Below are 69,265 nucleotides of genomic sequence, written 5' to 3'. Positions count from 1 at the left end.
ACTACAACTCTATACCACTCTATTTAATACTTTAATTCTATTTAATACTTTAATTCTATTTCATACTTTAATTCTATTTAATACTTTAATTCTATTTCATACTTTAATTCTATTTAATACTTTAATTCTATTACTAATTACCATAAAGAGGAACAAAATAAACCAATTTTACCAAAAGTATAATATGACTTAGACTTACAAACACTACACTTGAAAGATGGTGCCTTTAAATGAAAAAGTCAGTCTTCATTGCACGACTATGTGCAACAGGGACAGTTTTTTGGTTTACAAAGTCAACCAATAACACTTCGACCCTGTCTGTCTTTAACATACTTGATGGGATCTCAATGACGAATTGTCTGTACCATGTTTGGAGGAGGTATTGTGGCCCCGGTATCAAATTGGGTACCGGGGCCACCCCACTACGCAGTCCAGATACTTGTTTGGTGGAATTCTGACATGTGGAGGGTGTATTTATTTTATTGTGGCCCCGGTACCAAATTGTGTACCGGGGCCACCACACTACGCAGTCAAGATAGATAGATGCGTATCATAGATAAAGTACATTCAGTGGTGTGGGGCAAATTGAAAAATATTCAAAATGCACTGACATTATCAAAAACAAGAGGTTGTCACACGCTAAAACTCCAACATGTATATGATGGAGAGGATGGCGGAGCAGCCGTATGTGTAGTGTAATGCAGACCTGTTGAAGGTTTTTTATATATTTTATTGTGGTGCCCAGTGCCCACTCCTCTAGGCAGTCCAGGTACATTTATTGGTGCGATTTCATAAAAGTTCAGGGTTTTTAATATATTGTGGTGACCCACTCCTCTACGCAGTCCAGGTACATTTATTGGTGCGATTCATAAAAGTTCAGGGTTTTTAATATATTGTGGTGACCCACTCCTCTACGCAGTCCAGGTACATTTATTGGTGCGATTCATAAAAGTTCAGGGTTTTTAATATATTGTGGTGACCCACTCCTCTACGCAGTCCAGGTACATTTATTGGTGCGATTCATAAAAGTTCAGGGTTTTTAATATATTGTGGTGACCCACTCCTCTACGCAGTCCAGGTACATTTATTGGTGCGAATCAAACAAGTTGATGGTTTTCTTATTATATATATTGTGGTGACCCACTCCTCGAGGCAGTCCAGGTACATTTATTGGTGCGATTCATAAAAGTTCAGGGTTTTTAATATATTGTGGTGACCCACTCCTCTACGCAGGCCAGGTACATTTATTGGTGCGAATCAAACAAGTTGATGGTTTTCTTATTATATATATTGTGGTGACCCACTCCTCTACGCAGTCCAGGTACATTTATTGGTGCGAATCAAACAAGTTGATGGTTTTCTTATTATATATATTGTGGTGACCCACTCCTCTACGCAGTCCAGGTACATTTATTGGTGCGATTCATAAAAGTTCAGGGTTTTTAATATATTGTGGTGACCCACTCTTCTACGCAGTCCAGGTACATTTATTGGTGCGATTCATAAAAGTTCAGGGTTTTTAATATATTGTGGTGACCCACTCCTCTACGCAGGCCAGGTACATTTATTGGTGCGATTCATAAAAGTTCAGGGTTTTTAATATATTGTGGTGACCCACTCCTCTACGCAGTCCAGGTACATTTATTGGTGCGATTCATAAAAGTTCAGGGTTTTTAATATATTGTGGTGACCCACTCCTCTACGCAGTCCAGGTACATTTATTGGTGCGAATCAAACAAGTTGATGGTTTTCTTATTATATATATTGTGGTGACCCACTCCTCTACGCAGTCCAGGTACATTTATTGGTGCGATTCATAAAAGTTCAGGGTTTTTAATATATATTGTGGTGACCCACTCCTCTAGGCAGTCCAGGTACATTTATTGGTGCGAATCATAAAAGTTCAGGGTTTTTAATATATATTGTGGTGACCCACTCCTCTACGCAGTCCAGGTACATTTATTGGTGCGATTCATAAAAGTTCAGGGTTTTTAATATATATTGTGGTGACCCACTCCTCTACGCAGTCCAGAAAGATACCTTGTTGCAACGTTTTGGACTAATAACTATATTGTGAGGTGTTCAGAATACACTGTAAATTAGTGGAAATGCTTGTTATTGAATGTTATTGAGGTTAATAATAGCCTAGGAGTGAAAATAAGCCCAAAAACTTGATTTTTAAACTTTTTATGTTTTTTTCAAAAAAAATCCGAATCCAAAACCTTAAATCCGAACCGAGACCTTTCGTCAAGTGTTTTGCGAGACAAATCCGAACCCCAAAAATAACGAAAATCCGGATCCAAAACACAAAACACGAGACCTCAAAAGTCGCCGGTGCACATCCCTATTTTTAACTAATGACACAGATAAACCAGAGAAAATAATTGATGAACACTTACAAAAAAATAAGACATGAAATATAAATTTTTAAAGGAGCACACTGGAGATGCTTATCTAGAAGGATAGTACCTGGCCGATTGGTCAAGGGTATAGGAGGATGGGTATCAGGTTTTATACATGTTGTACTTCAAGGACTGTTACTAATGCTTATTATTATTAATATATATATATATATATATATATATATATATACTAATAAAATTGAAGATGTGGCTTATTAACAAGTATATTAAAGCTAAGAGTCTCTCTTCCAGAAAAATTTAAGTTACCACATCTTAACCGCTGTACTGTACACCCCATCTAATGAGTGTGAACTTTGTGGAACTCTCAGTACTACTGCCAGTTGTGATCAGTGCAGAAACCAAGAACTTTTTCTGTGGAATCCACATGCTTGTTACTGAAGCCTATCCTTATGAAGATATACAGCACAATGGACAATCCCTTTTATTGTGTAATAAGTGACATATACCACTTGCCGAGTGCACTGTGTATTTTTTCGGTCCCTTTCCTTTTTTCCTTTCCTATGAAATCCATAGTTAGAAGACAAAAAGGAAGCACAAGAGGCCCCAGAGCCTCTCATGTTCACTGTTATATGTGAAGATCTGACATCAGGACATGCAGCGGGGGTGCAAGACGGTTGTCGACTCATTGACCATCTATTAATATCAGCTAGAAGAGGGATCATGGACTTGCTATTGGTGGGAGATAGGTTGTTCTATGTATCGTTTTTGTTTTTTTTTAACTGAAGTAAAGTTTATTGAAGATAATTGCAAAGGATACAAAAAAAAAGAAACAGGGAAAGGGGTACATAGTGGGGACGAAACACAACAATATGTCATAAAACACCAGCAATCTAGACTTTTATCACTTTGTAGTATTTAAATATCATTATAGCCAGTTGACTAGTAAAACTAAAGATTGGCACTCTAAACATAAGTCACTTTAACTTTACAATACGGAGACTAGTCCATTCCATCCTTGTACCTAGGCCCAAAAATAAATATTTCTTAGATCAAGGCACGAGACACTGAGTCGGAGATATCCAGCCTATGGGGGGACTGGGATGGGGCCCCACCTCCGTCTGGGACATAATTATGCCAGCTACGCCATTTCACCAATGGGGAAGAAGCTGCTGTGGAATACTGAACTCCTAGGGTCTCCATCTCAAAGCTGAAGTTCCCCTTAGATATCACCTTAGCCAAAGACGGTGGAGACGGTTCTATGTATCTAGTTTTAAGCATCCCTATGCATATGTTTTGTTAGAAGGGTTAAAACCCATTAAAAGTGACAGCAAGAATGTAATCTCTGATAGGTAGTGTTAGAGCAAATAATGAATAAAAAGATGGGAAATGAGAAATGTGATTTTGCTAAGCTGACGCCATCTTGTTGCCTTATAACCATTTTATTCTCTTATAGCTTAAAGACAGATTAGATACTGCTAGTTTGTAGGAGTTATTCATTGTTTGCAAGAAACTATGCCCATGACCTTGGATATAGCAGACAGGAGATAAAGTAACTCCCCTTGGGGAGATTTCCCATGTGAGAATGTAGCAAGATCTGTGTAAAGGAAGCACGAGTGGGGCGTAGTTTTCTGTAATATGTGATTTTGTACTAAATAGATATGGACTTGTAAGTAATAAATCAGAGCTAATTGTACACACAGAAGAGAGAGAGAGAGAGAGAAAAAATAAAATAAAAATAATAATTAATAAATATGAATTCCCGGGTCCAAGGTGCAGTATGAATGGTGTTTCTGAGCTGGGACGCTCCAAGCCCCTGCAAAAACCTGGGATATTGCAGGGGCGGCAGTATGAAAGTGGTATTAGTCACCAAACCCCCACCATACAGTGCTACAAACCACTGCAGTTCGTGGGGTACTCATCCGCGCCAGCACTTCACCTTGTTTACTTTCCACATTGATCATACAGATTTAAAATCCAAACAGTGCTACGTTAGTTGTAAAGCAAGCACTAACTGGGCAGAACGCCAGTTCTGTACAATTAGCATATTTGTTAGAAACTATCCCAGTGCTGTTTGCACCTGCTTTTCCGTTGCTATTGACACAAAGAGAAGACCCAGTGTAGGGGGGGGGGGTTGGTTTGATTATATTGGACGGCTTCCTGGGATGGGGCCCCATAGTTCTGTTATTTGGGGGAGAGGAGTTGCTAACTAAAACATGACCTGGTGATTATAAATATTCTTTGAAATCATAGTAAGTGAATACTTATAATAATAATTCCCACCTAAAAAAGGGCTGTAGCTTATTGAAAGTTGGGTGTGACTTGTGCATGTGTAGGTGTGGCTGAGCAGGATGTGGTTGGAAGGGCTTGACCTGATTTTACTGTTTTACATTTTGGGAAGTATTTGAATCCAAGATCAGGCTGGAGGTCAGAGTAGGTGGAATAGTAGCAAATACTCATTACAAATAGTGCAACTAAAGCTGCTGGTGGCAAAGTGAATATTCACTACAACGTATAAAAAAAAGAATCCTTCACTGGAAACTTTTTGTTCAAATAGAATGTATAGAACATATAGGGTCTGATATTGAGTTGGATGCATTTTGCATAAAATGCTGATCTGCATGTATCGTAAAATATACACTATATGTAAAAAAATATGACATTGTATTCAAATACATATACTTTAATATGGAGTTGGTCCCCCTTTTGCAGTGATAACAGCTTCCACTCTTCTTGGAAGGCTTTCCACAAGATGTTGGAGTGTTTCTGTGGGAATTTGTGCCCTTTAATTCTGTAGAGGCACTGATGTAGGACAAGTGGGCTGGGCTTGCAGTCTCCATTCCAGTTCATCCCAAAGGTGTTCGAAGGGGTTGAGGTCAGGGCTCTGTGCGCCCATGTCAAGTTCTTCCACATCGAGCTCGTCAAACCATGTCTTTTTTAGTCCTTGCTTTGTGCACTGGGGCACAGTCATGTTGGAATAACAAAGGGTCTTCCCAAAACTGTTGCCACAAAGTTGGAAGCATAGTATTGTGCAAAATGACTTGGTATGATGAAGCATTAAGATTGCCCTTCACCTGAGATAAGGGACCTAGCCCAAACCATAAAAAACAGCCCCATACCATTATCCCTCCTCCACACTTTTTAGTTGGCATAATGAAGTCAGGCAGGTAACGTCCCCTGGCATCCGCCAAACCCACTCGCCCATCTGACTGCCAGAGAAGTGTGATTCATCACTCCACAGAACACGTTTCCACTGCTCCACAGTCAAGTGTATGCGTGCTTTACATCACTCCATCCGTAGCTTGGCATTGGTGCTGGTGATACGAGGCTTGCATGCAGCTGCTCGGCCATGGAAACCCATTCCATTGTTCAGCACGGTGGCTTAGTGGTTAGCACCTCTGCCTCTCAGCACTGGGGTTCAATTCCGGACCATGGCCTTACCTGTGTGGAGTTTGTATGTTCACCTACATACTGGTAGGTTAATTGGCTGTTATCAAAATTGACCCTAGTCTCACTGTCTGTGTATGTTAGGGAATTTAGACTATAAGCTCCATTTGGGGAAGGAACTGATGTGAGTTCTCTGTACAGTGCTGCAGAATTAGTGGTACTATATAAATAGCTGCTGTTGATGATAATGATGAAGCTCCCGCCACACAGTTTTTGTGCTTACATTAATGCCAGTGGAAGTTCGTAACTCTTCAGTTATGGAATCAGCGGCGCCTGGCGACTTTTACTCACCTTGTTGACCCCGCTCTGTGATTTTACGTGGTCTTCTGCTTCGTGGCTGAGTTGCTGTTGTTCCTAAACGCTTCCACTCTCTAATAATATCACTTACAGTTGACTGTGGAATATCCAGCAGGGATGAAGTTTCACAAACCGTCTTCTTGGTAGCATTCTATCACAGTACCACGCTTGAAGTCACTGAGCTCTTCAGAACAACCCATTTTCTATCACAAATGTTTGCAAATGGAGACAGCATGGCTAGGTGCTTGCTTTTATACACTTCTTTCAATGGGTCTAATTGGAACACCTAAAATTCAATTATTAACAGGTGTAGACAAATACTTTTGTCCATATAATGTATATGTTGGATAAAGATAAGTTTATAGCAGACCTGGTCAACCTGTGGCTCTCCAGGTGTTGTGAAACTACAAGTCCCAGCATAGTTTACCAGCAATTGACTGGCTATCTACTGGCAAATCATGCTGGAACTTGCAGTTTCTCAACACCTGGAGAGCCACAGGTTGGCCAGGCCTGGTTTATAGCGTATTATGTTGTAGAGATTGCGTTCCTTATCAAATTGATGATGATGACTGATGTGTTTTTTTAAATAAGCAATATTAAATTTATATAGTTTTTTAGAAAAAGCATGCCCCGTCTCCCAAAAGTGTTTCCAGTGCTTATAGCCTAGACCAGTGGTTCCCAAACTGTGCGCCTAGGCTCCCTGGGGTGCCTCGGCGATCTCACAGTGGTGCCTCGGCCAGGGCCAGTGGTAAGCAAGGTGGGGGACTACTTGGTAATTATTTTGGCTTAGGGGTGCCTTGAAAAATTTTTGGAGACCCTAAGGGTGCTTTGAACTGAAAAAGTTTGGAATCCATTGGCCTAGACTATTAGCAATTTTGGGGGGATAAATAGTGCGGGGTCACCCCAAAAAGCTGCTACCAGCAGTAGGCTATGTAGGCTCGTCAGATGACACTATCACAAGGAAAGCCGCATTGTTCCCCTGTCAAGTCAACAAGCTGTTCAGCACAGGGCTGAATTCCCTAGGGGATTTGGACCCCCTAGGGAAAACATAGCCCTGCCCAGTGCTGAAAGCAGTAGGACTCTTCCCACACCCCTGGAGTGGTGGGTGGTGTTTAATAAAGTGTCAACAGGAAATTTTTGTTGAAATTGCAGCAGTTTAGCCCTTACAATTTCTGTAGATAGCTTAGTATCATTAGACTCTAAAGCTACCACCAGGAAATCGAATTCTGGCATTAAATTCTGCAGCATTGATAATGCAACATCCTCATCATCCACCTGTGCTCCCACAGATGCTAATTGCAGAGCTAATGACAACATTTTGTTTATATATTTGTTCATATTCACACAGGCACTTAATTTTGTCCCATACAATGTACGTCTCAAGTTAATTCTTCTCATCAGATATTTATCTTTGTATACTACCTGCAGGGTGGTCCACGTGTCTTGTGCTGACACTTCTCTGTTGAGGATAGAATACACATGCTGCTTTACAGCTAAACCTACGGTGCCCATGACTCTATCTACCTCATCAGTGGTTGTACTTTTACTCCTGGATCTATTGTAACCTTCCACAACTTTCTATGTTGCATAATTTTCTGAGCCTGTCAGTTTTGCAAAACTCATACTAGCTCCTGTGCTATGTATTTTTTACTGTGTACCAAAATAAAGGACTTTTTTTTTTTTCCCCCGAGAAACAACTTCGTTTTATTTTTTGCTTATTTCTGTTATCTTTCTTTTGGGCATATTCAATTCTCAGCGGTTTCCGCAGCGGAAAAACTATTACGGGTATTATGGTAATAGTAAGCCGGATTGCAGCTCCCTGAGCCGCGAGCTGAAATCCAGCGAGAAAAGTACCATAATACCGATATTTACGCGCAATATTACCGCAACAACGGTAATAGTGCGCACAGCGCGTTAATTTTGGCTATAACGACAACAATTAAATATGTCCCTTTATGTTTAAGTATTTTCTCCAATGCACGATAACCTATTGTGAGAGTTACCTTACCTACAAACAGTGCACTTTGTTATCACAGAGGCTGCCCCACTTACTGTCCTCACTAGACCAGCGGGGACAACACCATCAAGATGGGAGATCAGTTTAGCTTGTGCATGTGCTGCGAATAATGCTGGCTGATGGACTTTCTTTTAATGAATGATAAGTGTTTTATACTACCCAAATTACTGCTACTTCCAGCATTACTAGAAAATTCCTGATAAGGGCTATTTTATCCAGAAACCTAGAACAATACTGCTGTGTTATGAAATGCAGGCAATGAAACCTCTGACACATCTTCTGGTGCCCTCACCTCGTCTTGTTCCTTTCGGCTGTACAATAGGTGGCGCTGTTGTGCGTCAGTAGTGAAAAGTGACAGTCTAGCCTAGTACAATGTTTTATGGTGACTGCAGGACGGCCGGAAGTACGTCACAGTGTCTCTGCCGATGCCCCGGTTCCGGTCCTGAGTCACGGTGAGGAAGAGAATGGCTCCGCCGGGAGAGTGCAAGATGTCCGGGGATGGGGCCGAACAGGTATTGGCTTGGCGGAAATATTCTGTCGCCCGCACGGACTAAATGTTCTGTATCTGTAATAGCCTCTACCAGCTTCGTTGTATGCATTTTACTTTTATAAGTGGTTATGGTAGAGACCTGCTACACACCACTCCATTTTATGGCTGCATCTAGGATCATAGAGCGCTGTATTAGTGATTTACTTATCTACTCCCATTTTATTTGTCCTTGTAAGGTTTACTTATATCAGAGACCAGTGTTTTGGCCCATCGAGTCCATGCAGACTTGCTGTGTCTTGTAGTGCCACAGGCGATCTACCTATTGTTTTCACAGTGGTTCTGAACCTTTTCTGTTAAACACAATCTGAATTCCTTACAGTAATTTGTTTAGGGTATAGCATATGTAGATTTAAAACTGACTAGGGAATACATAATGGATACCTAGTGTCTGTTAAAAACCAATAATCTGGGAAAATACATCACCCCGACCCCAACAGCTAACTTTTTTGTAGCCCTTACATTTCCATGGGGTTTTTAGTAATGTGTACTAGTACAACATTGCTGATGTACATGGTTTTATATTTCAATAAAACTTAACTCATATGTACACTTTAATCATCATCAACATTTATTTATTTAGCACCAACAAATACCGTAGCGCCTTAAAATTGGGGACAAACACAGTAATAAACAATACTGGGTAAATACATACAGGCGGAAAGGTATGCTGGCCCTGCACTCAAGCTTACAATCTATAGGTTAATAGCAAATGTCAGTACTAAAAGGCCTGAAAAGTTTTGATTCATGTCCTACCACCCTCACACTGGGTATTAGTATGGCCCAGTTAGTTTTCGCAATCATCCTAACCCACATTTAATCCTCATTAACCTGTGTGTAATTTGTTTGCCCATGCACTGATTGTATCCCTGGCCTGTTGTACTCTTATATAACGGGCTCCTTGTTTGTTTTTAAATAGATGGATATGGACGAATCTCGTGGCGGCAGCGGCCTGAGACAGTATTATTTGTCAAAAATCGAAGATTTGCAGGCAAGATTCTTTGTTTAATTTCCATGAAATGCTTCAAATAGAAATAAAAAATGGTGCAGTAATGGAAGGAATTATTCCATATGATTTTTTATTTCTTATTTTGCCAAATAATGTATCCTCAACCGGATAATGATTTGTATGTTGATATCACAAATCAGCTTTTAACAGTTGAAATGACTGTTTAACTTTTCTGACTATAGAGGACTAACTGCATTTTTATTCTACTTATTGCTAAGGAAATTACTTTGAACCCAAGTTGGTTAATTACTGAAGATACATCTCTTAAAAGGGGTCTATGCATCAAGCATATTTGACACCTAAAAGATGCTGTAATGGCTGTTTCCGCATATTTTAAGTATGGTTGCTACGTATTACATGCCTCACAGAGGAGATTTCACAGAATACCGTGCAGCATCGGAGTCCTCACAGATTATTATGGGGACTGCAATGTTTAGCAATGTATGAAGCTTTGTACTGCGCAGACAGCGATATCTCAGGATGGCTTTACCTGTCTTCCTAGGGGATTTCGCAGAATCCTGTACAGTGGAAGGAACTCAGCACTTCCTCCTTTCACTGGTAGCGCTAAGTGACTAGTTGCCTCACAGCACTGGGGCCTTGAGTTCTATTTTGACCAGGGCAACCTATGTGGATTTTGTATGTACTATTTATGCCATCGTCTGTTTCTTTGCACTGTCTAAAAAACCATAGTGACAGGTTAATTGGCTTCTGGACCCTTGTCTCTCTAGAATGTAAGCTCCAGCTTGGCAGGAACTGATGTGAATGAATTAATATTGTCCGAAAAGTGCTGTGTAATATTGTGGAGTTATACAAATAACCAATAATAGGAATATAGATGTAAATATTTCTAAACTGACAGAATTTAAGATATTCAATATTTGCATTTATTATGTTGTGAAGTACAAGCTATTCTGTTGTAGATGATTGCAGTGTTCTTCATTCAGTTCAGACAGGAAACTTCCACCTGCCCTCGCAGACTTAGAATTTTCAGTAGATAATGGAAACTATATTTTTGATGATGCCTAGTGCTTCTGTTATAAAAGGCATCTTGTTTCACAGTTGTGGACTTGTGGAATTATATTTTTAATATCCTAACAGTTGTGAACAAGGAAGATAAAGTAGCCATTAAATAAATTCTGTGACTTTACCACTGACAAGGTTGATTATGGAGTTTTTATTTTTCATTATTGTTCTGTGTATTTTATTCAGTGGGTTTTTGTAACATTTTTTTTTCTCTTCCCTGCCATTGTGGGACACTGCGAGACATTGGGGTATAGTAGTGGGCTCAGGAGTTCTTGTCACTTTAACTGTTAAATCTTTGGACTCCTCCCCTGCTATGCCCCTCCTCTCCAGAGAGATCCTCAGTTTTTGTAACATTTTTTTTTTTCTCTCTTCAGTTGGTCGTCAATGATAAAAGCCAGAATTTGAGACGTCTTCAAGCTCAGAGAAATGAGTTAAATGCTAAAGGTAGACTTAACTGTATGAGCTGTTTAACCATCAAGACAAATTATAATATTGGGAAGTGTGCATTCATCTACCCCAAGCACTGTGGGTCTTTGTGTTTTAATGCATGGTGGACAGAGGGTTTAGTAAGGATCATGGGTGCTTGTAGAAAGATTCACTATATACATGGACTTTTTTAAAGCAATGGTCCAGGGAAAGGAGAAAGAAGTACTTCTCCTCTTCTCTTGGCCATAGGTCATTGTTAAACATTCAGTGTGCATGCGCAGACTCACATTTTTACTGTATAGCAGTATGATTGCATCTCTTGATTGATTCCTCAAAACAATTGTCAAGCTGAGTTCTAGATTTGGAGCTGTCTTATGTGGTCTTTTAATGCATAGCTCCTGTGCTTTATTCCTGAAAACTGGATGAATCTGTGAGTGCATGGCAGCTTCCATGAACACAAACATCTTTTATAGGTCATTGCAGTCTAATAATACTGTGCGCACACAGCTGTGATTTGCTTATTCCTACATATTGTTGATAAACTGTACGTGAGGTGTATGATACAAAAGAAGTTTGTGCTTTGTTTAGTGCGTCTTCTGCGTGAGGAGTTGCAGTTACTCCAGGAACAGGGGTCCTATGTTGGAGAGGTAGTGAGAGCCATGGATAAGAAAAAGGTGTTGGTCAAGGTGAGTGCCCTAAAGCTCACAGCGTAATTATAGGATGAGACTATATGGATCTCCGTGTAACCACCTTACCTGTTTTCTTCTAGGTCCATCCTGAGGGAAAGTTTGTTGTGGATATTGATAAGAATATAGATATAAATGATGTGAGTATTCTGTGGGAATCACACGTTTGGTTCTAGTATATAACTTGCTGTGTAATACTCATGGTAATTGAAATGCATCCTTCTGACTCCAAACTCTTTAGGTGACTCCAAATTGCAGAGTTGCACTGAGGAATGACAGTTACACCCTGCATAAAATCCTGCCCAACAAGGTGGATCCACTGGTATCGCTGATGATGGTGGAGAAGGTCCCAGACTCCACATATGAGATGATTGGTGGTTTGGACAAGCAGATTAAAGAGATAAAGGAAGTCATTGAGCTACCAGTCAAACATCCTGAGCTTTTTGAGGCATTGGGAATTGCACAGCCCAAGGTTAGATTTAGTTGTTAAAATATTCTATTATTCGTTGTTTTGTGTTGGGCTACTTGAAAAAGGGAAGACTGAGACTGCTCTTAATATGAGCTCGTTCCGTACCGAGTAGGGGCTAAATTAATATTTAGTCCCGTCAATCCACATCTTGTCTATGTGATGTATTTAACTATATCCTTGTGAGCTAGTAGGCTGAATATTGGTTCAACCTACTCTAGGCTGTAGGTTAACACAAGTAAAGGACTCCTAAGTTGTGGGGTAATTTTGTATGAAACTTTCAGGAGTATAATTTCTAGAATCATTGTGTATGTGGTTCTTTCTATGACTAAATACCCTCAAAGTGCCATATTTTTGTTTTTTAGATTTCTTAAATAAACTGTCAGTTTTGGATATAATATCCGTGTTAAAACGCAATCCCAGACAATCGGTTTCCTTGGGGCTGGCAGGCTTGCATTTTGCGGGCACCCCGACACACATTTAATAGCAGCCAGTTAACCTACTAGTATGTTTTTGTAGTGTGGGAGGAAACTCACTAAGAATACTGGGTGACTATGAGCAGACAAGTGAATAGACAATGGGGGACAAGATAATCTGTGGGCATCAGATTTACTGTAGGATATTCCACCCAAAATGTCATTTTCAGCCTTGGGTGAAATAGAATTCAACAGCATAGATGTTGCCACTACACTAGTGGTATACTTTGAAATATGATTTATGGTGAATTGATATGTTTGAGTATATGTGTATTTTATATTTCCAGATGTTTGTTGAATTACCCCAGTTCACAGCGTCTTGCAGAGGGTCATGGAAGTTTAACAGCAATTACAGACTCTACAATTTAGTCCTTTTAGCGTTAATTTTTTTTTGGTGGGTGGGGGCTGGGGTAATTTGCTACATATCATTTTAGGTTTATATTATGGGATTTACAGATCTAAATGAATTATTAAAAAATCTCTTTCCTATAGGGCGTGTTACTTTATGGACCCCCAGGTACCGGGAAGACACTACTGGCTCGTGCTGTGGCACATCACACAGACTGCACGTTCATCCGTGTATCCGGATCTGAACTTGTGCAAAAGTTCATCGGGGAAGGTAGGTGACGAACATTTATTGTGTCCCGAACCACATACATTTTCCTGTTTTTTGGCTGTGTAGTAACCTTTGACCTTAATTTATAAGGCACTTTTATTGTACATTGTATGTGTTAATCACTGGTCTACAGTAAGAAATTATTAAAAATACCTTGCACTACTCAAAAGCACTACACCCAGTAATTTTAAATAAAAAATATATTTTAGTAACTCAGACCAGTGGGATCTGTGTAAACTAAAAAATGTTACACATTTTTAGGTGCCCGTATGGTGCGTGAACTGTTCGTCATGGCTCGTGAACATGCACCTTCCATTATCTTCATGGATGAAATTGATTCTATTGGATCCTCGCGGTTGGAAGGAGGTTCTGGTGGAGATAGTGAGGTCCAGCGTACAATGCTTGAGTTGCTGAACCAACTGGATGGCTTTGAGGCTACAAAAAACATTAAGGTGGGATTAGGACTTAAATTAGGCCACATACTGGAAAATTATTAAAGGGCAAGTAAACCAAAACTACAATAATTAAAATGCATTGTTCAGTCTTACCAATTTCCTGTAGTGGAATGGGGTATTTCCTTCACACCCCTTGCAACCTGCTAAAGCCACATCTCGTCTCTAAAACAATGACTAGAAGAGTGATGTTGCAGACAGGTAGAAAGGCCGTGTAGTTAAATCATTATCTAGATTTAAAACAAATGACGTCTCCTTTTAGCTTAACCCATCAGCCTAATTATCCCTAGTTATATGATCCAAAGGATGACAAGAATAAAGCCAAAAAGCGTAGTCTAGTTTTTTCATTTTTCTTCTATTTGATCATGTAGTGCCAACATATTCTGCAGCATTGTACAGTGGACAGACCATGATAAAGTAATGCTAGAACCTATTTAAAACATTAAGTGAAAATGCCACATTCACTATAGCTGACGGACATTAAATTGCTCCTTCCTAATACCATACTGCCAGACTGACTACGATCTAAATCATTAATCTGTTCAGCATATTCTGTATTATTAGGAGGCTGTGTAATCGTGTCTTTCATTCCTCTTTGAATCTGAACGATGTGGATCTGATTTTGTTAAGTGCAAATTTTGCCAGGCTGTATAATCTGCTGCTGAGGAAACCATGTAACACTGCAATGGGTGCAAATTCAAATATGTATTTGTGTGCAGGACTAATGCTGTGCACACCTATTGACCAGCTCTATTATTGGGATTATGCAAGGCTACACCCCCACCCATTCAAGATTCTAAAGGAGGTTGTGCATTTTACATAATGCCTTTCCCATTGCCCCCAAACAACACAATATGGTATTTCCAGTAGCGGGATTTGCTCCTCACAATGTCTATCCCCTGTGTGTGAATCCTTTAATCTATACAGAGGATATTTATTACCTGGGAACTGTAAGTCTGTTACTCTGGCTTATGAACTTCCCCACAATAGATAATTACAGAGAAGTTTTTGCAGTCCACAGATTTTCAAATGTTGATTAATAGGTTTATTTGCTCTTTAATTAGTGGACGTGCATGTGGTATTGTGTGTTTTACCGGACTAACGGATCTTTACACACGCAGGTCATCATGGCAACCAATAGAATTGATATATTGGATTCTGCCTTACTGCGGCCTGGCCGCATTGACAGGAAGATCGAGTTCCCTCCTCCTAATGAAGAGGTAATATTTCCACATAGCATCTATTAAGAGTCTATTAAGTTTTGTAATGTTTCCCTGTTTGGTCTTCTATACTAAAGTACACTTATTGCCTACACAGAGGTGGCATTTGTTTGTGTGCTGAGCCAAAAGTAAGCCTCTCAATTTACTAGAATTTTGCCTCAGTGATGTCATTAGTTCATAGTGAAATGATAAGCTATATCTTGGTGCAGCTCACAGCAAAGGATGTCTCCACTGTTGCTTAGGCACCAGATACACTTTACTGATGTGTCCTTCATTTATCCAGGCACGTTTGGACATCCTAAAAATCCATTCCCGAAAAATGAATCTGACTCGAGGGATAAACCTGCGCAAAATTGCTGAGCTGATGCCTGGGGCTTCAGGAGCAGAGGTGAAGGTAAGAGTCCTGTGATGCAGAGCGCCTATTACAGCCTGGCAGCTGAGGCTGCTGTTGGTGACGTGTCTGTGTTTGGACCAGCACCCAGATCCTTGCAGATGACAGACTAATGGGGAGCAGATGCATGTTTGGAACTCTGCTTTTCCCCGCCCATAGTCCAAAGACACAGTTTGATCTCTGGGAACCAGATGTGGAAATTATTGCAAAATCCCCCGTGGTCATCTCTGCATTTAACACCAGTTTCCAAAATCTTACACCAAGACCACATTTGAGAATTCCTGCAATTCATCTTTGTAGTTGGGAGTGTATGCCAGTAATCCTCAGAGCCCTGTCTCCCTGCCTTTAATTTGTCTCCAAGCATTTGTACTGCAGGGAGTTCTGCAAAATTCAAGTGACCTCCTGTAATTAATGACAGACCAAATTCTCAGTGATTGAATAGCTTCTTTCCTAGGAAGATGTCCATGTTAATCAGTACAGTATTTGTAGATGTTTGTCTGCGGTTTCATCACCTGATTAACTGCTATCTTCATCTAATAATAAAATATATATATTTGTTTATGTTGTGTATATCCACAGCATTTAGTTAGGTAAATCCGAAAAAAACATTGTTGATTTAGTTACTTTTGTTTTCAGATCAGAAAAAAACTGTGTTAGACATAATATTGGAATCATCTGTGTCTATAATCCAGTTAATTTTGCTGTTTACCTTGTTGAACAGTTACCTTCCTGGACCAGATTCATTGTTTCTTTATTACATAAACCCTTGTTGGTGTGTGGTAGTAACTGCAAGGCTGATGTACACTATATTAACAGCGGATACAATTCTAATGTGATTACAGGGTGTGTGTACAGAGGCCGGGATGTACGCTTTGCGTGAGAGGAGGGTACATGTTACTCAGGAAGATTTTGAAATGGCTGTTGCAAAGGTAAGATTATTACTCCTGCTGTGACATCTGGGTACTTTGGCAGGAAAGGGTACATACATTTAGCAGGTTCCAGTTAACACCTAAAAGAGGATTTCTTGATCTAGAGTTATATCCTGGGATGGAGTTTGTTTGGGCTATGTAAGTTCAGCATTGAAATGACTACAGAGAGGGTTCAGTCAATGCTTTCTATTGTGATGGACGGAGTCAAATACTGAAGGAAATGTGCATGTGTGGTTTGGAGACTGGGGGATACACGATTTTCTTAATCTAGTCGTCTTTGTAAAATCCATTTTATGTATAAACTGACAAAACATTAGTTCTTAGTGGGAGACTTGGGTGTATTTTTTTATTAAACTGCAGGTTTTAAAAAGTGGAGATGTTGCTTATGATACCCAATCAGATTCTAGCTGTCATTTATTTAGTGCATTCTACAAAATGACAGAATCTGGTTGCTGTAGGCACTTTTTCAAACCTACAGTTTAGTAAATACAGCTAATATTCAGAGGAATAAGATCAAACACTGTGCGCCCCCCTTCACGATCACACTGTGCGCCCCCCTTCACGATCACACTGTGCGCCCCCCCTTCACGATCACACTGTGCGCCCCCCCTTCACGATCACACTGTGCGCCCCCCCTTCACGATCACACTGTGCGCCCCCCCTTCACGATCACACTGTGCGCCCCCCCTTCACGATCACACTGTGCGCCCCCCTTCACGATCACACTGTGCGCCCCCCCCCCCTTCACGATCACACTGTGCGCCCCCCCCCCTTCACGATCACACTGTGCGCCCCCCCTTCACAATCACACTGTGCGCCCCCCCCTTCACGATCACACTGTGCGTCCCCCCCTTCACGATCACACTGTGCGTCCCCCCCTTCACGATCACACTGTGCGTCCCCCCTTCACGATCACACTGTGCGCCCCTCCCCTTCACGATCACACTGTGCGCCCCCCCTTCACGATCACACTGTGCGCCCCCCCCTTCACGATCACACTGTGTGCCCCCCCTTCACGATCACACTGTGCGCGCCCCCCCCTTCACGATCACACTGTGCGCGCCCCCCCCCCTTCACGATCACACTGTGCGCCCCCCCCTTCACGATCACACTGTGCGCCCCCCCCTTCACGATCACACTGTGCGCGCCCCCCCCCCTTCACGATCACACTGTGCGCCCCCCTTTCACAGTCATTGCTGTTTCCTATCACTATTTCCCTTCCATTTCTTTACTTGCCATACTTGTCCTTCTTTCTTCTATTACTTCGGTCTTCTTACCAATCCTGCGGTGTCCGGGACCCAGCATCCTCCTCTCTCCTGCTGCTTCTCACATTCAGTGAAAAGCGACGAGGTAGGAGGATGCTGGGTCCCGGGCGCTGCCAGATCGGTAAGCTTTTATTTTGTTATTGAACTGCTTATCATTGTAGTGTACAGAGTTTGTTCAATGCAGATATCAGCTGCTATAGGATGAGGCTTTGTGACATATCTGCTGAATCTATTTGAAAATTGTGTACTTTTGCTATGGTGTAATCTTCAGATGTTATCTGAATGTATCTGACCTGAATTACTGCATCTCTAAGAACGCGTGCAGGGGTTTACTTTTGAAATAGTCAGCCCCGGGGAATCTAGATAGGTAATCCTGTGGTTCTCCAGATGTTGTGATAGTGTAGGTTGTGTCACACAGGAGATAAAGAGCCACAGGTTGCATAAGCCTGGCTTAGAATGTCATCAAGTTTTGATTTAAAAATATCTATTTGGTACACTCAGTATCTGTGTAGATAATTCGAACCAATTTCTCCAATCTGCCATTTTCCAGGTGATGCAGAAAGACAGTGAGAAGAACATGTCTATCAAAAAATTATGGAAGTGAACATACAGAGAAATCCTCCTACAAGCTGTCTGCAGTGCTGTTATGTGTACAGCAGCTGCCGGTGTCTACCATCTCTCAGCCACCCCTGTGTTCTTTATAGCACCTCAGGACACGCCATGCTAATCGGGGAACTGAACGGTCATTGCCAACACCATATTGTAAATTTCAAGCAAATTGGGGGTAGCTGTTTGCACACTGGAAGATTCTTGCCAATGTCAAGTTTAATTATTAACACATGATAATTGATTGTTTAATTCCCCTTTGCATGCGTGTTCAAGCCCTCATTCAATATTCTTGGTGCATGAATGAGCACTGGGGTATGGCTGGAACAGCAAGTGAGTGAGCTGTGGGATATCTTTTCAGTTACTAGCAAACTAGAACCATATTTGTTTTTGTATTATTATTGAACTTGAATCTCTATGATCTGTTTTTAATAAAGAACAGAACAAGTGGGAAAAAAAGCGTTTATTTATTTAACCATATAACAATTTTGCAAACAACAAGGAAATATTCACCACTAAAACATATGCAGATCCTGCTTCCACAGTTCTGTACCTGTAAACTGCACATCGCTACATAAAACTGTATTGAAGCCATTTTAATGTGTGCTCCTCACATACAATGTATGCAGCCATTTTGTCATGTATGAGAATACAATCTTATCACTTCACTGGATGGGGACATGCTGCAGTCATCTGTGATGTCACTACTTTTGCAATGGGGGATAAGCTGCAGTCCCATGGACGTTGGCTCATCCAACAAAATGGCTGCATGCTCGGTGTTAGAAATTGGCGTACATTAAGTAACTAGCCCTTAATAACAGGCCACAAGCAGTCTTTGATATGGCACACAGGGTGAAATTAAAATTCTGTCATCCAGAATTATTCCCACCGAACCATATCTTTTAATCAACTTTTGAACAAAAGAACATTCTTGGTCATAGTGGTATTACAGGAAGATATAAGACCTCTAGCTTACAGGGAAATAAAATATAGAACTACAATTTTTCAGCAAAAACACATTTTTAAACTGGTTCACATAAAGTAGATGGCACTTTTTGCCTCTTGAGTCGTATTTACTCACCACATCTAGAAGAAAAACTGTATGCTAACATCACTTATTAGTCTATTGGTATGGACCAGTACACACCTGTCTCGTGTTTTTTTTCTTCTTCAGGAGCCCCCTGTCTTATTTTCTGTTATTGCCCCCATTAGGTTCAAATAAAAATAGCAAGAAGAAAAGCTAAAATAAAACCCTGCTTCAAGCCATTATTGTTTTCTCTCCAGACTATATATGACATTTTAAAGAGATCATTTTTTTATTTTTTTTTTGCTGACCTTTTGGCTGTGGTGTGCTATTAACCCTTCTACAAGGCACTCAACCTGTTAAATGTTACTCTTCCCTTCTTGCATAAAGTAGGGAACGCTGAGAACAGGGATCGTCCAGTGAGCTCTCTGTGCAGGTAGTCGGTTCATGCTTCTCCCACTGAACGCAACGCACTCCCTCTCCGTGTACCGACAGCTCAAAGAAATTAGATCTCTGTGACTTAATGGGGGATGAGGGCTTAAAACTTTTAAAACTAAGCTGAAGCAGGGCACACTGCTATTGCTGGCATGTGTGACCTTGAAATAAGTGTGATAACGAATATCAATCAGATCACTATCAGTATGTTGGAAAATGTGGTTCAATAACTATCAGGCTGAGTGCAGCCATCTTTCAAATGCACTAAGCGGTTCCAGCATAAGCCAACAGTGACCTGTCTGAATCTTTCTTGGTTGTTGTCACTGCTTTGTGATCTCTCTTAAAATACATTCAAGCAGTTACACACAACTGTCTCCTATATCAGAACTTTATATCTATATATTAAAAAAGCAAACAAAAAAAACCCCACTACCTACAGAAACATTTGCAAGCCCTTGGGGTTCATATTTGGTCCAAATGAATGGATTTGCTCCTGCACATAATCACCCTGAGAAACTAACACTATGGCTCCAAACTGCCACGTTCTATTGCATATTGCGATGTACATTCACAGCACCCCTCCCCCATACATCTTCCTTGTGCTATATGGGGGTGAAGTTTGTATACTTTGGAAAAGTTTACATGATGCACCAGCAGAGGGAGACAATCCTGTCTTGCAGATTTCACTGCTGGTAACTTATAGATATATTAGTGCAAAGATCTTTTTATGTATTTAGAAGAATATATAAAACCGATAGTCCTCTTAGGAAGAAAAAAAAATACAAAATACCCACCACATTATTTCCCCTGACACTGGAGGGAAAATAAAATCTTTAAACCTGAAATTTTCCACCCCACCAGAATATAGTGCAAATAAAACGTTTGCAGAAAGAAAAGAACATACACGTTAACACTATTACTATAATAAAGCTGATTGGAATGTTGTTGGGTTTTGTTATTTAGCTGAAGGAACACACGAAAATCAGTTGGGCTTATTTTTACAGGGAGATTCCTGAGTTTTTGTTTAAAGGACAAAGGTTTGTGAGGATCATTTGCCCCAACAGTTTTGCAAATCCTAAAATAGCCACTTCTGGCACTGCAGCAGACGAAATGTACATTGAACGTTGTAATCCTGAAGAAACGTCTTTTCAAGCCTGCCCTCAGCACTCCCCAACAGTGTATGTTTTGTGGATCTCCTATCAGGTTGTTAGGACACTAAATGTGTCTGGGGAAAAGACCTGAGGCTAGATTTACTAAACTGTGGGTTTGAAAAAGTGGAGATGTTGCCTATAGCAACCAATCAGATTAGTTATTTATGTAGTACATTCTACAAAAGGACAGCTAGAATCTGGTTGCTATAAGCAACATCTCCACTTTTTCAAACTCGCAGTTTAGTGAATATACCCCTTGGTGTACAAACCTGAGGGTACAGTCTGACGGTACTGAATGCATTCTCCGTGCGTGAAGAAAGAGATGTTGGAAGGATTTTTTTCTATGCCTGCACAATGCTCCCTTAAAACTGCAACGCACCAGGAACACTGAATTCAAGTCCTTTTAACTTAAAGTACACCAAGGAGATCATATCGGGGACAAATTGAGATCTAGAATAGATGTCTTTCATCAAAACTTAAATTACCACTAGATCTGTACTCCACTTGCTTAGTTATATATTTCAATACCTAAAAAAACGTCTAAATAGCCAGCTCTTGTGGAACTGCAAGTCCCAGCATGCCCTGCCAGCCCCTCAAAATACACTTGGCTAAATTTTAGTTCTGGCTGTGAAATTGTGACATATATAAGTTTATATTTAACAACAAGGTAAAAATTGCACATTATGCAGTAACCCATCTCAACCAATCAGATTTGCACCAGACTGACGAAAGCTAATATCTGATTGATTTACTATTTTCACCATGCCTTTGGTGCCAGAGATTTATACATTTGCTTTATTTGTTGTTTTAACCAAAACTTGTAGGAAAGTAACGTAAAATCAACTCATTTCTATCGTACCTGAGGGCTGATGTACAGCTATTCTAAATTAACAGGGTGTATAACATAGAGATACAAAAAGATCAGATCCAGCATATGAATAGTAAGGCACATGGAATGTAAGCACACGTTGCTCTGGAACCTGCTTAGGTGAGTCGTATCCCCAGAACCTGCTCTAGCTCTTGTCTCCGTTGCTGGACCTAGAACATGAAAGAGGAAAGTGTAAAGTCAGGATTCAGTCACCTGACTACTAAAGCAAACAACAAAGTGCAAGTATCTCCAGATTTTATCAGGAGTAGGCTGAAGGTTCAGCAAGGCTTGCGGAAGCACAGAAGTATAAAGTGTAATACCCGTAGCACTGTTACATTTACTTTACATAAAGTGCCCGCACCTTCTAAGAGAGGGGGGAAGCGTTACTATGAGTATCTGCTGCAATCCAACTGTCCAAAAATAACAAATGTATACAGTTTTAGTTGATATTTATCAAACAGCAATACACATTTTAGTAATAATGATGTAAAAGTGAACCACCATTGTTAAGAATTTTTGGATCCACTTTAAAAGGGTTGTTCACCTTGCAATAACTCCTTTTTAATGACAACCCCTCTAACCCATATCCCAGAGCTTCCCACCACCCTGACAGAAGGGACAGCGCTATCACTCCAGGACTCAACTATTGGAGCAGCTAGGACAAGGGTGCTTAATAACCATACGCTTCACTGAGCATTCAGGATCCACCTTCACTATTCTACTGTCACCACTATTTCATTATCTGATTCTGCGGCCAAGTCCTTGTTGTTAGTGCTCTCCTCTCCGTTTCTAGGGTTTTGTTCCAGTTTAAGAAAAAAACAAATATTTCATTTATTAAAGAGAAATGAGATGAGGAAGGGAAGGCAGATTTGAGTGGAGATAAAATAACATGCAGACCTTGAAGTAGATTTGTCTCCCCACGGCCTCCTGAGCCCATGGCTGCTGGTAAAACTCTGAGCGTCTCTCCTCCTCTGGATTTCCCATCATATCTGTCATGATCTAATAAACAGTGTTTTTTAAATAAATGGTCAGTTTGCAAGAGGTGTAAACGATGTGTGAAAACATTTTTTACTAACATATGCAGAAGAACACTCCTTCTGGAGAAGTATGCCACCTTCAGGAGACACAACTTACAAAGGGGATAGTTGTAATAGAGCAACCTCTGGATTGCTGGATGGTGATTACCACTGGATCAGCAGTCATACATAGGTCATTTAAGGCCTAGGCAAGACACCTTTTACATTGATCTGCAAGCCTGGACATGCAATTCTGGCATTTGCCAGGAGGACTGGGCTGCTTTATGCCTTCTGCATTAAATATATATTCATGAATATATATGCACCCTGATATATATATAACAGCTGTCTCACAGTGTTTCACCTGATGACTTAGGTTTGATACCAAATTAAACTACTACATCTTGTGTGCACAATGTTTCAAACAAATGTAGCTGACGCACTTAAATGTACTTCACCAGGTGACACTTTATTAGAGTCATCTTACAAATATGTACATACGCAAAAACCACAGTAAGCAAACTGATTTCCAGATCACCTTGAGGTCCCTGCTTTGGGATTGCAACCAGTCCTGGATAAATTCCTGGGGATCATTGCTGAAACTCAGCATGAAATCTCTCTGTGTCTTCAGCTGATTGATGGATTCGATTGTGTCATGAATCTGTAAAGGAAAGAAGTCGGAAATCATGGTCATAACCATGAGGTGGAGATGACCACTTGAGGGCAACTTTATTTCATCATTAATGGATTGTTTCATGTGGCCTAGGCGCACCTTGGCAGGGAAATGTGAATCTAACCTTGATATCCAAATTGGCGATCTCTTGCTGGTTGGTCGTGGAAGCAAGAAAATTGCTCATTTGGGACTTTAGGGGGTCATCCACTTCAACTTCAATGTCATAACATGCCGTCTTCTTCTGATCATTTGGGTCCACACTAAGGAAAAAGGGTAAAGAAAGGAACCACTAAACAATCAATGCCAGCTTAGTTATACAAAACAACTACTGCTATCATTCACAATATGAGCACCAATAACGTGTCACAACTGATGATATTTTCCAAAATACTCTGTGGGGGATGAAAGCACTTCCAATTTTGTCTGCAAATCTGAAACAATAAGAAAGGTGCGCCAAAAGCTGGAAAGAATCTTCAGAAATATGACTTCTATATATTAAAAAGATTTCTTATTTCACCAATAAAATAATTCTTAAAAAAACTTATATAAACTGAAATCGATATTTGAAAAAATAACTTATAATAAACAACTAGATTTAAATACTACTGAATAGATATACAAGAGTCAATAAACGGATTCAGAAACTACAACATACTCATGCATGCGTCTTTAACAAAAACATATCTCAGTTGTCAAAACAATCTGTATCTCTATTAATGTGCTTTTCAAGAAATTAGAATCACAAAGGGTTGGTGGCCAGTCCACTCCTTTCTTAAAAACAATTAATGTCCACTGTATGCATGTCCTTTTTAAACACAAGGGGCCTGACTCATTAAGGATCTTAACTTGAGAAACTTCTTATTTCAGTCTCCTGGACAAAACCATGTTACAATGCAAGGGGTGCAAATTAGTATTCTGTTTTGCACATAAGTTAAATACTGACTGTTTTGTCATGTAGCACAGAAATATCAACTTTAAATTTCAGTGTACAAATAAGCTATCAAGTATTTGTGGGCTACATGACAAAACAGTCAGTATTTAACTTATGTGCAAAACAGAATACTAATTTGCACCTCTTGCATTGTAACATGGTTTTGTCCAGGAGACTGAAATAAGAAGTTTCTCAAGTTAAGATCCTTAATGAATCAGGCCCAATGACTTTAGTCCATATCGGCTATATCTGGCTACTATGCGAGACAGTGCAACAGGATTTATTGGACTTGCCTGAGGATCATCACTCCCTTCGTTTTAGAATCATTACATCTGTGGCTGTGTTATAAAAGAGAAGAGAGGATTCCCTTTCCCTAACAGCCTACCTGCTACATAGGGTGAGATCGTTTTTTTTGTTTTTTTTATATATCTAACAATTCCGTGAATATAGCTGTTTGTATTGATCCTAGTAGGCTGGAGCACCAATCCATATGGAATAAAGTCATTGGGCCTGAGTCATTAAGGAGAGCAATGCATAAAAAAGGAGTAAGTTTGCTTCCAGGCAAAACCATGTTGCATTGGACAGGGAGGTAAATTGAAAATGTGAGGACAGATTTATAGTTGGGATAGGGCATGTCCTAGATTAACTTTAAATTTCAGTGTAAAAATAAAGCTATCAAATATTTGTATGCTACATGAAAAAACAGCCAGTATTTTCCGTACATACAAAATAATAAACTTATTTGCACCCCTTGCATTGTAACATGGTTTGTGCCAGAGAACATTTACTCCTTTTTTTGCCTTACTTTCCTTAATGACTCAGGCCCATTGTGTTTAAAAAATAAATGCTTACAGTGGACATTAGTTGTTTTTTGGCACACCTTTCTTATTGTTTCAGGTTTTGTTCCCATTTAGGGATTGGCACCCCTAAGATAGGTAGCGACAATAGGTCCTTATATTATATAGTGTGAGCGCCTGAGAGATCATTTTTATTTACTTTGTCTGCAAATCTACTGAACAACACAACAGGGAGCTATTTGTGGATAATGCAGAGAACATTTACGAGTACTCAGTAAGGTAACAACGGTAAGCACATATTCATACAAATTACATACAGCGTTCATTGAAAAAAAATTCTGTCAATTTATAGCAAGCAATCCAAAAATACATTCACTGGTTACAGACAGTCAAGATTAGTTCAAAACTAGTGAGGTAAAAACAGATCTGTTATGCATGTGCAAGCATTGAAATTAATGTGTCCATTCAGTCCATTGTTGTTTCCACAGGTGTGCTAATAACCCTATTGAAATGAATGGATGCATTGGTCTATAGAATTTTCCATTACTAGCCAAATGGGCTAGTTATAGAATAGTGAGACATTTGTCAAATGACCTCAAATGACCTTGCTTTTGTTCTTTTCCCTCATCAACGTAGATTTGGAAGTATTTAATAAAGCTGTTAACTAAATTAAAACTTTATTATAAATGAATGGAAAGTACTAAAATTTGCTGCTTCGTGGATGAGAAAGTTGGGACAAAGAATTCTACTTTCCCCATTAGTTTATTATGATTTTGTTTGATTTAAAAAAGGATATAGAATGGACCCTTAGTACATTTCCCTCCATAGAGGGGGAATTCTGAGTTATACACACATTATGAGGCAAAGTCTCCCGATACCTTAGCACCTATTGGTACCTTAGCTGAATAAGGCAGTTTTGGACTTTTAAATGATGAAATTAATTTGTATACCAAATGGAACATAAGTTGCTTTTACAGTGGAAATATGCTTGTGTGTAGGTTTCACTTCTTTAAAAAATACATGTGCTTCCTGTCCGTGTACTGTTACTTTTGAACAGTTCAGCTACCTGAAAATAGCGCGTCTGTAAACTTTTTTATTTCTATGTAGTGTTCTTTTGTGGCTTCAGATACCACTGTTGCAGCAATTGTATAAATTGTAAAAACAGGTTGACATTGGGTGAGACACTGCATAGGTAAAAGTGGCACCTACTACAGAAATGGGAGGTGTACGCATTGAATGGCCACCTGAATGGCTGTACACACTTTCTGCCATACTCCTCATGCTTCAGAATGGTTAAACAGCCAGTTTGAAGCACCACCATAGTTCTTGTTGTCATAACAGATAAGACCACCTCCTATACGTGTGTACTAACAATCCCCACACTCCACCTATATCTGACATACTTTTCTACACAACAGTAGGTGGAAGTATTTTACTCTCTTATCAGGTGATTTTTAAGAGGGGGGAAAGTGGGAGTGAGATGAAAGATGAAAGAAGCAGAACAGACCTTGAAGGATCACTCAAGTCTGTCTGTCCTGTGTAAACAAAGACGCTGTCTCCACAGAAATGTCTTTACCCAAAAGAGAGCATATAAACAAACAATATTAATATTATAACACAAATTAAGTACAACAACATCTTACAGTTATTGTGCACTGAAATCAATAGAAGTAAGACAATGGTGCTAGTATATTAATTTATAACACACCCTCCCAAATCTTTCACTGGAATAAGTAATGATCAGCACATACCTAATGGTGTGGTTAATTATAATGGGGTCCGGATGCTGTAAGAGACTTGCCAACTTCATGGGAATGTCTGAGAATCTCATTCGGATACAGTTAAAGATCTGTGTAAGTAGGGGAAGAAATGAAGGAGTAACAGAAGGGAGAAAATCAGATAATAATCAAATGCAAGAAACAATACAGCTCTAAATAGTAGATAATAGATGGAGGACTGGTGAAAATTATGAGGGACGCTGGTGATCTTGTGAAGGTGAAGCACACTGAAGACCAAATACAGGTGCAGTGCAACAATGGAAAAGTGGAATGGATCAGTCACTTCTTGTGTACAAGCAACCTGTAGGTCTTTACTTTTTGTGAGCCTATAGGTCCATACTGGCACTTGTAGACCTGTAAAAGCTGAGACCCAGAGGTTGTCTGCCTCAGAAACAGCAGAGCAGCTGAAAACAGTAAACATCCCAATGATCTGAAATATGTCACTGTCCTCCTACCTGCCTGAAGTAGCGGTTGCAGTTGATGTACTCCTTTTCATGGCTGTCCTGCAGCTTGTTGTTTTTGATGTACAGCCACAGAGCTTGCATGATGTTGGCACGGGTCTGAGTGTGAACACCCAGCAACCGAGCAAGGCGGGTGTCCAATTTATACTGGGGAGGCTGTCAAATCACAATGGGGGAAATTTAGAATTGAACCAACTTTTCACAAATTACAATCAAATTACACCCCCATCTAAAATACACTGGGACCGTGGGACCCCTGGACTCTGGCACTTTAAAAGTACTGTCAAAGAATTTGCTCCTCCCTCCTTTATACCCATGTTGTGCAAGGACTCAGCTATTTTTCTAACCAAGCCCCACAAGACAGAAACAAACAAAACTAGAGATAGAGTAGAAAACCATCGTGTCTGAAAGAAATATCCTGAACTTTTATAAAAAGAGCATAATCAGCTTGGGTGCTCAATGTCCCAGAATGCATTCAGAGAGAAGGATCTAACACAAGTATAAAAATCACAATTTCAGTTTCATTCTATTGGGACAGTGGTACCATGGGGACGTCACAGAGTTTCAGTGTGCAGCACTTTCCAACCAAAGCTGGCATCCTAGCCCACAAAACATTAAACTTGTAGAACTTCGCAAAAAGTATGTAGTACGAAGGAACAAGTAGTTGTCCGACAGCTGTTCAGCCCAAGCACTGTGTTGTGCCACCCGCTAAGCACAACCTGGTCTGGTAGAATGCGTCTTATCATTGTAAGGAACAGGATCCCCTGCCCCAATGTAAGTTCACCTAACCACCAAAGTGATACATCTAGCTATCGGTTGTTTAGAAGCAGGCCTATATCGTTTGTGGCCAAAAGATCATCCATTTTGCTAAACTCCCCAGTCCTATTGACATGTACCTGTAATGCTCTAAAATCCAATAAGGAAAGAGAACCCTCTTTCTCAGTAGACTGATTCTGACCAAAAGCCTAAATCACAATGTCCTGATATAAGTGGAATTTTGAAACCAGTTTAGGCCAGATTCGTCCTTGCAATAGCCGTATCTTCATGAAAATCAAGTTAAGGAGACCTGCAAGACAGCGCTTCATTCTCCGATAACCTCCAGACCATGGAAACAGTCAAGAGAAACATAGTTTTCCAAGTAACAAACTTCAAATCTGCAGAGTGAAGCTTTCTTAAAACGAGGGTGTTGTAAAGCCTACGGCACCAAATAAAGATCCCTAGATACTAATGGAGGAGAATATGGTGGTCGCAAAAGTTTCACACTCTGTAGAAACACCTGAACCTCAGGAAAAACTGCCATCTGGAAAAATGCAGAAAGCAAGTATGAAAGCCTTCAAGGAACTACATTTTAACCCTTTATTCAAACCATCCTACAAATACAGGATTAGCTGGGACAAGTGCAAAGATATGGTTGTTCACACCAAAAAACATAGGTCTTTCAGACCCTATGATAATTACTTGCTGAAACATGCATTCTAGTTATAAGCATGTTCTGAACCACTGCATGAAATAACCCCTTTTTCTTAAGAATTTTGGCTTCAACAGCCTCACTGCCAAAGCCAGTTGCAGTGATGGTAAAATGGTCCCTGGGTTCGAGGAAGAAGCCATAATCTATTCAATGACATTCTGAGAATTTCTTTATACCACAAGCGTCTTAGCCAGTCCAGTGCCACCAACAGCACCTGGACCCGTTCTTTTTTTTTTATCTTTTTGAGAATGCAGGGTAGCATAGCTGAAACAGATAAATCAGATGAAACTCCCATGGGACCATCATGGTATGTACCAGAAATGTCTGCTGATCACTTGTCATTTAATAGAACCACTTCACCATGTTGTTCAAGCTGAGATGACTTCATTTCCATGTCTGAATGACCTACTCTGTTCACAATCTGCTGTAAAATCTCCACATTGAGAGTGTAGGGCATGACTGCCGAGATAATCGGCCTTCTAGGTTTCCACCCATGCTCTGAATACTACCCATGATCCTGCTTGCATCTTTCATTGCCAGGGAGCTCTTTGTGCCTCCCTAATGGCAGTCACTGCCCCTAAAGAACAGTTGTCCCTGAACTAGGGTGTTTAGCACCACCCTTAGTTGTAGGACATTGAGTGGAAGCTTTGCTTTTGCTGATGACCACAGACCCTCACATCAGCAATGAAGAACATCCACCATTAAAATTGTCCAATTCCAATTCTGTCTGCCTGTGTCAGTCTGTCTGTGTGTGTGTGTTAAGTGTTTTTAGACTGTGAGCCCCAATGGGGCAGGGACTGATGTTACTGAGTTCTCTGTACAGCACTGCAGAATTAGTGGTGCTATATATATAAATGGCGGTGATGATGATGATATGGCGAAAGGGGGACCAGGAAAAAGGTTGTCACTTCTCAGCCACCAAAGGAGCAACAGATGTGTTCGTGGAGACAGACTGATGACCTGTCTGTGCAACTTGCTCCAATTTGATCTGGAACTACCTTGTATGAAACCTTGTAAACTGCACGGCATCAAGACCATCTTCCCTAGAACCTTCATGCAGAAATGAACAGACATCCCTCTGATAGACACTTTCCAAGTATTGCAAAGAGGATCTTGTCGCCTAGAAGAAACAATTTCTCTTGACGAGTGTTGAACAGCAATCCCAAAAACACCAGCCTTTTAAGACACAATCAAATTTCTGGTAATTGATAATGCAACTGTAGCCCTCTAGAGACTGGTAATGTTTCAAAACAGAGTCAAGATCAAGAGATTGTTCAAATAAGGGACGATCATCACACGCTTGGGCCACAAAAGAGCATCCATAACTGCCATAACCTTCATGGACACTCTCTGAGCAGTTACCAGACCAAAAGGAAGAGCCGGAAATTAAAAATGTTGGGATCAAACTGCAAATCTGAGAAGGCATTGGTGACCCTCCCAGACTGCAACATGTAAGTAACCATCCTTGACATCCATAGATACCAGGAGCTTGTCCCGTTCCTTCCTGTTGATGACTCTCAATGATACCATTCCATTATATTCCATTATTTTACTGTCCACCAGACAGTAAAATAATGGAATATTGCATAGCCTGACACTTCTTTTGATCTACAGGAAAACTGATTGTGAAAAAACTTTCACCACAGCTTAGACCTGGACTGGAGCAGTGAATTGGTATCTTGGAACCTGACTTTTCCTCTTGCTTGGGACGAGAAAGGAACAAAAGTTAGGATCCTGCTCTCTAAGTAACTCTGGCAGGAAGGAACTCTTCCATCCTATTGCCTGACTTATGATCTTATCCAATTCTGGGCCAAATCACCTGAAAAAGACAAATATACTCCAAAGTCTTTTTAGACTGTGTCCGCCTCACATGACTTAAGCCCGAGGTTAAGGTGAGCTCAGACAAATATCTGGTTCCTATTAGACCATCAGTCAAAGCTGCGTCTCCCATATAATCAGACACCTCCCGGATATGGTCAAACAAGGACACTAATTCAGACCTAGGCTTCCTGGACTGCAGAAGTTGCTCAAACCATTTTTCAATTGTCTTATTGACACTGAAGTGGAAATGGATCCACTATCCTTAAAAAATGCAGTTTCAGGATTGTGGTGGTCGTAGAAACCTTAGGTGCATTTTCACATTTTTTAATATCCCCTATTAAAAATAGCTTAAGAGTCTACTCTGCGAGAATCCTGAATCGTCCTTTCCAGTTTAGTATTGTGCCTTTGCAGAATAGATTTTCTTACTGCGGAGAAGAAAGAAAACAAAGTATTAACTTATTTTTCCTCTTAAACAGTGCATTGTTAGGCTCTGCTAACTCCTTGATTTCTTGAATGTTCAGCTCCAGATGAAAAGCTTGCACTAAATCATCCAGCCCCTAGAGTAGAGCCCTGGAGGAGTCATCCAAGCCAGGTTCCGCCACTACCTTACCTTCCTCTTTAGAAGAACTCTCCGAGTCAGAAGCTACCCAGGATGGAACCAGGGTTGAACTCTAACACTTCAGAGAAATTGCTGGTAAGGATTCCTCTAGAATCCTCTATAATGATGAAGAAACGCTCACCAGACCCTGCACTGACTAAGCAAAGCATTATGCCCAGACAGGTTCATCTGGAGGCATCGCTGCTGTACCAGAAGCACTATTGAATGCAGAGACAGATGCTCCACCTAAAAATGTAGAGGGACGGTTACTTTCTCTTACAAGACACTGTGTGAACTTCTGCAATGGACTGCATCAGGGATCTGGTCCAAGCTGGGTCAGTGGCAGATCCAGTGGGCATCTGTGACAGCCAGTTGTCAGTCTTACAGGCTGTACATAAGGCATCCATATTTGGCTGTCTGCTGGGCAAATTTTGCATGATATTTTAGATAGGTTACGAAGAAGCAATACCACCTCAGATAAAAAAAAAGTTTTCCCCTGCAGCTGGAGTTATTCCGATGTGGAAGAGGCAGAAGCTGCTGCTGATTCAGTCTCTTTTGACTGGGCTACAGCTCGCATACTGAAGCTCCTCATTGAGGAGGTGGCAGGCTGCCACGGAACTGTATTTCTCCCCAGAGTCCAGCAAATACTATCTACCGTCCCAAGAAAGATGGCTCCCTAAAGTCTCGTCCATGCCCAGTGTGGGGCCTCCTTCCATAGGTGCCCCCACCAGATCTATAATCCACCCCAGGAGGCTGACCGCACTTACCATATGCTGCTTTCTTGTTCAAAGTCTGGAGTAGCTGTAGTCGCTGGAAGCAGTCCTAGCAATCCCACATTGGAAGTGAGACTGCAGGAAGAGACACCGGAAACAGTGCCTCCTCTGCTCTCTCCAGTTTGAAACCCGGCCTGGCTGTTCAGTGACCCCAGCTGCAGTAAATTCAAAAAAAGACTGCAGTGGGAAAATTCAAAAGTGTAAAAGAGATTAGAAAAATTTAAAATACAGGCTGCCAATGCACCCTAACAAGTAAAGCATCTGTCTCCTGTAGGTAATCTGTGGGCAAACTGGTTCCTTGCAGGACAGTGGTATAGCAGAGGGAGAAGCAATGTTCCGGATGAGCCTCTATACCCCATGATACCAGTGCATAAGATGAAAGAGAAACAAGTGTATAACATACTTACTGCTCTCTCTATATCAGATACTGTAGGTTGTATAAAGCCTGTCTTTTTATCCCAACTACTGGTGGTTTGGTCCACATGATCCTATTTTTATTTTCTATATTAACCACAAAAGAAGACCAACTAGCCAAAATGAACCCAGACCTGAGTAACCTCCCCGTCTCTGTGTCCTTACCTGATGATCCAGCATTAGAAGCAAGGTGCACTTTACATTCATATCTCCTGGGCGTTTCACCTGGAACCCATCTGTCTCCTGAGTGGTGGCCATCCTGTGCCACTGCGAGAGAAAAATGAAATGGTAAAGTGCACTTGTCACCTACAAACAGTGGATGCAGCCATAGTGTGGGATGAACCACCATTCAGTCCACAATACAAATAAACTTAGAACTAGTGACATCATGTTGTGTCTCATTATTCAGTTACGGCACTGATTCCTTGTGAATTGATAGGCTGCATTCTCATTAAAATAGGTTCAGTCCACAAAATGTCTGTCCCTCCTCTGTAGGTAGATGACAAGTGCTCTTTAATGACTGTGGAACAGTATGTCTGTTGTTAAGTGATCTTGTCTATAGCTCCTTTCAGTGATTTATTTTACTCACCTCCACCAAGTGGTTGTCTGGGCCATACAGGTCCTTATCCAGCTCAATAACAAGGCTTTTAAAGAATGAGGAGAACTTCCTTTTCTGTTTGTTGGGCTGTAAAATATAGTTTTAAGACACTCACTAATCCACCAGTGCAGCCAGCCTACCACAACCCTCACACCACACTCTATATTCCCTGAGGTGAAACTCCAGTCACACACAACTAACTGCTGTTGTTCCATAGACCCCAGTGAAACCACCTTCAACCTCATGAACACCATATTAGCACACATACATACAACATTCACACTACACAACCTATAACACCCAGACCAATCAACATTTGATGAGCAGTATGATGGCTCATACTCACGTCTTCTAGCAATTTTCCTTCAACCCGTAGTTCCCAGGAGCTCACTCTCTCTCCTTCTGCTCCATCAGGTTTCCCCGGAGTGAAAGTATTTGAAATATATATCCTTAGCTTGCGCTTTTGCTGTAAAGTAAAAATCTTGTTACAACGTTTATCTTGGGGAGGATGAGAACTGCACCTATTTAATCGTACAGATAATTATCACAAACTCAACCACACACATGTTAAAGTAGCTGTGACGGTTTCTTATTCAGTAACAGTGTAGGGCCACCCAGAGGTCATTTAATCATGAGACCATATGTCACTGCAATTAATCAAGAGGACTGAAACAAGGAATTCTTCAAAGGAATGATTTTGTTTTATTCCACAAGACAAAATAAGACAAATTATAAACAACTATTATTCCTCAAGATAAAATAAGACAAATTATAAACAACCAACTTTATATGCTTTTATCATTTGGTAATCAGAACACAAATGAATTCATAATTAAATAGTAAAACAACTTCCATATTGGGATCATGATATTGGGACTGATATTTGGTTTTTTAGAATGCTCTGTGAAAGTAAGAAATACACTTCTATTTTCCTGATGTCCATCCATGTGTACACAATAAATAGAACCCCCACTTTCAGCATGATATTGCAGTGTGGGGCTCCACAGTGGAATGTTTTAAAGTGAGCTAATGTCTCCATTTGGTTAAGGAGAAAACCTTTGCAGTAAGAAGAAGGGAGAGAATAAGAAAGACATTCACATACAACCCAAATCCCCAGGCTTCCATGATATTTCCTCATGAGTCATTATAGCTGGACCGAATAGGAGGAAGGGAATTATAGACCTAGAAGGATGGCATAGGAAGCCTTCTTCACTTCCAAATGTATGTAGAGTTGCAGCCAGTATGCCACAGGTAGACCCACAATTTAAAAGGAAAAAGGTTTAGTCAATAAAGGCTAAGTAAATATACAATATCCATAAAAAAATATTATTTTATTAATAAATTCATCAATTGCTGATAGTTTTCTATTAATGTCATATACACTACTATAAAATTGACAATAACTCTTCTCTGCCACGTTATTCATATGGCGCTACAGCGACGTGCAGCTCTGTTTCCTGCTATGTCAACCTATATCTGTGATATTATGTATCTGTAGTGTATACCAGTTGTTGTTGCTATATGTCTCCCAATGTTTAAAGCTGGCCACACGTGTCAGTCTGATCTTTCACTCCAATCGTTTTATATCGTATTGATAATTTGTAGTTGGTCTAATACAACAAAACGTAAATGGACAAATCCAATGGAAATTTTTCATCCAGAAGCTATTGCTGCTTATAAGTGCACAAGTTGTAATCTCATACAACTGTTCAACATGCACTGCAAAAGGATCAATATTATTATGTGTGAAGTAATTGCTCATGGTTTTAGGGAATGATCTGATTGAAAGGGTGATGGTAATACATCTGCCTTAATTGTATTGATGAGATATAGAAAGGAAAAACACTGACTTGTGTGTGACCAGCCTAATTCTCTATATTTGTGATTAACAACAAACATCATCACCCATCATACAGTTAGAGGTTTCTTGATGGCGTCCTGAATCTCCATCCTCTTCCTGGCAATTGTCTGATCTAATTTCCGTTCAAAAGCCAAGAGGTCCATGTATGCCTGTGACTCTGGAACCAGCTCTCGTATCTAAAAAAAACCAAAAGTGGAAATTTAAAGGGTAATAGTATGCATCCTCTCTATTGTATGCTCTCATGAGCAGGGCCCTTTCTACCCTGTCTCACGTCTACCTTCTATGTCCTTGTTCTGTTTCTATGTATGATTTGTTTTACCAACTGCTCGACGCTGCAGAGCTTTGTAACACCTTATAAAAAAAACAACAATGATGATTTTATTCTGTCATTAAAGGGGTATTTACTAACATTGCTGAAATGTAAAAATATGTTCTAAACCTTAGCAACTAATCAGACATTTGCTTTTCTTGTGTAACATGCACGAGATAGACAAAGGATAGTTGCCGATTGGTTGCTTAGGGTTATTTAGCAACCAATCAGCTTTACATAGTAAATTTGCACCTTTTGAGCAATGTTGATAAATAGCTCTTGTTATGCTGGAAAATTTCTCATATAGTCTAATTTTTGCTTTACCTAGGGGAAGGATTCCACCCAAAACTGAAAATTAAGTTCTGGGTGAAGTTCAATAAGTTATCTTATTATAATGAATTTTACTAACCTGGGGTCTGGTCTTCCCGCAATCCAGCAAGACCCCGAAAGCTCTAAATATGCATCACTGAGATCCTCTTTACTTATACCACTTTCTTGTTTCAAACAGGCAGTGGTGTTGATAATGCCTCTCCTCATTCAAGTGTTTTGGAAATAAAAACCCCATAGTAGTATAGAGAAGAGCATTACTGATCCACTGGATTACTTGAACCCCAGGTATGTAGAATTCTGCAGTCTAACGTCATTTATGGAACTTGGCCCAAAACTACATTTTCATTTTTTGATAGAGATATGTGTTTGTCCTTAGCTGTCTAACAGACTTCATATTGCCTAGCTTTTCAATTGTAAAATGAGATATGAAGATAAGAGGAACATAGGTGGCTGCAAAATAGAGGGTGTAACTCAGAGAAAAAGCAAAATAATAGACAGCAGCACAGAGTGGCAACGTACCCTCTGCGGGAGAACCTTGTCAGCCATCTTCCTTCTCTTCATTCTAGAGCAAGAACACGTAATGGATTATATAAAGGAAAACTGATTATACTGGCACAAAATAATCTTAAGAAATACAAGAGTGATGTTAAGCAGTAAAACATAACTAAAGCCAAGAATACACCATGCACTATAACTCACCCCCTTCTCTGGCTGGGTGCAGGAGAGTGTACTTGTGTGGTAAGAAGTCTTTTTCTAAATGGCTCCATATACATAGGGTTCATTCCAGGTCGCATGGGAGATCCTGCATTGTATGCAGGAAGCATGGGTGATCCAATCGGCATGCCTGGTACTGGCATCCGGGCACCAGGAATCATTCCAGGACGCTGAAAAAAATTGTAAGAGTGAAAACTACAATAGAGTTGAAAGTAGAACGGTGGAAGGTCAAAGCAATGCATAGATAAAAAATGTTACAAATATGACATAAATCCTGACACGTACAGAGGGAACCAAATCAATGATTTTAGGAATGTAATGAAGGACATGTCCACCCTGGAGTAATTTTCAACAGGGGCTCCAGCCCCGAAGTTGATCCCCCACCTTCTCTCAACTTCGCATGAGATTGTTTGAGATACACTCACCCTCTTATATCAGCTTCATGCCTTCTGTTAGTCTAATGGTCAGGACAATACCAAGCGTAATGGACAGACCCTGTTGCAGCTGATTGGATAACTTTCATAATAGGCCAATCAGCTGCAATTTATACTTAACATTGAGTGTCCATTACATTTAAACTTTGTCAACACCAGCTTTTATACCCAGGAGCTGAAGCGTCCGAAAGCTTCAAATGAAGTTATTAACTACTGAACCATGGGGGCATTTTTTTTTAAATAACATTACTAACATTATTAACATTTATTCTAATCTCAGGATTTAGAATAAAAGGTATATGATTAACATAGACAAAGGTTAACAGAGGTCATAGAAGCAGAAAAACCCTGATTATTTATCTACTACCGTTTTTATTTAAGTAATAAATATTATCAGTCAGTAATCTATTTTGGGAAGCGAAAAACACGCAAGATTTGGGGTGGGGGGCTAAAATACTGTGTCTATGCAAGAATTACTGACATTTATATAAAAGAAAACATGGTGTAGAACTGTTTTTACATGTTACTGTGAGAGCAATGTATGTATGTATGTATGTATGTATGTATGTATGTATGTATGTATGTATGTATGTATGCAGGTGTTGTAACATGGCAGTAAACTAAGCTGACCAAGACATTCATTAGCTGTGACTACAATATAAAGTGTAATTTCTAGTGTCTTCAGGTACACACTGGAAGCTTTAGGGTGCACTGTGCAGTCACATCAGGAACTGATTGGTTTTTGAAAAGGCGCTCTTAGACTTTCTGTCATCTCAAGTCCGATACTCTTATGAGCCTGTGCAATGACCTCTGTGACAAGATCAAGTGTATGTAATCTCTCCTCTTTAGTCAGTTGGTTGTGGACAGAGAGATGGAAGTATAATCTCCTGATTTATATGAAAGTGGATACTACTAGGAAAGTAGGATTAGTACCTAACACCACCACCGTATAAATATTTAGACAGTTCCTTTCACTATAGGCCATGTAATTCCCACCAGAAAATAAAGAATATGCCTAATGCCAATTTAGACTTGCAATACAGAATAAATCTCCTTCATTCCCTGTAATAAAAAGAGGAAGAGTTTTATTTTCTAGCTCGAAGAAGTACTTGATGATGTTTTGATTTCCCAAGGATGCAGCCGGAGGGTAATAGTGTCTAGTAAATCTTCACAAAGGATATGTGAAGGATTCTTATGATATCAATGCTTGAGTAGATGCCGGCACGGTGGCGAAGTAGTTAGCACTTCTGCCTCACATTGCTGGGGTCATGAGTTCAATTCCCGACCAAACTCCACTCTATATGTGTGGAGTTTGTATGTTCTCCCTGTGTTTGCATGGGTTTCCTCTGGGTGCTCCAGTTTCCTCCCACACTCCAAAAACATACTAGTAGGTTAATTGGCTGCTATCAAAAATTGACCCTAGTCTCTCTGTCTGTGTATATTAGGGAATTTAGACTGTAAGCTCCAATGGGGCAGGGACTGATGTGAATGAGTTCTCTGTACAGCGCTGCGGAATCAGTGGCGTTATATAAATAAATGATGATGATGACGATGCCATCAATTAATTTTTTCTTGTACATCCTTATGCAGGGTATCAGCCCATACTCGAGTGCACTGGAGACCAAGGCCACAGCCACACCATACTTGAGCATGGTACCCGAGGAAATATATGTTTCTGAAAACAGCTTTCCATTTCCCTGTCTATAGGATCTTTCTACAGGCCTCCATCCGCTAATGGAATATTGGTCCTGGCTGAAAGACTGGCTAAAGCAGCATCGATTTCAGGCACCAAACGCCACCTTGAAGTCTCTTTATCCTGCAAAGTATAAATGTGATCAAGTCTCATGTGATGGATGATGTCTTTAAGGTTGTTCCCATTCCTTATTAATGAGATCTCACCCTGTATATCTTCTGGGGGCAATTCTTTATCTTGTCTCTACTCAGCTGACTAAGGAGTTAACCCATTCATTATGTCATGGAGTTGAAAAGGAAAATAAAATACAATTAAATATACTAGACAAGAAGATACCAATAATCTAAATGGGAATTATATTGAATAATACATAGATTATCTGGCCAGCAGGCCAAAGGGGAACACATACCTTATATTTGGATTAAATAGATAAATATGTGGTACGAGTTCTTAAAATAAAAAATATATAATCATATGGACATAAAATGTGGATAATGTGCGTAATTGTAAATCATAAGGTTATTTATATACAATTCTGTTCAATTTCCATAGAAATGTTATTTACACATAGTGCTTTGTGAATTATGCACACAAAAAGTGTGTTTTGCATGCAGAGATGGAAATTATGCCTAGCAGTATACATTATAACCAAACCCATGATGAGAAAATTATAAAATTATAATATATAATAAGCAGAGTGATGTCGATTGCATGTATTATATTGAATTGCATGCAGTGCAAACAGTTGAACAAGTTGTAACAAGACATGGATGAAGTTTTCGCCACTCTGCGACTGCTAAATATGCAACACTGATAGCACTGGACTATACTCCTGGCTTGTTCCCTTTTTGAACTCAGGTGTGGTAAATATCAGTGATATTTTTTCAGGTATGGTCATACATACTGTAACTCAATTGTATCCAGTGTGAAAATTATATTCATAGCTAATTTAAATATACCACAATAAATATGTATTACACTGCTAGACATACACTTCATTCAGGGCTGAGTTGTGATTGACAAGACCAATCAAACTCTTACTTGCAGCTTGTGACTGGTCCTCCAGCTTACACCCCCTCTACCAGCATTCTGCCAGAACGACTGGAGGAGCCCCTGGAAAACATTTGCAGAGATGCACATGGTTTTGGCAAGAGGAGCCGGTTACATGTAAAATGTAAGTGGTAGTGTTGCATGAACTGAACGTAATTCAGAAATTGTTTAACTATAACTGCCATATTTCTGCAAAAATCTGTCCAACATCTCTAGTCACTGATGTGGTTCCAGAAGTAGCATGCCGATGGCAGAAATATATGACATTGCATATTACAGTGAGTTTTAAAATAGTTTCATTTTGGGTGCTTTAGTTTCGCTTTACAAATATCTTTTTACTTAAGACCTGCAAAATCACTCCACTGCCCATCGCAAATTTTCTGCAAAAATGTAAAAAAAAACCTATTACAATTAGAGAGGTAAAACTGTATTCAGAAAATATAGGCTCATAGCCACAAACATGAGCAATACAGCCAGCAAGCATAACCTGATTCCCATAGATTGTAAGCTTAAGAGCAGGGCCCTCTTACCTGTCTGTCTGTATGTGTTACCCCGTATTGTTTTATTACTGTTTGTTCCCAATTGTAAAGCGCTACGGAATTTGCTGGCACTATATAAAAAAATGTTGATGATGATGATGATACGCACAATAAATTATATACAGATAGGAGTTGCTCATAGCCTGATATATGGTGAAAGTTGTGTTAGTATTCAGCAAAACAATTCCAAAAACTTTAACCCATTGAGTACTGAAGTTAGATATAATTAAACTGTGAATGGTAGCCTCTTGCAATGTACTACAAACTTCCACAAAAAAGCACCACGAAAGTTAAATTACGCTTATTGGTTAAATATTACAAATCGGCTTTAACATAGTAATAAATAATTAACTATGTAATATAAGTATCATTGTGTACTAATACTTGTTTTGCTGTAACCTTGTAGAATATAGAGTACCTTTCTCATCTTGCTGTCGTTGGTTGGCATTGAGAGCCGTGGACCATATTTTCTGTTTCAATTGGGTTACGTCACATGCTGTCAGTTAATCAGATAGTCATGCAGTGGACAAGGGACCAAATTCAAATTATGACAGAGAGAAAATTAGTGAAATGAGATAGAATAGACAGCAGGGGAGGGGGGGGGGTTCAATTCCCTGAGATGTGCTTCAGCAGCGATGCACCATCACAGAGTTTACCTCACACCCTATAGAGATGGGCAGGAAACTGCATGATGTTCGGATACCATAGCACCAGGAAATGAGTACAGCTGGGCATCACAGTGATAAGAAGAAAAATCAGTGAGCTGATAATATGTCTGACTAAGATATGGTTGGAATGAGAAAAGACATTATTATTACAGAAAGCTAATCAACTACATCTTTCTACAGTCCACATTCAGTATATGAAATGTATGACAACACACTATATGTTGTATATTTAGATTATTATTATTATATACGTAAGGAAATTGTAAAGTAACCCAGGGGGAGAGCCCCAAATCATGAAGCCCAAATAAAAAGAGATAAAACCCCTATGAAGAGGGGAGTGCAGCTGAGAGCAGAGACAGCATTATGTATATTGAAGGGGCCGATCGCTAGGAAGTGTCCGAGCCCAGGGGTTAAAGCTACACAAGAGAGACAGTGTAAGGGCCCAAGTAAATGAGTGAAGTAACCCGTGTAGCGGAAGGGTGAGTTGCGGCAATGAGTGCACCAGAGCGAAGTGAGAATGCACCAGAGACAGAGCCAAGTGAGTGATATTGCCCCACAGAGGAGGGGTGAATTGTGGCTGAGAGAGCACCAGATATAGTACCAGACCTAAGTAAGTAAGTGATAATACCCCCGCAGAGGAGGGGTGAGTGAAACACTGCTGACAGAAAATGTATGTGTGCTTTAACTGTGTTGTCCTATTAACATATCCATGTTAACATAGCTATTATGCAGGAGGAGTGATGATATATGATAACTGTGATATTTGCCAATGAACAACTGTTTAAGGACTATGCTGGAGGGGTAAGGGAAAGTATTCCCTGTAACTGTGTCAGCCACCTAAGAACTGTGCAGCAGAAGGGCAGGAACAGTATATAGTACTGCAACCCAAGTATGGTGCTGAAGGAAAAGGAATATAAATAAAGAGTTTATATTCTGCAATATATAGATGGCCTGGCAACTTATTACGATTACTCTTGCACTGTACCACCACGCAACATTACCTGTGTCCACACTTAAAACGTGCATGTGCGGAAGCCCTCTAACCAAACCCAACAACTAGGCAACTAGCCACAGCAGGTGAGGAAATGCATTATCCACCTATGCACCCCAGGACCACACACACAGCGAGAGGGGGTTACAATAGTTAATTATGCTTTATTGTTATATTATAGTGGATACCTCACCCTCATCTACAAGGCCCACTCCCACTCCACTGCCCCGTATATATCTCTAACCTCCTCTCCATTCACACTCCTGCTTGTTCCCGGCGCTCGGCCAATGACCGTCACCTCTCCTGTGCACTGATTACCTCATCTCATGCTAGAATGCAAGACTTCCCCAGTGCTGTTCTCCTCCACTGGAACGACCTCCCTCGCTCCATCCATCTGTCCCCTAATCTGCGCACCTTCAAACGGTATCTCAAAACCCATCTGTTCCTCAAAGCCTACCAGCCATCCACCTAACCTTCTCCATCCATCTTCACCTTTTCCCTCTTTCCTGTTCGTGCTCCTCTTGTGCATCATACCCTCTACTTACTCCACTTGTGCCTGCTGTCTGTTCCCCCTCCCTTTAGTATGTAAGCTCTTACGAGCAGGGCCCTCTTCCCCTCTGTCTCAATTCCATTTCTTCTTCTCCGAAGCCATTGCACTTGCTATGCTAGGAGCTATTGAAGTTTTGGTTTACTTGTCACGTTCTGTATTGTTGTACCCTGTATGGTCCACTGTTCATATTGTACTTTGTATTTGTACGGTGCTTCGGAAACCTTGTGGCATCATATAAATAAAGAATAATATTAATAATAATGAATCTAAGTATAGTGGATAATACTCAATACTTACTTAGCATTTTGGTTCGTTTATCTGTATTTCAGCTTTAAAAAAGTTGTACTGTTAGCTTTGTTTCTACTGCTTTTGTACCCAAAAAAAGCCTGCTTTTGTGATTTTTGCAGTATGATTGCAAAGTCATCTCACAAAAGTTTCTCTCATTCATTTAAACTTTACCTGATTTGTTCTTCAGTTCTCTGCTCTTTTGACTCTCATTAACTATCCTCGGGAAGAAAGTTGACCATATCTTTATTTTGCGGGTAGAGATAAATTTAACCATATATCAATTTTTTTTTATTTCAAATACACTATGTTTTTCTTTTTTTGAGTATAAATCTTTGGGATTCATCACTATAACAGAGAACAGAAAGATATCTTTCAGGTTCCTCAATCACCAAACCTTAAATAGGTGAGTTTATCAACACATTGTTATGCTAGCAAGCAGACTTGCACAGTTTGCACTATGGTTCCTCTTTTTGTCTGATTAATTTGCCTCTTCACTCACTGTTACTTGTTTATAGACCTCACCACTCCTCCACTCCCCCTCCTGCCCAGGTGCACTGTGTACACGCCTCACCTAGCCGGATAGACCAGATTCCTCACGACAAAGATCTGCAGTGTATGCCGGGAAGAGGCTGTTATTCTTAACACTCCTGTTACTAATGTGGGAGTGGGAGCAGACAAATACAAGGTCACGCTGCTGTGGAAAGTGCTACCAAGTATGACGGCAAACATGTGTGACAGAATATACTGCCCGTGTCCACTGACTGATTACTAACACTTTCCTTTTTACAGCATTGCAAATGTTAATTTCATGGTCCTACCCTGCCTGTGTCATGAGACAGTCATATGGCAACACTGGATGTGAGCCAGTGGGAAGAGTTAAATAAAGCAAACTAGAAAAAACAATGCTGGGATATCATTTTATTTGCAAATAAGTGTCATAAATGTTGTGTGTGGAATATACAGTGATATGCCAGTTATCAGGCTTACCTTATCCTTAAAGTGTACATGCTGTAGGGCTGAAGTAATAGTCACGAGAAGGTATCCTATCACCTCACTGGTAACTAGTGACATCGCTGAGGTGAGAGGCACTTTGTGATAGGCCAAAAATGAGTTCAGGCAACAAAATGGCAGCCTCCAATGTGTTAGTGATGACTACACTTTAAGATATCTTCTAGAGGCCAAATATGGCATTGCTTTTAAAACCAGTAAATAGCGAGGGTAAGAAGTTGGGTAGAGCCAAAAAATTTCTGTCATACTGAAAGACATTTGTACAGGGGAGGTATAGGGATGAGATGAGAATTTGTGGAGTTCAGGAAATGGATAAAGCACAATTGGATTCATATAAGGGAGAAAGTTTAATGATAGTGGAAAGATTGTTTAAGCTAGAGAAAGGTCTGATAAAGTAGAAGTGATGGGAAAGACTAGAGAGAAAGTGACAGACCCAGACCTATGTGATGTCTATCAATCATCTAAACTAAAAGTGAGAGTATCTGCCTGAGGCAGTCTGTGTTAGCAGATGTAAGTTTTAACTTTTTACTGCATTTCTGGCATCACCATAGTCGCAGCCCAACATCTGCAGTGAAGTGTTATGAACATATTTGCCAACTTTTCCTCATTGGCTTCAGGGAGATCCCGGGGGAGATGGATGTGCGGGGGCGGGGTTTGACAAATTGCATCATTTGGGGCTAAGATGACACGATATTTGCGTCATCAAGCCCGCCCCTTATCTATTGCGGGGGCAAGAACCGGGAGATTGCCCTGCTCTCCCGGGAGCCCGGAAAGTCTCCCAGAAATGTGGAAATCTCCCGGACATTCCGGGAGCGTAGGAATCTATGCGTTAAAGAAAAGCAGCTCATGAATTTATAGAGACTGAAGTGTCTTTTACAATTCTGTCTCCATTACCTGTCAGTATTTGATTAAATCTTAAGTCTCCAAGAAAATGGCCACCTCCATGGACATAGGACACAATTTCTGAACTGTGTCATCATGCCACAGATGGTGAAGCAAATCACCTCTTGTACTGGCTCAGCATCGGCGAGAGTGCCAGACTCTTCAGGGAGTGAGGGAGATCACCCCTATTTCAGGGAGTCTCCCTGACATTCAGGAAGAGTTGGCAAGTATGGTTATAAACATCATAGTGTTCAGTGATGTATTGTGCAGAAACTAAAATGGCAGCCCAGTTCTCTAACTAAGTAAGGCTCTCCCATGAATCTGTGGAAGAAACATATATCACTCTGAATGATGGCACACAAGTGCTTTTCGTGGTTTCATGGTATTATGATAAAACATCTAAAAAATTAAAAATGACAAAGAACTTTTACACAGGCAGTTGTGGCGGTCATACTTTGTGATGCTACATGTGATAACTTGAAAAATCGATTTACATTACTTCCTTTTTCCTCAAAAGCTCTTTATTGTTCCTATTTTTTTCCAATAACACCTGTGTTTTACAGACCTTGAAGTAACTTTGCATTTGATGGTGATAAGTGGAGAAAAATGCTGAACATGACCCCCACCCCTTCAGTCATAGTGTCTACAAGCCACTCCAGCACACTGAGCTTGGACAAGTTCAGACAGAGCAGTCAAACAAAGACCTACTCAGTACCAATGCTCACTATTAAATTTAATTTCCTAGCTGTAGCTCCTGGCTTTCTGGGTAATCCTGCTTCAAATGTTACACATTCCACCCAGAATACCCCCAGTCACAGCATACAGCAACCATTGCTTTATATTTTAAAATAACATACATGTCTTTTGTTTGAGGAACCAAAGTGGTAAAGAGTCATTAACCAAGAGTTGAACTCTAGGAGCCCTGAATAATAGTGTCATTACATAGGTCAATCTGATCATTCAGACCTCCTACTGGACCAGCATCTGTCAAATGTGCCCATACACTTAGACTATATCTGATTGGCAACATTTTTGGGCCTGTACACATGTCAACATGAGGATTAATAGATCTCAAATAGCCTTCAACATTGCAGCATGTTGGGGCACCTTAAAACATGGTAATGCAAAAGTGCTACAGAATAAAACAGGTCAGTAACTAACAGTACTTTGTAAGAATAAGTATTATAGACTCTTAATTAGCGGCCTGTAAAATCAGCAGTTGAAACACAGTTTCAGGACTACACATAAGAACTGTTAATTAAGTGTCATTAGAAAGACCAAGCAAACTTAAAGCCAAATATTAAAAAATGACATTTGGTGACACAACTGTCAAAGTGAATACTCATCGTTAGCCAAGTGATTTACTTCAAGAATATAAAAAATTACGTTTTGTAGGGCAAAATATGTTTCCATATCATTCGAAGCTCTAACTAATTTTAGTTCTAAATTGGACTAATCACGTCCAATGAGAAGGTCCAGTATAATGTAGTAGCTATGTGTATTTTTGAAACTACTTAATAATGTTTTATATATATATATATATATATATATATATATATATATATATATATATATATATATATATATATATATATATGTTATGTGTGGATAGGTAATGGAAAGTACCCAGTAGTTCAGTAGAAACAAGTGTCAGGGATGTATGTAGGTAGAGATACGTGTTTTACCACGATTTTGTTCAATTTACATGGTAGTGCAAGTTACTAAGTGTGTAAGTTAAATAAAAATAGAAGTGCATGTTAAATGTTAGTTGTGTTACAGGTTACCTGGTAAGGCCCCGGTGGGGTTCTGTACAATCCTAGGTTTGGTCCTCGCATCATGTTCATTTGGTTCCCAGGTGGAAGCGGTACACCACCCCGATGGGACATGAGGTAATGGAAGCGATATCACTTTATAAAAGTGACCTATATTTACAAAGGAGGTTGTGTGCTGCCTCTTCCAATTAGTAAATTCCCAGTGGTTACTCCCCCTGCGCAATTTCTGTGCAAGTTTCTGCAGCGTGTGTAATGATGGCCACCTACTATATGTACAGTCACTGCTTCTATCCTTCCTGTATATCTTGTGTGCAACTGCTTCTTGTTTTGTGACACTTCAGTGCATAAGTTCAATGCTCAGTTCAGCCTCTTCTGTGTCACTCCTCTGCTGCGCAGCCTCTTGTGTGTGTCAGTCCTCTGCCGTGCAGCCTCTGTGTCAGTCCTCTGCCGTGCAGCCTCCTCTGTGTGTCAGTCCTCTGCCGTGCAGCCTCCTCTTCTGTGCACTTTAGCGTAATGCAGCCTCTTTTTACTGTGCAGTGCAGATATCTTCTACGCAGTGCTTCTTCCTTCTGGGTGTATGTTCGGCGCAGTGAAGTCTCCTCCTGTCCTTAGCACAGTGTATGTAGCTTCCTTTTATGTATATTTTTTCACAGTTCAGCCAACTGCTGTCTTTAACTTTTGTGCATTATAACCTACAGTTTGGTCTCCTCCTGCATATATCTCATGCTCAGTGCTGCTTCCTCCTGTTTGTAACTTTCGTGCAGTGTAGCCTCCTCCTATGTGTATCTCCAGCACACAGCGGCCTCCCGTGTATACCTTCCGCACAGTTCAGCCTCATGTGTATCTCTCCACCACAGTGCAGCCTCCTCCTGTGTGTAACTGCTGCGCAGTGCAACCTCCCCCACTGTGTAACTTGTGATGTGCAGCTTCTTCCTACTGCTGTTGGTCTCATAGGAAGTTATTGGAAGGTTTTTCTGTTGGTGTCATCACTTCCAGAGAACTGTTTTGCAACAAACCTCCCATCTCATCTCTGCCCTCCCTCTTTCACCCCTCTCCTCCTTTCCTTATCTCTCCCATCTTTAGCTTCTCCTCCTTTTCTATCATCTTTAATCTTTTCCAACCCTCTTTCCACCTCTCACCCAATCTTGATGCCACTCCTTTGCCCTCAGTCTGTCATCTTTCATTTCTAGTCTCCACTTCCACTCATCTCTCGCCTCCCTCCTTCTTTTCAGTTTTGCCCTCCCTCTCATTGCTGTCTTGTCTGTGCTCTGCCTCTCCGCCCTCTCACCCCCATCTATGCTCCCTCCCCTATTTTCTGTTCCATGTGCTCTGCAGACTTTGATCTGTTTTGTCCTCACCTCTTTCGTGCTGTTCTGGATTGCTGGGTGAGGCGAGCATGCCCCTTCCTGTGCTGTGTGCATTTCATTACCAGCACATCTTCTGTAATACTGCTTGACCCCATGTGTTTTCTATGATCTAGTGGTAGTGCTGCTTTTTATTACGTGTTAGCTGTGTGGCTTCTACTGTGTATAATGTAGTTCCTGGGGAAAGTATACTTTCCTATGTATCTGCTTCTGTCTGGTACATTATATGAACAGCCCACTTGTGATTGTTTATTGCTGTACTTGACAAAGCACAGGAGTCCAGAAGCCATATTGTCTAATCATTTAATGCCATTGCCTAATAATATTTGGGTATTTATATGGATTGCAGTGGGTGAGCTCTGCTGCTTCTACTTTAGTACATGGGGCATATATGGAACACGACGTGGGATTCATTTACTAGTGCAAAACGGCCATGGCAGAACAAAACTCTTTGGATGTATCATGCACATTGAGTTGCGCAGCTGTGCCTAGATTTATGCAGCTGTGCCTAGATTTACGCAGCTGTACATAGATTTACGCAGCTGTACATAGTTTTACGCAGCTGTGCATAGATTGAGGCAGCTCTGCATACATTTATGGAAACTCTAGTTTTTAGAGCAAGTTGGTGTTTGTCGATTAACAAGTTTGCGCCTAGTTTTACGTAGCAGCCCAAAAATGGAATTTCATCTTGTAAAGAGAGACTATTGAAATGAGAAATTGTCGAGGGGCGCATTTTAAGGACGTTCTTTATGCGTAGAGGGGTCCATAGCCATCTCCACTGCGCAAAAGGACTTGATTTTGACACGTTTTCTGCCTTCCAGTCGCACTTCAATGGAGAAGTGCTTGGGCAATGTTGGTGGTGCTTTGACATTAGCCACTACGAGATGCATTTTTCACAGTCTAGATGTATTTCATAAAGACAGAACTTAGGGGGTATCTAGTTAAAATATATTTTTATACAGGTACTGCCTGGGCATTTCTGTGTTAGAAACTGGCACCACTGCTGTTTGAAACTCCCAGTCTCCCAGCGCTGGCTCTGGCATGGAAGCACCACTTTTCTGTTACGGAAGGAGTTTTGGGTAGGCAGTTAAATACAATAAAAAAATAGCTATGGCACTTGCATTACAAGCAGCCTTGATGTCCCTTCACTGAAAGTTATAGAATACAAACAGGATTAGAAGAAAAATAGGTTCAAATGAATTACTCTGGTGCTCGAAATGTAAGTAAAAGTAAAGCCCCACCCCTTTTGCGGGTCACAAATCAGAATGTCCCACCAAAATCAGGAGACCTGGGAGGTAGGTCAACTCAAATGGACCAGGAAAATATGGTATTGTGGCATGCACGTGTTTATGCGCTGTACACTAAAATAGGAGAATGTGGACCAGTTTTTCTACCAGCTCATAAATATGTGCGCGTCCCCGCTGTCTTTACCGCAGATTAGAGGTCATATGGAGCTAAATGAAGTATAGAGATAGGCGTACTCTTTTACAGCAGGTGTGGAAGTTCATAATACAACATGGAAGCCATTAAATATATTATTATTGTTTTTTTATTATTAATAGAATATTAAAGCATTAGTGTTTCCAGCTACACTGTATAGAATACGAATCTCATGAAGAGCATTTTAAAATTTGGACACCATGGAGAAACAATAGGAATGACAACCCTGTGTATGATCTTACATAGGTATATCAAGTGCAGACCTGGCCTAGGAAAGGTGGCCATTCAGGGCAACATTTATACATTTGCTATTTGTCAGTTTTTATAGATGTAAAATAGAAATGGGCGCTAAAGACCAATAAAGTTCTTATACTGCACTTTGGTGGAGATGTTTCATGTCATTAAATATTGCAGAATCTCTTATCTGCAGTGTTTATTCTACGGAAACGTGGGGGCCATGAATTAGGCAAACCAGGTGACCAGTCTGACCATGGCCCAGCACATCATGGGATTTAACTATAAATTATATAGGTATTATTGAAGCATGAAATAATTTAAGTTTATTGTCTGCTAAAAACATAAACAAAAATTGAATGCTTTTACTATTACTGTCCCCAAACCTATAAGCCAGACAGAGCCATCTACATTTCTCTCTTTGTAACTGCTAATATGTCTGCTGAATCTAGCTTATCTTACATTATTACAGAGCACGCTACAGTATTGATAACCATTAGACCTGTGATCTCATAGACACCCAGCCGAGCCTTCACCTGCGCCCTAGCTTATTCCTGCTTTATTACGCATCAGTCCATTTCTCTGCTTCATGGCCTGTCAGCCCTACCTCTAATTCTCTGTTTTATGCCCTACAGAGCTTCACCCATGGCCTCAACTTTTACTAAACAAGCGAATGGGAGCCTGAGGTATGTTTTAGGAAAAGAGGGAGATCTGAAAGGTATTTTGGGGTAAAGGGGTTTTTAAGGATGGTTTGGGTGAGTGGGTATTATGAGGGGTGTTTTAGCTCGAGTAGCATGTGGGGTCTCTTGTTTTGAGATGTAAAATCAATTATATTAATAGACAGCAACAGAGGACAGCCACGTAGTGGCCAAATACTAAAAAAAATTAAAAAATTACTGCTCAACCTTTAAGCATTAAGCTGTTTATTTATTAAAATATATAGAGCAGTGGATCACAACCTTATTTTAGTCATGACACATATGCCAACTCACCTACCTCATAATTTATTATTTTTTTGTGACATACCTCCATTCAAATATTTTGATACCTAATACTGAAATTATGAAAGATATGGAAAACCAGGGCAAAGCTATCTCTGTTCATTGTCTATTTAAACATATTTCACATATCTTCCATACTGCATATTTTTAACATCTTTTTTTCAATCACTTTTAACCTATAATTTGTGTGCAGAACTAGATGTAACACAATTAGTTGGGAATCACTGTAATAGTGATGTAATTGTCATAAAGAAGAAGTGTGAGAGGAGAGACAAAAAAAGTATTAGTGGAAAATGTAATTCATAGGTCTTTTTATATTAATTTCCATCACAAGAAATTATGAGCACTTAGAGAAAGTTTACTGGACACTTTCTTAGAGCTCCCAAAAAATGAGTGTTATTTAAGGAAGATCCTCCCGACAGAATTGGTTAGGGAGCTGTACTCTGCATCTTTTTGGAGAGGATATTCCCCTCCCCTTTACAGTTTCAATCGTTAGAGACTGTTGAAAGAAAAACAGGAAGTAGGTGATGAGAAACTAGTGTCTCATCTGTGCTGATTTTATTTCAGTGTTTATAATTTACAAAGAAAAAAACATTTGTAACCTATCCGCTGTAAAGCAGATTTGTGGTGACATCACAAAACACCTCTGCTGTTGATCTGTTCGTAGTTTGACAGACTACGGCATATGTTAGGAACAAGCCTACTCACCAACGAACCTGTAATTAGTAGCATGCCAAAAAAATCTGGCAGCTAGTAATTATAGTGGAGGTGCAAGCAGCTGCTATCATATAGTTTAGGAATAATGATGGCTATTAACTGTCACCAGTGATTAAGTGTAAGCACACAGGACCATTCAAGTGGATTCCATGGTATTTCTAAATATTTATTCAAAATAATTACTGAAAATGGCCTTTTAATACTGAATTGCCCATGTATTAGATTTAAAGTTTCAGTGTGGTAGCTAGTTGCATTAGGACATGCAAATCTGCCTCAAAATTACCTCAGCAAAATGAAGCTGTGGAACGTAATGATAATCTGGTGATGGGTGAATCTATAAGGGTGATTCTGAATTTCAGAGATTAATCGTCACCAGATTAATTCATCCCATCTGCTTGGGGCTCCACTGCTACTGGTCCCAGTGCAGGCAGACACATCTGCAGTTGGCCACCATAGCCCTGCCTGCCTTGACTTGGTTCATTGTGCGCACCCTCCAGAGTTAATGGTGATGAACAGGCCACTACATAGATGGCAGGTAGCCTTCATCAAGTCCTTGATAGAGCCTCCCTTGGCACTTTGAAATACTTCCAAGCCTGAAAGAAGTGGTCAGTTCTCTGGGCTACCCACTTGAAGCCGATATTGCAGATTTTGGAACCTTAACAGCCATGCTTGCCTGGGACACTCTGGTCCTGGATGAATCATGGGAGGATACAAAGAGCTTGATTCCAAGTTAGCTATACGCCCGAAGCGTATCTTCGCATTTTTCGCACTGCACGTGCTCAGTAAGTGAATGAACGAACTGCAGCTATTCAGACCTGTAGGTTTTGCCACTTCAGACTCCTTACATCTGAAGAGGCGTTACGGGGGATGCAAGGGGTGTTCTAAGGCAATGTACATTAAGGATGTATTCGAGCAATTGCGTATGGATTCAGATTGGGACGTAGTCACAGGTGCGGCAGAAAAAGCGGGTTTTTTTGCAGGTGGTCTGGTACAGATGTAAGTAGTTGATGATATGTGCAGCACGGTGGCTTAGCGGTTAGCACTTCTGCCTCACAGCACTGGGGTCATGAGTTCAATTCCCGACCTGTGTTTGCATGGGTTTCCTCCGGGTGCTCCAGTCTCCGCCCACATTCCAAAAACATACTGGTAGGTTAATTGTCTGTTATCAAACTGACCCTAGGTCTGTGTGTGTATGCTAGAGAATATAGACCGTAAGCTCCAATGATGTGAATGAGTTCTCTGTACAGCACTGCAAAATTAGTGGTGTTATATAAGTAGCTGATGATGATGATAAACACCTGTACTAGCAAAACTTTTGTGAATGATTTACAGATGCCTATCAAGAATTTAGTGGTAATTCAGCCATATATTAAGATTTCCAGAGCGTGTGTAGCAGAGATAAAAAAAAAAGATATATATTTTTTGTACACATGTTGGGAAGCTATGTTATTCAAGTTTAAATGATGCTTCCTAGCAATTGCGTTCATAACATCTGCTACTCATTCAGACCTGACACTGCGTGCGTAATATGCATAAATTTGAGTGTAACTTTTTCAATCGCAAGTTACGCTTTCACATTCCAGTGTGAACCAGCTCAAAAGTGACCGCTGCAAGGGATATGAGGCCACTGATGCATCCAGTTATGTCACAGACAATGCTTACAACGTGAATTGCTTAATTATCAAGAGAGGTGGGGAACTCTGTCTAATGTCCCAGTCTCAAAGAAGGTCATGGCTTGCTGCTGAAACTTTCCTCTTCCAAACTATGACTATGCTAGAGGTTTGAAAAGCCAACATTTCTCGCCACAACTTGTGCTTGTTCACTGCTAACACCTTAAATCAATAAACTTCTCTAAATACAAATAAAACTTAATTCTAACTAAAATAAACGTAAAAAAGTCTAAATATTAACTTTCAGCACTGTGTGCTCTACCGTCTTTCGGATTACTAACTCGTTTACTGCAAGGAGAGTTTACAGCAGATTTCTTTACTACAATATAATAACAATTTATAGCTTTAGCTAGATTGCGCCCTATATATATTGGTTATAGTGCACTGTATATATTGATTATATCTGTGTATAGTTTTATGTTCAAAATTGCAAAGAATGGTACGATAAAAGTTACATTTGTGGGGCGAAGGTGCTCTCTACTGGACACATTATAATTTTCTTTTACGGACAGAGACACATTTAAGAATTCCAGGCTTGGCAGCAAAAGCTCCTTTACAACATTACCCATTGTACCCGATACACAACGCTCTGCTCCCTTTACATCTTTTTTTCTTATTGCAATACGCTGGGCTGAATTGATGTTAAATAAATAAACTAAATTTCTGAAGAAATGTAGCAGGCTATTGTATGTCAGGTGACACTCACGTTGTATGGTATGCTTTTGCATCTAAAACTATGATTGTGGTGGTTAGCTCTTCTTTATAATGAAGACATCCCCTACCTCTTATCTAGCAGATAGTGATCTCTTCTCAGAAAAGCTATATTTAATGAGACATCAACCTATAGGTACCTCCCTTGTATGTTCTAAATATTTAAACAACCTCTAAACATTCAAAATATTCACATTTGAAGCATTAAGGTAATCTACATTGCTTATTATTTTTATGATAAGCAATGCCAGTAAAGCTGGGTACAAACTGCAGAAATTTTCTCCCGATGTGTTATCTATAACGATTTTACCAATGACTGATAAAAAAAAACACGTCACGATCAGCATGCCGATTCATGTGTACACATTATGCACATTTTAAAAGATTTACCTTCAGATCTGTGCTCTTCATCTGTCATTACCATCGGCTGAAAAGATTGTGACTCTGTAAACTCTACGGAGATCCTGATCGTTAGTGCATACACACTGCAGAATTGGAACAACATTCTTCCATTGTTGAAAAGATTTTTAGTCCGGTTTAAAAATCAAATGAAACGATACAATGTGCTTTGGAACGATAATCGTTGATCGTTGCAGTGTACACACTAATGCAATATCGGGCTGAACAGTTGTTTATCGGGTGATTGGCCTAATAATCGTTTGAAAACCCTGTAATGTGTACCCAGACTAAGGCTAGGTACACACTAGAATTTTCTGACCAATATGTTATCTACAACGATTGTGCCTACGACTGAAGGTCCGACTTGTCGGGAGATTCATACATACACACTACACGTGATTTACCTTCACATCTGTGCTTTTCATATGGTCCTATAGTCGTTTAGAGAATGACAGCACAATAAACAACTTGTTATATCTCCTAACGAATTTCATTAGCTTCTGGGACTCTGAAACAAAATATTTAGTCTCAAAACGAATTATTCCATCTACACTCATTGCCAGCATCGGCTGAAAAGACCATGACTCTGTAAAGTCTATGGAGATCATGAACATGAGTGCATACACACTGCAGAATCGGAAGGTGATTGGAACAAGATTATCAAACATGCTGACCAACCAAATGAAACGACAATCTGTACATTGGGACGACTGTCGTTCATCATGTATGTATACATGTATGTCGTTCATCATGTATGTATCTGACCAAATGGTCGTATATCGGCTGATTGGCTAGATGATGGTTGGCTAGAGATGTTCACTGACCCCCGTGTTTTGGATTTGGTGTTTGATCTTTATTAAGTTCTTGTTTTGGTTTTGGTTTTTGCAAAACCGCCCTCACGGATCTGTATAATTTAGAAAAATAGCTAAAATATGCTAAAATCTTATAATTTTGCTCTTTTTTGTTCCTACATTATTATTAACCTCAATAACACTAATTTCCAGTTAATTTTGACCACGTCACAGTTCACAATATTATTTTTGTACACTTTCGGACAAAGACTGCAGCGAGCTGGCTGGATGCTAAGCGACAGAGCAACAACACAAACACACAGCAGTTCATAGCACATTTAGTAAACATTGGCACATAGCAGTGGCAGAAAAGAAAAGTGGTGCAAGATGGAATTGAAGGAACTGAAGGAGGAGACGCTGTCCTGTCACGGGATACTTGAGCTGTCATCTTGCTCACCAGGAGCTCCTTGCATCTCTTGAGATCTGGGTCAGTTGGAAACAAAGAGAAGACATAGCTCTTAAACCTAGGATCAAACACAGTCACCAAAATGTAGTGATCCGATTTCAAGATTTTAATAAATCTTGTATCCTGGCAAAGCAAATAAAGTACTTCATCTACAAGTCCGACATACGTAGCGTAATTGCTTTGTTTCATCTCCTTCAGTTTCTGAAGCTGTTTTTCCAAAAGTCTAATTAAGGGAATCACTTTGCTCAAGCTAGCAGTGTATAAACTCACTTCACAGGTGACTACTTTGAATGGTTTCAGCACTTTGCAAAACAGGGAAAGTATTCTCCACTGCTCTTGAGTAAAATACATCCCCCTCCTTTCCCAATATCATGGCTTGTGGAGTAAGCATGGATGGCTTTTCGCTGTTCCTCCATCCTCAGAAGCATATACAGAGTGGAATTCCACCTTGTTACTGCCTCTTTCGTCAGCTGGTGGCAGGGCAAATTAAATTGCTCTTGTAGCTGCTGCAATCTCCTACATGCTGTTGCCGAATGCTGAAAATGTCCGGATATTTTACGGGCCACAGACTGCATCTCCTGCATGTCCCTGTCATTTTTTTTTCAAAGCTCTGCACCACCAAGTTTATTGTGTGAGCAAAACAGGGAATGTGATGGAATTGACCCAGCTGTAATGCTCTTACAATATTGGTGGCGTTATCAGAAATGACATATCCTGAGGAGAGTCCAAGCAGGATAAGCCATGTTGCAATGAAATCCTTTAGTTTTTGTAACATATTGTCAGCTGTATGCCTCTTGGTGAAAATGCACAGAGTAGCCAGCCTCTGAAAAACGTGACGTACTTGTGTACATGCTGCTGCTGTTCCTGATGGTAAAGTCGAATCACCAACCCAGTGGGCTGTCACAGTCATATAATCTTTAGTTTGCCCAGTTCCGCTTGTCCACATATCTGTGGTTAAGTGTACAGTGGGTTGAATGGCATTTTGTAGCCCAATAATTACATTTTTGTGCTACAAAATTCTGGTAGAGGTGAGGAATAGCTTTTCTAGTAAAATGTTGTCGTGATGGAATTTGGTAACGGGGACACAAGACCTCAAGTAATTGTTTAAAACCAGCTGCATTAATAGTGGAAATTGGACGCAAATCTAATACTAGCATATTCGCCATGGCGTCTGTGATCCGCGTTAAGACTGGGTGACAGCTTTCATATGTGCTTCCTCTTGCAAAGGATTGTTTAACAGTCAATTGTTGTAAACTACTAGTAGTCTACTTCTTGGTCTGCTTCTGGGATGAAGATCCACCCCCAGCAGCAGCAACAGCAGCAGTGGGACTAACGCTCAAGAATTCTTCTAAGGAATCCAGGATAGTGGAGGAGTTATCTAGCCTTAGCGACTTCGATGGAGGACTAACTTCGATCGCTACTGAGGATATTGATGAGGAAGGTGTTGTGGGTGTAGATTGCAGGTGCCGGGATCTAGCTGAGAGAAGGGACCTAGCTGATGCTGGGCTGCTTGTTATTTTTTTAGCATAAGTTTCAGATTTTCCCAACAGCTTGCATGAACTCGCTTCAAATGGCGTAACATGGATAAGGTTCCTAGATGGTTAACTGTGGCTTTACAAATGCTACAAATGGCTAGACAATGTTTGTCAGGATTTGGGTAAAAATAATTCCACACATAAGAGGTGGATTTTTTGGTCTTATTCCCAGGCATGACACGTGCAGAACTGGAATTTATCACGTGCAAGAACTGCATCCACTGGTGCAGGACTTACACAAATATCCCCCTCATCCTGTTGCAATTTCAAAGTGGCATCCTCAATTAAATACTGAAAGGAGGAATCTTTATGGGTACAGTATCAGAAAGGTCAGGCTTACACATAACACTCGTGGATAGACTCTCCTTAGGGATTTGTGTCATTTCTGAATCTGAACATACATTTTCTTCTAATGCCTGACTGTTTTCTTCCAGCTCGGCTTTTACATGTAAAAGTATTTGGGCACCACTTTTTGAGTCAGAATGACTAGGTCTTGCTTGGTCATGACTGACCTTAAAAGAAGATGCCTCAGTGACAGTTGCAGAAAGGGGCCGGCCTGATTCTTTCCTTGCCAATGTGTGTGTAGAATGGCATGTTGGCAATTTTATTTTTTTCTGCAGTTAACTTTGCCTGGATTACAGGTCTTTTTTTCTTTACCAAGGTAAAAGGTGTTTTTTTACATTTTTGTTTCCCTGACTTAAAAACACTATATACTTTAACATAGGTTTTAGCAGATGACGTAGACGGATTACTATCATCATGACTGATGCCAGCAGCTGCTTGCTGCTCTTGGTATTCTGTGTACTGCTGTGAATTCATTTTGATAACACAGTACAGTGTAACTGCAGATTTTGAAGAACACTGACATCCCTATTACTTGTATATTAGCAATGACAATTAGCAATGGAGCAATACCACATAGACTGTAGAATGGCAACAAAACTGGGACCTCTCCTGTTTCTATGTGAGCTATAATAACACAGTACAATGTGACTAGATTTTGAAGAACCCTGCCAGCCCTATTATTTCTATTTCAGCAATTACAATTAGCAATGGTGCAATGGACCTCTCTTGTTTCTGTGTGAGCTAATAGCACAGTACAATGTGACTACAGATTTTGAAGAACACTGCCAACCCTATTATCTCTATTTCAGCAATGACAATTAGCAATGGACCTCTCCTGTTTCTGTGTGAGCTATAATAACACAGTACAATGTGACTGCAGATTTTGAAGGACACTGCCAGCCCTATTATTTCTATTTCAGCAATGATAATTAGCAATGGAGCAATGGACCTCTCCTGTTTCTGTGTGAGCCATAATAACACAGTACAATGTGACTGCAGATTTTGAAGAACACTGCCAGCCCTATTATTTCTATTTCAGCAATGACAATTAGCAATGGAGCAATGGACCTCTCCTGTTTCTGTGTAAGCCATAATAACACAGTACAATGTGACTGCAGATTTTGAAGAACACTGCCAGCCCTATTATTTCTATTTCAGCAATGACAATTAGTAATGGAGCAATGCAATGTAGACTGTAGACTGGCAACAAAACTGGGACCTCTCCTGTTTCTGTGTGATCTATAATAGCACAGTACAATGTGACTGTAGATTTTGAAGAATACTGCCAGCCCTATTATTTCTATTTCAGCAATGACAATTAGCAATGGACCTCTCCTGTTTCTGTGTGAGCTATAACTCAGTAGAATGTCACCGGAGACTTTTAAGAAAACTTCCACCATCTTTCTCTTTTAGATATGAAGCTGCCCAACTGCACTAGAGACTGCCAAGAACCGTGCTACTCCTGTGTCTCTCTGTGAAATGGCGCTGGATCGCTGTGAAGGGCGGTACTTATAGGATCCAAAACTTGCAACAATGCAGTTTTGCCTCGTTTTCACTTCCGAAAATGCACAAAAGTACTGAGCACTCGGATCGGCGAAGTTCGGGTGGGCTCAGTTCTCGCAGAGCCGAGCCTGAGCATCTCTATGAAAAACCTCCAGTGTGTACCTAGCCTTAGATCATTCTGAATGTAAATGAAAGGATAACATAACTGATATGCTGCCTGAAAGTGGTGCATACATAATACAAACAATGACATGTTAGTCTATAACAAAGACAGGCAAGCATATAAAAAGGTGTGATTGGAACCATAAGTGAAAACAGGAGAAGGTATAATGTCCTCAGGGGGAAAATACTGTGACAGTCCTTATGAGCACATTTGAGAGGTAGTGTATGGGATAGAAATTAGTTAGATTTAGTTGTTGGGGGATCTATCTAGGTTTGCAAGCTTCAGTTATATTGTGTGTGAGGGACACCGATAGCTATACCATGAGTTTAAAGCAATCGCAAAAATTTCCAAAATTAGGGAAAACACACTCAGATGGGAAGGGGGGGGGGGGGAGTTGACAATGTTTAATCTGTGAGGGGGATTTGATTGGGTGCTATACTTTGGGGTGGTACACTGGCTGCTGTACTATACTGTACAGTAGCTTGGGACACTAGCTGCTGTATTGTGTGTGTGTGTGTTGGGGGGGGGGGGTGGTTAACTTGAGTACTTTGGGTTCCATATTGCACTTGAGGACAAAAACTGCTATGCTGTGGATGAGGATACTCGGTGCTATACTGTGGATCAGAAGTCTGGCTGTTGTATTGGGCTGTGCTGTGAGGAGAGGAGATTGTTGCACAGCTGCAGAGAAACACTGATATACTGTGGAGGCAGAAGTGCTGGTTTAATGCAGGTAGCTGGATATCTGGGGGGTGCTATATACAAATATTTTGTTTAATGCCCTTAGTTTTGTTATGGAACAATGTACAGGATGAAAACAGCAGAGCATTACAGTCAGAAAAATACATCATGTGATTGTAAAGAGCTGGAGAATGTTTAATATGACTGTCTCACACTGTCTCACAGTACTGGGCACCTTTACTGACCCTGATTGCCCTGCTATTATTGGTTTTTGTTGTGCTTCACATTTCTTTGTGTTTAAATGTATAGACTTAAGGAGCGCATAACCGACTGGTCCCTATGACTTATACACACTAAGCGCACTAACTGAACATTACAACTTTGCTACTCTAAACCGGCATGTGCACTTTCACACTAGTCACACATATGGCTCCAGTGGACTGGATAGAAGGTCAGATGGGTTAATATAAAATTTACATAATGTTTAATGTCAGCATAGGAAAATACAACATAATTGAGATAGACACAATGAAACTATGAGCGATTTTTTGATAGTCTACTAATGCTCCTATTTCTTTCAGGAAACACATAATGAAGAATAATTTATAAGACTGCATGCAATCTTAGGCAGTCCTGGCATTACCTTAGTGCGTGCTTTCTAGCAGTTTGCTGTATAGTTTGTGCACCCACTAATATAGATTCTGTGCTACAGGTGAACAGTAACTGAAGAATTATAACCTGGAGCAGTCTGCTATTTCTTTTGTGCCAGCTGTAGCATGTAGCTGTACAGTTTTAATGTGTAAGATACCCACAGATCTGTGCACAGAAGACACAAGCACGCTTATGCATTTCACAAACACTTTATAGATCCGGCTCTGAATGAAATAAGCTGTTTAACATGATAGAAGCACACTCTGGGCTGCACTTCACAAACAGATAAAGGCGTATCAACAGTTTAGCTGTTATTGCCCTGTAAAACAGTTGTCCCAGACAGATGTAATGATGGGCTTGCACGGGGCTCATTAACTTGATGACTTCTAAGGTGCAAAGGAGATGTGATCATTTGTGATTTATGGAATTGGAACTCCAAGTAGGTGTGTACCTTTCTACCAGCTCGTCTCTGTAATGTCGGTTTTAACGGCTGCTCGTAATTAAGAAGCTTGCTAATTCTGCACCAGATGCTTATCATGCTGGCTGCAAGATTACATTAATTTGTGCTTAAAGGAGAGAAGTTGTTATGAGACATGAGGAGACATATTATTATGCGTGTTGAATATTTCTGACGGGGGTTGCAATTATGCAAATCTCAAAATCATCATTGTGTATGTAGAACCCTTAGGACTCTTGTCTGCCAGCCATGTAGTGGATTGTTATTTCAGAAAGAGACACAGAATGTTGCAGTAATGTGAGAGTCACTTTGTACCAAATGATTGCTTCTTTCCTCCTGTCATAACTTGTAAACCTGGAGAAGATACTGGGCCTGAGTCATTAAGCAGAAAAAAGGAGTAACTTTGCACCTGGGCAGAACCATGTTGCCTTAGAGGAGGAATATTTAAAATATGAGGAGATATTTATAGTTCGGTTAGGCAAAATCCTAAATCAACTTTAAAAATAAAGCTATAAAGTTTTTGTGTACTAGATGAAAAAAAATAGCCAGTATTCAACGTATGTGCAAAATAATAAACTAATTTGCACCACTTGCATTTTTACATGGTTTGTCTCGGAGAACATTTACTCCTTTTTTTGCCTTACTTTCCTTAATGACTCAGGCACACTGACTTCATGTTGCTTTATATTAAGTGTAAGTGTGCATATAAAAAGACAGAGTTGGGAACTCCTCTACTGACCTCATTACCCTTGATATCACCTTTGTTTATATCTTGTTTTTGCAAATGTCTCTTTGCTGACTCTCCGTGAATGTATTTCCAGTTCTTACAGGTGTTCACAAACGTGCACATAGTTTTAAACGTTTGTAGTACATTTGAAAATCAAATCAGATCTGTCCATATGGAAAACTTATTTAAGATTGTGGCTGGGCAGAATAATAGTGATTCAAATTGACATAATACTGGAAGTTCTATATCTTTTTCAAACTTTGCAACTTTACCTGTGCAGGTTCTACCAACCACATTGTTTAAGACTTTCCAAAATACTTTTTTATAATAATTTATATGTAATGGCAAACACCCAAGGATTTCAATATCTATACTTAAAAAAACTGCTTCACGAGGTGGCAGAGGATTTTCTGATGCAAAATTATATTACCTAGCATCACAGCTTGCACAAGTGACGGCAAGTTTTTCTCCATAACACCATCTCATGGGTCGACATAGAAGCTAAATTTCTGAACCTTTTCTTTTTAGTTGTCTTCTGGGGTCTCTCCAAATCACATAGACCGCCTCCATATTCAAATTATCCTACTTGACCCATCACTCTCATCTGGGACACTCTGAATTTCCTTGCGGGCCTCTCTCTGAAATACTTTATTTCTTGGATGTGAGCAGGAGTCAGAAAAGACCTAGTAAATCTTCCTACCATACAACAGAATTTCCTCTCCCTACACCCAAGATTATTTAATTACTTTCTGCTATTTTCAAGATATCCAATCTGCCACGTGAATGATATCCTCGCTATACGATAGCAAACAAAGGCAATGAACCCCCACGTGATAATATAGCTGAGAGGAGGAGAGCAAGGGAATAACACACAGCACAATTTCCACTTTGATTAAAAAAAACTATAAACTTTATCATTGGTGCTTTTACTCCCCGGACTGCCGACCCAAAATGTTTAGCACTGTTAACACTAGCTGCTGGAGAAATTGTGGCCACAGGAAAATTCTATCACATATGGTGGCCCTGCCCTCATATAAACTTATTTTGGGAAAAGGTACACAATCTTCTGAACTTGCTAGTGGAATCGCCTATCCCTAAAGACCCAGGGATCTTCCTCTCTCGTGCTCAGCCCATAATGTCTCTGTCCACTCCAGAAAGCTGGTTCTCATGTCTTGGTAGTGGCTAAATGTCTGATAATGTATCTAGAAATTGTCAGCAACCAGAACACCTTCCCACGACATCACTTAAAAATCTAATCTGGCACATTGTATGCATGGAAAATATAACATATTATATTTATGATATGTAAAACAATTCAATTTAGTCTGGAGATCCTAATTTCTAAAACAAAGATATTTTAACATTTAAAATATTTAACATATAACGAAAACTAAAGAGGTTAACATATTGTGGAGTTAATATACTTTGTCTATATCTATATCTATGTTTTAATATATCTGTCACAATCTCCTTCCAGGCACCCATGTGCTATGTGCCACACTCCCTCTTCCCTGCATTCAGACACCCCATCTGCCACACTCCTTCCCTGCATTCAGACACCCCATCTGCCACACTCCTTCCCTGCATTCAGACACCCCATCTGCCACACTCCTTCCCTGCATTCAGACACCCCATCTGCCACACTCCTTCCCTGCTTTCAGACACCCCATCTGCCACACTCTCCTTCGTGTGTCTTGACACCCCATCAGCCACACTCTCCTTCCCTGCTTTCAGACACCCCATCTGCCACACTCTCCTTCGTGTGTCTTGACACCCCATCAGCCACACTCTCCTTCCCTGCTTTCAGACACCCCATCAGCCACACTCTCCTTCCAGGCACCCAATGTGCCACAATCCCCTTCCCTGCATCCAGGAACCCAATGTGCCACACAACCTCTTCCCTGCATTCAGACACCCCATCTGCCACACTCCTTCCCTGCTTTTAGACTCCACATCAGCCACACTCTCCTTCCCTGCATCCAGGCACCCAATGTGCCACACTCCCCTTTCCCTGCTTCCAGGAACCCAATGTGTCACACTCCTTCCCAACCTTCAGACACCACAAATGCCACAATCCCCTTCCCTGCATCAAGGCACCCATGTGCACACTCCTCTTTCCCTGCGTCCAGACACCCAATGTGCCACACTTCTTCTTCCCAGCTTTCAGATACCCCAGATGCCACAATCCCCTACCCTCCATCCAGGCACCCATCTGCCACACTCCCCTTTCCCTGCATCCAGGCACCCAATGTGCCACACTTCTTCTTCCCAGCTTTCAGACACCCCAGATGCCACAATCCCCTTCCCTGCACCCAGGCACCCATGTGCCACACTCCCCTTTCCCTGTGTCCAGACACCCCATGTCCTTCTTCCCAGCTTTCAGACAGCCCAGATGCCACATGCTCCTTCCCTGCTTTCAGGCACACCACCAGCCACCCCCTTTTCTTGCTTCCAGGCACTCTCTTTGGCACATTCGTTCGTTCCTGCTTTCAGACACCCCAACTGCCACACTCCACCTCCCTACTGCAATACTGGTCACTGCTGCCAGTTATCCCATGCTGCTGCCAACACATTTATACTCCTTTATGCCAAACAGCCCTGCTGCTTCTGCACCTCACCTGCCACCATTCTTCTCTATCAGACTCTAGGCAGGCCTCCGTGCACCACTTTCATAGCTGCACAGAAGAAGAATGACCAAAGAGAGAAGACAGAAGAGACAAGAGATAGACAAGAAAAAAAAGAAGAGATTATATTCACTTTTATTTAGGTAAGGGAACGTACAGAGTCTATATATATATATATATATATATATATAATGTATGTATATATATATTATATATATTATATATATATATATATATATATATATATATATATATATAATATAAATATATATATAATATATTATTATTATCATTTATTTGTTAGGCGCCATATATATATATATATATATATATACATTATATATATATATATATATATATATATACATACTTTTTTTGGTAGTTGTTAATTCACTCATTCAGCCTCCAATACCACCTCTACGCTGGTGACACCCAAATCTATATCTCTTCCCCTGACCTCTCTCCTTCTGTGCTATCTCGTGTAACCAACTGTCTTTCTGCTATCTCCACATGATGTCCCACCACTACCTAAAGCTCAACATGTCCACAACTGAGCTTATTATTTTGCCCTTCTGCCACCTGCTCTCAGATCTCCCTAACTGTCAATAACATTACAATTTCCTTGGTCTCTTAAGCCCGCTGCCTTGGTGTCACACTTGACTCCACCCTCTGCTTTATTCCTCACATCCAGATTCTCTCCCAGTCCTGTCGACTCCACCTTAAAAACATTGCCAGAATACGCCCTTTTCTTACTCAACAAGCTACCAAAACTCTTATCCATTCTCTCATCATCTCCTGTGTTGACTATTGCAACCTCCTGCTATCTGACATTCCTGACACACATATATCCATACTTCAATCCATCCTCAATGCTGCTGCATGACTGATCTTCCTCTCTCTCCGCTCCACATCTGCTGCACCACTTTGCAAATTTCTACACTGGATCCCTGTGTCCTCCAGAATCAAACTCAAATTACTCACCCTTACCTACAAAGCCCTCAACAACACTATCTCTGCATACATCTCAAATCTCATATCAAAATACTCTCCCTCCCGCCCTCTTAGATCTATCTCTGACCTTCACCTTGTCTCGTCTCTGGTAACCACCTCTCACTCCCGCCTACAAAACTTCTCCCGTGCTGCTCCCCGTCAGTAGACATCTCACTACGCTTCTTGGCTGATTTGCTCAGGACTCTCCCCCTATGTCTTATGTGGAGATGTTCATAAATATATGCCACAGGGCTTATTTGTCAGCCTTTCACCATGACCAAATCGGTTTAACAAACGACCACTCTTGCCTGAAATGCGGATCATTCAAAGCAGATCTGACCTATTGCCTTTGGGAATGTCTATTGATTAAATTGTTCTGTACTCAGGTCAGGAGATTCACTGGTTATCACTTAGTTAACTATTTTCCCTTAACCCCCGGATGGGTGACATTTGGGATCTTGCCCAGACACTTCAAAATATACAAAGGGTGCAAAAAACTCCTGCTGGCAATTTTGGTAGTGGCAAACAAGGGTGGGTCCAGACTACATCCCCACCCCTTTCACTATTCAGGGAGAAGCTCCATGTGTTTAGAATGGATTGGATAGAAGCTTCACTATAAAAAGAGACTCCGGTACAAAAGTTTAATCACTTGCCAACTTTTTTCTCATCCCCTGCCAGGAGATCCCGGAGCAAAGGTGGGGTGTGAGAACGGAATGTTTGATATTATCACGGGAGCAAGGCCAAAATGATGTGATTTACTGAAAATCTCATCATGGAGGCTCTCATGCTGCCCACTTCACTCGGAAGTGGGCAGGATGCGGGAGAATGGGCTGCTCACCTGGGAATCCTGGGAGACCTACCCAGAATTCTTGAGTCTCCTGGAAATTCCAGAAGCGTGAGCAAGTATGAGTTTAATACCTTGGAAAGCTTTACTGACATTCTCTCTAAATCACTGAAAACACAAATCTGAAAATGCATCTGCAACACAGCATGGTATGAAACCCGTATGTGTTTCCATAATCCACCAATATCAATGGAAATGTGCTAGATGAAACTAGGATCTTTTTCACCCCTTTTTATTCTTAAGCAGATAGTGTAAGCCCTAAAATATATTGCTATGGTTATTCTAAGACTTACAATGATCAAAAGGATGTAAACTCATACATGGTGTACATTAATGGTGTGTGTGTTTGTGGGTTATTTTATTTCCATTATTGGTGTTTTTTTTTTACAAAATACATTAACAATAAGGGGAGATTGTTCACTCAGGGTTTCTCCTTCATTTATGGAAACCCTGGAGAGATGTCACAGAGGTTTCCATAGAATGTAGAAGAGTTTCCAGGTGTTACACCTTGTTGCACAGTGGGTTTAAAGGGCATCTATAACCAACTTTAAAAACTGATAATAGCTTTATTACAGCAAAATAATATTTATTATAATCGTGGTCAATGAGTAAAAGGAGAGAACATATTAATCAGCGCTTGTTATATATTTCTATACTTGTAAATGAACTGAGTGTATCAGAAGCTGTATGTAGCTATATTACCAATTCCACATAAATTCTTTTGTAATTCATTTTTGTTACCATTCAGATACCTGAAGTAATCCTGATTATCACAGGCAGACCAGATGTGCGGAGTCTAACAGATTCCCCGGTGTTCACTGAGAACCGCCACAAGGCGGGATGGGCTTAGCTGCCAGGAATCCGCAGGTCGCGGCCCTCAGGATTGCCTTAGAATGTAACACTGGATCTGAATACTTGAGAATGTCACTAGAGAACAGCAGAACCGAAAGGATGCAGTGAAGGTATCAGAGTAGTCAGACACACTGGGTACTGGTACACGGAGGTCAGGTAGAGAGTAGTCAGACACCCAGAAACTGGTACACTGGAATCAGGCCAAGAGTAGTCAGATAAGCCAGGAACTGGTACACGGCTCAGGTAGCAAGGTACACAAGGATGTTCCACAGACTTGGTCACACAGGTGATTACTGGTACACAGTGATCCAAGAGTATAGGTAGCGGCTAGGTAGCAGCTGAGGAGAACTGGAAGACAGAAGCACAGCAAACGAGTTACACTGACACCGAGCAAGTGTCAGTGCAGGTTTAAATAGGAAACAGTTCAAAACTCCCGCCCCGGAGACCTGATCATGTGATCGCATCGAGAGCCGATCATAACACTACAGACAGACGCAGGAACGAGCAGGGCCGCCTTCAGAAAAAATCGGGCCCCGTATGGGCTCCCCGTGCCACCCGGGCCCCCCCCCCCTCATGAGCGCCCCCCCCCCCCCTCATGAGCGCCCCCCCCCCATGAGCAACACATACTTTCATACTTACCTGGGGCCCGCCGCTGGTCTCCGCTATTCTGTCTTCAGCCTGGCTGTCACCGAGACAGCCAGGCACCACGATCCGATCGCAGGGGTGGAGGAATCATTCCCCCTGCGATCATGTGATCTGTCACAGGCAGAGCACATGATCGCAGGGGGAATGAATCCTCCACCCCTGCGATTGGATCCTGGTGCCTGGCTGTCACGGTGATAGCCAGGCTGAAGACAGAATAGCGGAGACCAGCGGCGGGCCCCCAGGTAAGTCTGTGCTGAGCTGTTGTACCGGGCCCCCTGGTGAGCCCGGGCCCGGTACAACAGTACCCCCCGTACCCCCCTGATGGCGGCCCTGGGAACGAGTGACAGGTGACTATCCAATCAGTGTGATTAGAGCCTGGCTGCACAGAAGTGCCGAGAGAGGCAAAGAGAGATCATATGGAGGCATAAACAGTGTTTCGTTACAATTTTCTAGTATCTTTTGTTCTTGATTTGTTTTGCTTTAACCACCCCTAAATGCTGTGAAATCTATGCAAATGAGAGAAGGGAAAGTGATTTTATGGCCACACTCTCTAAATTAAAAAGAAATATGGACGTAATTTACTGTGGCTTTGGGGAATGGAATGACATTTATTTATGCTTTTAGCACAGCCAGCTACCAATATACTATTATGAAGTGATGAGAGGTCCAGTTTAGTGGTATAAAATAACAAAGGGCAATCTGATTAACTTTTAATTCTAACCACGTTGTGTCCTGTTATATTTCTGAAAAACCAAGGAGAGACCAGTGCGATACAAATAATTGCTAATAATTTCATTTCTATAAGAGAAGGCTCAGCCCAGGTACACAAGATGCTTTGCATTATGTTTCTGCACTCAGTCCTGTTCTGCAGCCTGTGTGCACAGGTTGGATGTGCTCTTTTCTCACAGGGATCAATAATCCCTAGTGTGCCTGGGCTCCAACTGCCTCTCTCCTCTGTCTGTCAGCAGATAAACAGAAGGCAGCATGGATATACTTATTGTCAGTGACATTAGAGAAGTACTTCCAGCAAAGGGGAGTGAGGCGACAGATAACAAGGTAATGGCTACAAGAGTAACCATTTATATAACAAATCCTTGCATAACATATAATTAGTTTTTGACACTCTGTTAGATAATGTTATTGCACGGTGACAGTTTCATGTTAGAGTAATGCTGAACATTGCAATTAAATTTTACTGTACAGACTTCACAATGAAAATATGTTTCTTCTATACAAATCTGTATTATTTTACACCACGGTAACAGCTGGGCACATTGAAACTCTGGACCTGTCAGCTCTACAGCTGATTGTGTTCATATAATCTGTCATCCACAAGTAATGTTATTGTGCTGTAATTACAGCTTTTCTTCCCCCAGGAGTTTGACTATAGAATGAGATGAGATGTTCAGTTCTTGTACATACTTTTAAAATATAAATACAGTTGCACAGATGAGAATAAGAGAGGATGAGATGTTCAGTTATTGTACATACTTTAAAAATATAAATACAGTTGTACAGATGGGAATACATGAGGATCAGATGAGATGTTCATATGAACAATGGTGAGCAAGTGTCTTGTTGAACTGTATTTTCTAAACACTTTGTGAGAAAAACAATTCAGTGTAGAAAACACACGTCTGCCCCCACATACGTCTCCCCCAGACAAAAAAATAAATATATATGTGGTATTTGCCTTGCATCGGGCAAGTGCATAGAAGCACATAGCCAGATGCAAAGTAAATTTTACATATATTGCATTTACTCCAAAAATATGTATATATTTTTAATTCATGGATGGGCAAACAAGGACTCTCTTCATTTTAAACTACAGTTCCCAGGAATCTCTGCCAGTTGAACAACAGGCTGCATGAGCATTGTGTATAGCATACTTACCAACCTTTGGTAAGTTCCTTCCGGGAGATCCCAGACAGGGGAGCGTGGTTGGTGGGCGGGAGGGGTGGGACGCGGTAATTTGCGTCATTTTGGCTCCGCCCCTGTGACAAAATGCCACTTTTGTTGCGGGGTGGGTGGGGCCAAAATGACGCAGATCGCGTCATTTTGAGGAGCAGATGCCATATGCGGGATATTTGCCTGCTCTTCCGGGAGATCTACACGAATTTCGGGAGTCTCCCGGACATTCCGCGAGAGTTGGCAATTATGGTGTATAGTCTGTCTTGCTGTAATATTAGGGCAACCACTGCTACCATGTAAATAAAGCATAGCATATTATAATGAATTATAGGCAGTGGTGGAAGTGGACTGGTCTGGTATACGGTGGTATGCGATACTGCCACTTCTTCTACTATCTCCAGTGTAAAGCTATGAAACT

The 69,265-nt window shown here is 40.6% G+C and overlaps 2 protein-coding genes across 4 annotated transcripts; one reads left to right on the top strand and one right to left on the bottom strand.

Moving 5' to 3' along the window:
• Positions 1-8,520: 8,520 nt before the first annotated feature.
• Positions 8,521-18,692, top strand: PSMC5 (proteasome 26S subunit, ATPase 5). Its single transcript, XM_075176878.1, has 12 exons — positions 8,521-8,633; positions 9,588-9,659; positions 11,075-11,144; positions 11,715-11,812; positions 11,896-11,952; positions 12,054-12,284; positions 13,247-13,373; positions 13,632-13,822; positions 14,944-15,042; positions 15,326-15,436; positions 16,276-16,362; positions 18,178-18,692. Exons 1-12 carry the CDS (start codon positions 8,586-8,588, stop codon positions 18,229-18,231), a joined length of 1,245 nt encoding a protein of 414 aa, XP_075032979.1. The 5' UTR covers positions 8,521-8,585; the 3' UTR covers positions 18,232-18,692.
• Positions 18,682-47,186, bottom strand: SMARCD2 (SWI/SNF related BAF chromatin remodeling complex subunit D2). 3 transcript variants are annotated; one of them, XM_075176875.1, is made up of 14 exons: positions 46,142-47,177; positions 36,240-36,424; positions 36,060-36,102; positions 34,954-35,076; positions 33,386-33,505; positions 33,031-33,126; positions 32,607-32,708; positions 27,362-27,523; positions 26,880-26,977; positions 26,636-26,698; positions 23,525-23,660; positions 23,266-23,388; positions 22,609-22,710; positions 18,682-21,881 (listed from the first exon to the last, which is right to left on the bottom strand). In XM_075176875.1, exons 1-14 carry the CDS (start codon positions 46,241-46,243, stop codon positions 21,828-21,830), a joined length of 1,509 nt encoding a protein of 502 aa, XP_075032976.1. In that variant the 5' UTR covers positions 46,244-47,177; the 3' UTR covers positions 18,682-21,827. The 3 variants fall into 3 exon arrangements, with proteins under 3 accessions (XP_075032976.1, XP_075032977.1, XP_075032978.1); XM_075176876.1 differs by lacking the exon at positions 26,636-26,698 and having other exon boundaries at positions 46,142-47,173; XM_075176877.1 differs by lacking the exons at positions 18,682-21,881; positions 22,609-22,710; positions 23,266-23,388; positions 23,525-23,660 and adding an exon at positions 23,685-23,831 and having other exon boundaries at positions 46,142-47,186.
• Between the last annotated feature and the right edge of the window lie 22,079 nt (positions 47,187-69,265).

The sequence above is a fragment of the Mixophyes fleayi genome, chromosome 6 (assembly GCF_038048845.1).
Source record: "Mixophyes fleayi isolate aMixFle1 chromosome 6, aMixFle1.hap1, whole genome shotgun sequence".
NCBI lineage: Eukaryota > Metazoa > Chordata > Amphibia > Anura > Limnodynastidae > Mixophyes > Mixophyes fleayi.
This window is presented reverse-complemented; position numbering and strand designations above follow the sequence as displayed.

What these genes read in the sequence shown, in the direction of transcription:
- PSMC5 (XM_075176878.1), top strand. Translation starts at nt 8,586, where the DNA reads ATGGCTCCGCCGGGAGAGTGCAAGATGTCCGGGGATGGGGCCGAACAG. An exon ending in CAAAAATCGAAGATTTGCAG is followed by an intron (nt 9,660 to 11,074) that starts GCAAGATTCTTT and finishes TTCTCTCTTCAG; the next exon opens with TTGGTCGTCAATGATAAAAG. An exon ending in CTTCAGGAGCAGAGGTGAAG is followed by an intron (nt 15,437 to 16,275) that starts GTAAGAGTCCTG and finishes ATGTGATTACAG; the next exon opens with GGTGTGTGTACAGAGGCCGG.
- SMARCD2 (XM_075176875.1), bottom strand. Translation starts at nt 46,243, where the DNA reads ATGTCCCATCGGGGTGGTGTACCGCTTCCACCTGGGAACCAAATGAAC. An exon ending in CCCCACCGGGGCCTTACCAG is followed by an intron (nt 36,425 to 46,141) that starts GTAACCTGTAAC and finishes AATTTTTTTCAG; the next exon opens with CGTCCTGGAATGATTCCTGG. An exon ending in ACAAGGTTCTCCCGCAGAGG is followed by an intron (nt 35,077 to 36,059) that starts GTACGTTGCCAC and finishes GGTTTTTTTTAG; the next exon opens with ATACGAGAGCTGGTTCCAGA.